The sequence below is a fragment of the Mobula birostris genome, chromosome 13, assembly GCF_030028105.1.
Source record: "Mobula birostris isolate sMobBir1 chromosome 13, sMobBir1.hap1, whole genome shotgun sequence".
NCBI lineage: Eukaryota > Metazoa > Chordata > Chondrichthyes > Myliobatiformes > Myliobatidae > Mobula > Mobula birostris.
In genome coordinates, this window is record NC_092382.1 from 35,590,403 (window position 1) to 35,662,491 (window position 72,089).

A 72,089-nucleotide genomic window follows, 5' to 3' on the forward strand; every position below is an offset into this window, starting at 1 on the left:
CAGGGGTGCACTTTTTGAATTCTTCAATTAAAACCAACTCTTCCAAGCTGTTACAATCATCATTTACATTTTTAGATGTGCACCAGTGGTCAAAACACACAAACTTCTCAAAAGCAACTTCCATATATGTCTGGTTCACATTTTACCTCAAATTTCTAAACTTTTGCCTGTATGCTTCTGGGACCAACTTGTAAGCTTTGAGCACAGCCTGTTTCACTATGTCATAATCAGCTGCTTCATTAACTGAAAAAGCAGAATAGGCTTGCTGAGCCTTCCCCTTAATTACACTTTGTAAGAGAATAGGCCAACCCTCTTTTAGCCACTTTAAACTCTGAACAACCTTCTCAAAATGCTGAAAGTATTTATCAACCTCTGCCTCATTAAATGGAGGTACTAATTTAACTTCCCGACTGGCCTCAAACTTATCACCAGAGTCTGATGCTAGACCACTTTGCCGCAATCTCTCTATCTTTTCCAGCTCGAACAGCCTCTGTCTTTCTGCTTTCTCCCTCTGTTTTTCTGCCTCTCTAGCTTCAAACTGCCTCTGCCTTTCCGCAGCCTCCATATTTAATTTTTCTAACTTGTTCTGGAGCTCAAACTCACTAGGTTTTCTTTCAGGAAACTCCAACTCCTCCACTTTAAACACATCCTCAGATACATAATGCTCAGCTATTGTCCTCTGCATCTATGCCCTCTTCATTGTCGATTTCACCTTAGCAAGTTCTAACCTTTTAGCAATACTCAACAACTCAATCCTTCTAGCGTCCTCTCGTGCCTCAGAGGCTGGCGCTTCGAGAAATCTATCAACATCCACTGCTGCTGATTTTCCACACACAAATAAATCAAAAGGGATTTCCCAAATGAAATCGATAATAAATCAATACACCCCGAAATCTGTTTATATCCCGGACTCAGGCCCCAATCTTGTGAAGAACCAGCAGCAATAGACTACACCTGGAGTCTGATTTTGATGGTAAAACCACTATCTAATTATAATATAGTAACTTAAGCAGGATAAACAAAAGTTAACAGTATTACACGTATATATGGGTTTAAATATAACTCCCAAACTATTGAGTTCCGGGTAAATTATGAAGTTCAGTTCAACCAGAATAGGTGAAGAGAGGTATTTGTAATCCAGGGTAAATGTCGAGAGAAGGCAATTTTGTCGAATTCCACAGGTTCCACGGTGATAAAACGAGAGGACAGTCGCTGTAGATTTTATCCATTGTTGTTCCAAATCCACATACAAATTATAACCGAAAGTGACTTGTCGCAAGGGGTATCGTCTTCAAGTGAATAACCACACCCACACCCAGGCAAGGGTTAACACATAAGTGGGCTTCACAGGATACCCCAAATCAGATCCACTCCTATGGATCAAACGAGGTGACCACCACATATTCGATGTTCGCTGAATCGATAATTAACCCACCCTTGTGGGCATTAGGAAAGTTCTAAACAGTAACCCTTGGCCACCAGTTCCCTGGTTTCGATCCTTCCAGTTTTCATCCTTCGTCTCTGTCTGACTCTGAGTGTCCGTGTCCTCAGTTAAATCTAAACAAGCTGCAAGCGATGTAAACAAGCTGCAAGTCAGACTGATTCACCTTCTCAATCTCTCTCTCTCTCTCTCTCCCCTAAAATGACAGTCCACAGCAAACAAAACCTCGGGATTCATAACAACGGCTTCTCCCCTGTGTGAACTGACTGGTGTGCCAGTAGTTGGGATGACTGAGTGAATCCTTTCCCACATTCTGAGCAGGTGAATGGCTTCTCCCCAGTGTGAACTCGCTGGTGACTAAGTAGGGTGGATGAATCAGTGAATCTCTTCCCACAGTCTGAGCAGGTGAACGGCTTCTCCCCGTTGTGAACTCGCTGGTGAGCCATGAGGTCAGATGACCGAGTGAATCCCTCCCCACATATTCAGCAGATGACCAGCCTCTGCCCAATGTGAACTGACCAGTGTGTCCACAGGTGGGATGACTGACTGAATCCCTTCTCACACACAGAACAGGTGAATGGCCTTGTCCAGTGTGAACATGATGTACATTCAATTGGGATAACTGAGTGAATCCATTCCCACAGTCTGAGCAAGTGAATGGTCTTTCCCCTGTGTAAAATGACAGCCGTGCCAGTCGGTCAAATGACCAAGTGAATCCCTCCCCACAGTCTGAGCAGGTAGGATGGTGCATTGAATTCCTTGCTCTATTTCTTAAATATCTAGACAGAGACAGCAAAACTGGCATACTGTGTTTGAGATTCCAGGAGAGAAATTCCTTCTCCTTTTTAACCTGTAGAAAGATTTACAAAATCCATCAATGGATGTAGGACAACATTTCAGATGAGATTACTTCAGTTGCCAAGGTTTGATCTGGTATCACACTGTTACACTGAGGTTCAACCCAAGTTGGAGAGAGAAATCATCTTCTATCTGGGCACAGTGATGGTATCTGGAATGCCCATCAAACTCTCTGATGCTCTTCCTGTCTCTATAAGAATGGGGCATTTCTGCCATCTCCAATCTGTGACCTGGCTCAGTTTGGCTCTCTCCATTGGTATTATTCCCTGCTCCTGCTGAGCAGCCATGGGTGCCTGGCCCCACAGTAACTGAAACAGTATCACGCAAACTGTCTTTCTTGACATACATCAGGGATTTTCTTTTATGTATTACTAACTTAAAGTGCCACGGTTTTAAGGCCACATAAAACATTCCTGCCGAGATGAATGGTTGGTCCGCACAGCCGTTAAGAAGACTTAAGAGTGAATATTTGTATTATTTCAGGTTCTTGTAGAAAAGTACAACACAGAAACAGGCCCTTTGGGCCATCTGGTTTGTGCTGAACTATTTAAACTGCGCACCCCCAGACCCCTACCATCCAGGTACCTATGCAAACCTCTGAAATGTTGAAATCGTGCTCGCATGCACCACTTGTGCTGGCTGCTCATTCCACACCCGATGACAGTCTGTGTGAAGAAGTTTCCCCTCATGTTCCCATTGACGATTCACCTTTCACCCTTAACCCATGGCCTCTGGTTGCATTCCCACACCATCTCAGTGGTAAAAGCTAGCTTGCATTTACCCATTGTCTTGTACAATGTCAGCATAACCTCCATCTCCTGTACTCAGTACTTTGGTTTATGAAGGCCAATGTGTCAAAATCTTTCTTTCCGTCCCTACCTAACTGTGACACCACTTTCAGTGAATTATATTCCCAGATCCCTTTCTTCTGCCGCACTCCTCAGTGCCCTACCATTCACTGTGTAAGACCCGGGTCCTACCAAAACGCACCTTACACTTGTCACCATTAAATTCCACTTTCCATTTCTCAACTCACTTTTCCAGCGGGTCCAGGTCGCACTGCAAGCCATGATAGTCTTCCTCGCTGTTCACTGCACCCCAATCTTGGTGTCATCCACAAATTTGCCGATCCAGTTAACCATGTTAACATCAGATTACTGATATAGATGACAAACAACAAGAGATCCAGCACTGATCCCTGTGGCACACCACTAGTCTCAGGCCTCCAGTCAGAGAGGCAACCATCTGCTACCACAGTCTGGCTTCTCCCAAAGACAGTGTCTCATTCAATTTACTATCTCATCTTGAATGCTGAGTGACTGAACCTTCTAGACCAACCCCTCATATCTGACTTAGTCAAATGCCTTGCCAAAGTCCATGTAGACAACATTCACTGCCTTGCCTTCATCCACTTTCCTGATAGCTTCCTCGAGAGGCACTATAAAATTGGTTAGACATGACTACCATGCACAAAGCCAGGCTGCCTATCCTTAATCAGAACACACCAATCCAAATTCTTGTATATCGAGCTCCTGCACACACATTCCAATAACTTTCCCACTACTGATTCAGGCTCACCAACGTATAATTTCCTAGTTTATTTCTAGAGCCTTTTTTAAACTGTGAAGCAGCATTGGCTGTCCTCCAATCCATCACCTGTCACTAAGGGTGATTTAAGTATCTGTGCTTGGGCCCCAACAATTCTGCACTTGTCTTTGGCAAGGTCCCAGGGAACAACTTGTCAGCCCCTGGGGGTTCATCCACGCTAATTTGCTTTAAGACAGCAAACACCTCCATCTCTGTAATCTGTACAGGGTCCATGAAGTTGATGCTGCTTTGCCTCACTTCTATAGACTCTGTGTCCATCTCCTGTGTACATACAGAAAAACTCTCCCCCATCTATTTTGTCACCTCATATGGATTACCATTCTGATCTTCCACAGGATTAATTTTTTTCCCTTGCAATCTTTTTGTTCTTAACGTATCTGCAGAATCACTGAGGATTCTCCTTCACCTTGTCTGCTGGACAACCTCATGCCTTCTTTTATTTCTTTCATAAGTGTTCACCTGAATTTCCTGTATTTCTATTTGTTCCTATCTGCATGTACCTGGTATGCACCTCCTTTTTATTGATCTGGGAAATGAAAGCCAAAGGGGTGATAGAGCTGTGTGGTGGAAGGTGGGGGCAAGGGGGTGACACTAAAGTTGCAGGGGGAATTGGAGCCTGAGTAACAGAACAGATAGTGGAGGGGTTGTGGAGACAAATGTTGTTCAGTCCTCAGACAAAGTCAGGAATGAAAAAGTTGCCATGGTGCAGTGAACATTTCAATACATGAAATATATACAGTGTATATTTCAATACAGGGAGCAGCGTAGGAAAGGCGGATGTGTTCACGGCATGGAACAACACTGGAATTATGACACTAGGATCTGGCAACTGTGGACTGGGACAGGTTGCTTTATGGCAAAGGTGTGCTTGGTAAATGCCAGGCCTTCAAAGCAAAATTTTGGTAGTACAAAGCAGGTACGTGCTTGTCAGAATAAAAGGTAAAGTTAGAAACTGTATCTCTTGGTTTTCAAGAGATATTGAGACCCTGGTAAAGCACAAAATGGAGTTGCAGAACAGGGATAGGCAGGTAGGTTCTTATGGAGTATAAGAAATGCAAGGGAACAGATAGGAAATAAATCAGGATGGCTAAAAGAAGGCATGAGGTTGCTGGCACAGAAAAGATGAAGGATAATCCTCAGGGATTCTAGAGATAGATTAAGAGCAAAAGGGTTGTAAGGTACAAATTTGGTCCGCTGGAAGACCGAAATGGCAATCCACGTGTGGAACCAAAGCAGATGGGGGGAGATCTTAAATATTTTTTCACCTTTATTTACTCAGGAGATGGACAAAGCGTGTGTGGGAGTGTGGAAAAGCGGCATTAAAATGGTGGACCCTGTAGAGATTAAAGAAAAGAAGTTATTTCGCTGTTCAACATAGAACATAGAAATCTACAGCATATTCCAGGCCATTCAGCCCACAATGTTGCGCCTACCATGTAACTTACTCTTGAAGCTGCCTAGAATTTCCCTAGCGCATAGCCCTCTATTTTTCTTAGCTCCATGTACTTATCTAAGAGGCTGTTAAAAGAGCCTATTGGCTATCCAAATACTCAATGCCCGTCATCATTTTATACACCTAAAAAAGGCACTAGATATAAACAAAGAAATTATACACTGCTTTGAGGATTTGTCAGAAATATACAAAATTATGAGGGTATAGATAGGATAAATGCAAGCAGTTTTTTCCATTGAGGTTGGGTGGGATGACAACCAGAGGTCATGGGTAAGAGGGGAAGGTGAAAATTTAATGGGAACATGTGCAAAAGCTCTTTACAGAAATGGTTGTGAGAGTGTTGAATGAGATGTCAGCACAAGTGGTGAATATGAGCTCGGTTTCACCATTAAGAGAAGTTTGATAGGTACCTGGATGGTAGGGGTAGGGAGGGCGATGGTCCCAGTGCAGGTAGTTGCATTAGACAGCTTAAATGTTTTTTGGCATTGACTAGATAGGCCAGATAGCCCACTTCTGTACTGAACTATTCCATGTTTTTATGACAGAGAAGCTGGCCAAACTTGTTTGGAAGGGATACGGTAGGAGTGACAATGGAGCAGCAATGGCTGGAGTTTCTGGGAGCAATTCAGAAGTTGAGTGATCAATACATCCTAAAGAAGTAGAAGCATTGGGAAGGCAGGAGGACACAACCGTGGCTGAAATGAGAAGCTAAAGCGAACATAAAAGCCAAAGAGAGGGCAAACAAAAGAGCAAAATCTATTGGGAACCTTTTGGAAACCAACAGAAGACAACTACAAAAAAAGTCTGATGAGCTCAGTGCATAAAATCATGATTTTGTAGTCATTAATGGGCTTTGATTGCACCCAATAGTCTTAAGTATTTAGAGGAACAAAATATCTGGGGCCTCAATATCTCTTGAAAACCAAGGTTCCCTGCACCAGTTACCTTTCAACTTTCATTTTGGCAGGCACATACAAACTCTGCATCCTCAAAATTTCACTTCTGTAGGCCTCCCACTTACAAGGACTTCTTTGCCAGAAAACGGCCTGTCCCAAACCACACTTGTCAGATGCTTTCTGATACCATCAAAATTGACCTTTCTCTAATTTAAAATCTTAACCCGTGGTCCAGACCTCTCTTTTTCCATATTTACTTTGAAACTCATGGCATTATGATCACTTATTTCTGTCACCAGCCCTGGATCATTTCCTAACAGCTTATTGCACACTTCTATGTACTGATTAAGGGCACATTTGACAAACTCCGCCCCATCTAGTGTTTTTACAGTATGTGAGTCCCAGTCAATATACAGAAAGTTAAAATCACTTACAGGAACAATCTTTGTTTCCAGGCATGGTCTGTGATCTGTCTACAAGTTTGTTCCTCTAAATCACTCAGACTGTTGGGTGCAACCAAGTCCCAATAATGGCTACAATATCATAATTCCCTGCCCTGAGCTCATCTGGCTTTCCTATGATGCTTCTTGCATTGTGATATACACAGCTCAGCACATTCATCGCACCATGCACAACCATTTGATTGCTGACTCTATCTCACGTCTGAACAACATCTGACTGGTGTCAAGAAAACAAACTCTCCCTCATTGTCACAAAAACAAAGGAGCTGATTGTGGACGACGGGAGGACTGGAGACAGGGTAATCCCTATGGGCATCAATGGATCTGGGGTTGAGAGGGTGAACAGCTTTAAGTTCCTCGGCATAAACATCACTAAGGATCTCACATGGTCTGTACGTACCAGCTGTGTTGTGAAAAGAGCACAACAGCACCTCTTTCACATCAGATGGTTGAAGAAGTTTGGTCTGGGGCCCCAAGTCCGAAGAACTTTCTACAGGGACACAATTGAGAGCATCCTGACTGGCTGCATCACTGCCTGGTATGGGAACTGTACTTCCCTTAATCACAGGAACCTGCAGAGAGTGGTGCGGACAGCCCAGAACATCTGTAGATGTGAACTTCCCACTATTCAGGACATTTACAGAGACAGGTGTGTAAAAAGGGCTCAAAGGATATTGGGACCCAATTCACCAAAACCACAAACTGCTCCTGCTGCTACCATCCAGGAAACAGTACCACAGCAAAAGGACCAACAAGCTCCGGGACATCATCTTCTACCAGGCCATCAGACTGATTAATTGATTTCTATGTCTAGGGTTCTCAGTAATACTAGATGGACTGTTAACTGTTAGTTGCTTATTACCAAAATGGCTTCTCGGAAGTGTGATACTAAAATGGCTTCTCGCACTATTAACTGCTGAGCAAGGGGTTCTCCGTAACCGCATGTTTGGGTTATACTCAGTGATAATGGAAATTGTATTCATTTGCTTACCAATGGAAGTCATGTCCTGTTATCTTGTATGTGTGTGCTGAGTTGAGGAGGGCGGGTTTTTTTCGGGAGGCGAGCAGACAGGACAGACGGGCGGGGAACGGACAGCAGTTCCAGGGCGGTAGATACCGGGCCTCGGGGGTTCAGAGGGTGGCCAGAGACTCGGAAGGACTCTGTGGATGGAATCGGAGGCGTGAGCTCCAACATATGAAAATATTATGTGCACAAGACTGATAAGTTACTGATGTGGCACCTTTTCTCCAGCAATTTTTGCATCTGCACAATGCACACAGGGGACACCAGTTTCTGTATTGGACATAAATATTTCCCCCGAACCCTCCTGAGGAATTGAGGATATATAAAAACATCATTTTGAACCGATGTGACCACGGGCTAAAAGAATAATTGGGACTGAATAGGAACGTTTGAACTGAAGTAAACTCTGTCTTCAGCAGTTAGCTAAGACAGGCTCATTACCAGTTCTCTGCGGCTTGCAGAGAGACAGACTGAGAGCTGATAACATTGTACATTGTACCCTCGTTTGAGTAAAGGGAGGAGGACTCGCCGATAAGGACAGGAATGAACATCTGTCTGTAATTAAATCAGGGCCTTGCAAAGAGAATAACTGATAAGGACTGGACAGCACATACATCTGTAAATAAAACCCTGATTTAGCGAACTCCCTTATCTAAGTAATTAAGATTGGCACCAACAGACTTGGTGGGTGTACCAGTTCAAATAACATCTTGCAATATTAATGCATGGGGCTCACTATGTATAAATATACGGCTGTAACCCAACTAAGTCAGTCCAATTGTCAGATGGTGGCACTTCTTACCTGCCTTCCCTTTGACAACTGGGTCTCAAACTCCTGCAGGAGAATGCACAATAAACTGTGGTGACGATAAGAAGCTGGTCTTCTGAGTTTTACTCAGATTCAAGTTTAACACTTGGCGTCACGAACAGGATTCCAATATAGGGAGTGCCAAGCAGACGGACTGAGTAAGCAGCTGGACCACTCTGGGGACTCCGTAGGCCAACTGGGCGCCCCTTAGTCGCTCTCCATTAGTTCCTTTGGAGGTACGGTCCCTCGCCCAAGGCTGATCGCATACCTTGACGGGATTGGGACAGAATCTGTCGGGAGACAGAATTATGATGTTGTAGCAATTAGTGAAACTTGGCTACAGGAGGGGCAGGACTGGCAGCTTAATATTCCAGGGTTCCGATGTTTCAGATGTGATCGAGGCAGCGGAATGAAAGGTGGGGAAATAGCATTGCCTGTTAGGGAAAATATTTAAGTGTGCACTTAAATCTTGTACTGTGCATTTTTATACCCAGTGACAACATGTGTACAGTGAATTTTATATAGAGACACTGACGAAGGGTCTCGGCCCGAAACATCGACTGTACCTCTTCCTAGAGATGCTGCCTGGCCTGCTGTGTTCACCAGCAACTTTGATGTGTGTTGGGTAAATTTATCTGATTGTTAATTGAGCAGGAGGCTTTGTGCTGGGTAAATTACTAAGAGAACATGGGTCAATTGCAGTCGATTGACACGAGTGGGCCAGGAGCAGCCCGACACAATATGTGTGAGAGTTTTCCAGACAAGGAAAAGGATTTGTGAATGCTGAGTGCAGAGCTGAATAAGAAATTGGGGACAAAATGTGGCCACTGGGGGGTGGGGGGAACCTGGGATATTATCTCATGAGAACAAGCAGTAAATTCGATATGGAAAAAGAACTGTGGAAAGAAGTGGAAATTGTTAAAAAGGGAATGGAAGGAAAAGGCAGATGTAAAGTAGAGCAGTATATTATTAGCAAGCTGGAGGAAAACTGCATGTGACAAAGGGATCGAGGTATGTACTGCAGAAGGAACGCCAAAGGTTGGGAGACACTAAAAAGCGGAGTGTAAATGGGTGGATGGGCACCGGAAACGAGAGCAGGAAAAACAATGTAAGCAAACCAAGGCTGGCCATGATAGGAGAGAAGGGCAGGAACGTCAGTCTAAAGTTCGAACTGATAGGGAAACAAGGGATCCCGAGCCCATGTCTGGCATACTGACCCTGTTTGAGGGCAGTCACTGTGATGAGGAGTGGGCACCCATCATACACCCCCACCTTACCAGGGGCCAAGTGCACCCAGTGCCCGTGAACCCCAATCCTCGGGGTACTCAGATACGGTGGCGGCTCGGGTAGACAGCGGTGACAGGGGAGGGGAGGCTCTTGATACCCTGAGATCCAGAAAGGGAATACCGAGGATTATTCCGAGACAGGGAGGGAAGAATCCAATAAAACCCCAGAGTTAATGGCTCCACAAAGACTATTGCCCACCCGAATGCTGCCCAATCCACGAGCAGGAGGAGGGACAGCCCTCAGTGATTCCTGCGTATGCACCCTGGAAGCCTCAGGAAATGATAATGATCATGAATCAGGCCCCAGATAGAAAAGAAAAACCAGCACAGTTTGCTCAGTATGTCCGCAGTACTACACAAATGTATAATGCGACCTGGGAAGATTTATTCTGTCTCTGCTGCATGATTCTCTCAGCTGATGAGGGGCTGAAATGGAAGGCAGAATTGAGATACCAAACCTATCAGGACTTACAGGTGGGAAACCATAATGGGAATAAACAGACAGACCGGATTATTCAAGCCTTGGAAACAGCTCTACACCAACCTGTAAACATCACTAAAGTACTTGAATGCAAAGCTAAGCCTGGGGAATCGGGACCAGACTATTGGGAGCGATTTGTGGCCTGCTATGGCACTTTCGCAGGAGACCAAGCCTTTAATGATGGGAATCCGTCCCCCAGTTTAATACCTTACTGTTCCAATGCTTACCAACCAAGTTAGCCAACATGATTAAAACAAGTAATATGGATTGGCCTGACAGTGAACAAAATCGAATGCGACGAGCTTTGACATACTATTGCGAGCCGACTTTCGAATCCTGATCAGCCCCGAAGGGCACTAATATTAAAGGTGAATATGTTCAGTGGGAAGGACACGAGCGGACTATATCTGGGGATCAGAAATGGGAACAAAAACCTACCAAGGGACAGGTGGGGACAACAACCCATATAGAAATTGACAAGCAAGGATGTTTCCTACCATGAGTACCACCCCTCGGGAAAAGCCCAATGTAATATTGCAAGTTGCTGGAATTCCAATTCCATTTATGATTGATATGGGGGCAACCACAACCACTCTCCATCAGGAAATAGTAGCTGGAATCGCTTTTCAGACATCAGACGATACAATCACTCTGTCTGGGTTCGAAGGCACAGAACATACGTATCCACGTACCCAGCCACTGCAGGTGGAATTCCTGGGGAACCAGTGTGGTTTCATTTACGGTCACCACCAGTCAGGGGTGTAATCTAGCAGGAAGAGACATGCTCTGTCAGTTGGAAGCCAATATTCCATGCACGGACAAGGGTATCACCCTGGGAATAGCAAACAACCGACAGCGTCCCCAGTTACCGACCCCCCCAGTGGTGGGCACTTAATCTGGACTCCACTGCGTTTGAACCCCTTCTGCCAGTGGTTGACCCCCATGTGATTCTGTGCTATGACCCTACGGGGTGCTCAACTGAGGAAAGCCAATATTATGCATCCCTCGAGGGACAGAAGTTCCCAGTCACAGTGATTGGAGAAGTTAAAGGAAGAGAGGGCAGAGCATTACTGGCTGAAGTTCCAGATTTCCTTTGGCGACAGACAGGACCGGTGGTTCCCTATATCACCGTTAGGGTTTGCCCTGGGTTCAAGCCAAAGAGCTGAGGTTCCTTGCCTACACCCTGACGAAACAAGCCCCCAGTACCGAGGGAGACTGGCAAGACTTGGTTGTGGGCCAACTCCGATACTGGAAGGAGTCGGAGGTGAAGACGTGACATCTGGTAAGACACTCTTTTAATATTGACTGAATCCAAGACGTTGTACCCCATCTCTGGGAAATTTCAGGCCATGAAGTCGGCAGCATCAACTGCCTCCCTGTCCAGATCACCGTGAAAGAAGAACAGACTCTCCCATCCATTCTGCAATACCCCCTCAAGCCCGAGGCAACGTTTTATGAGGATGAAAACTCTTTTGTGGATCCAGCAGGAAAACGATATTCTGGCTATGTGATAGTGACGGACAGTGAAGTAGTTGAGCAAGCCTCTTTTGAAGCAGCTGTCTCCGCCCAGAAGGCTGAGCTGTTTGCTCTGACTCGTGCCTGTATCCTAGCAACAGACAGAAGTGTGAACGTTTACACAGAGTTCCGTTATGCATTTGGAGTTGAACATAAATAATCTTCCAGAAGTAGTAAGGGACAGAGAGTCCAGTGAGATGGAGGAACTGAGGGAAATACATGTTAGTAGAGAAGTGGTGTTAGGTAAATTGAAGGGATTAAAGGCAGATAAATCCCCAGGGCCAGATGGTCTGCATCCCAGAGTGCTTAAGGAAGTAGCCCAAGAAATAGTGGATGCATTAGTGATAATTTTTCAAAACTCTTTAGATTCTGAACTAGTTCCTGAGGATTGGAGAGTGGCTAATGTAATCCCGCTTTTTAAAAAAGGAGGGAGAGAGAAACCGGGGAATTATAGACCGGTTAGCCTAACATCGGTGGTGGGGAAAATGCTGGAGTCAGTTATCAAAGATGTGATAACAGCACATTTGGGAAGCGGTGAAATCATCGGACAAAGTCAGCATGGATTTGTAAAAGGAAAATCACGTCTGACGAATCTCATGGAATTTTTTGAGGATGTAACTGGTAGAGTGGATAGGGGAGAACCAGTGGATGTGGTATATTTGGATTTTCAAAAGGCTTTTGACAAGGTCCCACACAGGAGATTAGTGCGCAAACTTAAAGCACACGGTATTGGGGGTAGGATATTGATGTGGATACAGAATTGGTTGGCAGACAGGAAGCAAAGAGTGGGAATAAACAGGACCTTTTCAGAACGGCAGGCAGTGACTGGTGAGGTACCGCAAGGCTCAGTGCTGGGACCCCAGTTGTTTACAATATATATTAATGACTTGGATGAGGGAATTAAATGCAGCATCTCCAAGTTTGTGGATGACACAAAGCTGGGCGGCAGTGTTAGCAGTGAGGAGGATGCTAAGAGGATGCTGGTTGACTTGGATAGGTTAGGTGAGTGGGCAAAGTCATGGCAGGTGCAATTTAATGTGGATAAATGTGAGGTTATCTACTTTGGTGGCAAAAATAGGAAAACAGATTATTATCTGAATCGTGGCCGATTAGGAAAAGGGGAGGTGCAACGAGACCTGGGTGTCATTATACACCAGTCATTGAAAGTGGGCATGCAGGTACAGCAGGCGGTGAAAAAGGCGAATGGTATGCTGGCATTTATAGCGAGAGGATTCGAGTACAGGAGCAGGGAGGTACTACTGGAGTTGTACGAGGCCTTGGTGAGACCGCACCTGGAGTATTGTGTGCAGTTTTGGTCCCCTAATCTGAGGAAAGACATTCTTGCCATAGAGGGAGTACAAAGAAGGTTCACCAGATTGACTCCTGGGATGGCAGGACTTTCATATGAAGAAAGACTGGATGAACTAGGCTTATACTCGTTGGAATTTAGAAGATTGAGGGGGGATCTTATTGAAACGTATAAAATCCTAAAAGGATTGGATAGTCTAGATGCAGGAAGATTGTTCCCGATGTTGGGGAAGTCCAGAACGAGGGGTCACAGTTTGAGGATAAAGGAAAAGACTTTTAGGACCGAGATGAGGAAAAACTTCTTCACACAGAGAGTGGTGAATCTGTGGAATTCTCTGCCACAGAAAACAGTTGAGGCCAGTTCATTGGCTATATTTAAGAGGGAGTTAGATATGGCCCTTGTGGCTAAAGGGATCAGGGGGTATGGAGGGAAGGCTGGTACAGGGTTCTGAGTTGGATAATCAGCCATGATCATACTGAATGGCGGTGCAGGCTTGAAGGGCCGAATGGCCTACTCCTGCACCTATTTTCTATGTTTCTATGACTACGGGGTCCTCTGGGAAGATGGGGATTCCTGACTGCCTCTGACCACCCCATTAGTAATGCCACCTTTGTAAACAACTTCCTCACCGCTCTACAGCTATCTCGAGTCTTGTCTATTATTAAATGTGCGGCCCACACCCGCATGTCCGACCGGGTCACTACAGGCAATGTTTTAGCGGATAAGACAGCCAAAAGTGCGGTCGAACCCTTGGTAGTTGTAGTTCCCTCGGGTTTCCTTCAAGCAACCTTCTGTGACTTAAGCAGAATGGATTTGCTAGACATGCGGGAGGTACATACTTTTCAGGGGGATGCCTCTGAGGAGGAACGCAAACTGTGTCCCAGATAGGGTGCCAGAAAGACCCCGATATAGGTTTTTGGATCACCCCAGTGGGACAGGTTTGTGTTCCTGCACAGTTTTTACCAATATTGTACACATCCCGAAAAGGAGGGAATGGTTGGTAACCTGTACCCTGTACACCGGGTACGTCTCCCTTGACAGGCGAACCTTTTTCACGTCTACAAGTTGATTTTATTGAATTGTCTAGAGTGCATTGCTATAGATACTGCATAGTTATTATAGACTTGTTTAATAGATGGATTGAAGCTGTTCCAACTACCAATAATACTGCTATGACTGTTGTGAAGGTATATTACAGGAAATGATTCCCAAGTACGGCCTGCCAGAGATGCTGAGCTCTGACAATGGCCCACACTTAGTGGCGAAAGTAAACAAAGGGGTTTGTAACAAACTAGCTATCAAGCAACAATTCCACTGTGTACACCACCCACAGGCCGCTGGCATAGTGGAAAGAGCCAATGGCACTCTGAAGAGTAAATTGGCCAAACTAACAGCGGAGACTGGACTCACTTGGTTGAAGCTGGCCCTAATCCACATGAGGGTTACCCCACAGGGGAAAACAGGGTTGTCACCAGCTGAAATCATTTATGGACGGCCCATGAGGACACCCTGGGGACCAAGACCTTGTGTATCATTGCTCCCAGAAAGTCTACCAGCAAAATTGGATATGCATACCCTAGGGGAAGAGATGGGGAAATACATATGCCAACGAACCAAAATTCTCCAAGCATTACATTCACAGGTATGACATGTTTACAAGGAAGAGAACTACCCCGCAGAGAGGAGTGACTATCCCACCATAGAACCTGGGAATTTTGTCCTGATCAAGAACTGGGATCGAGGGAAACTCAGACCTCGGTGGAGAGGACCATATCAGGAGTTACTGACCACTCCCACGGCTGTGAAACTGAAGGGGCAATCTCGGTGGATACATCGAACAGACAACAAACGTGTTACTGAAGGAACTGAGTAGAAGGACTCTCTCGACTAAAGGAAAATGTATTGGTTGACAGTGGTGTTCGTGTTCATGTCTTTGAGAGGGCTCACCCCAGCATCCGGGGGCCCCCATGTTAACACCTTTCTGTCACACCTATGCCAAACAGGTGGAACTAGGGGCCTGCTGGGTTTGTGGTGAAATTCCCCAGCATGGTAAAACTATGGTTCCAATGTCAGTAATGTTACATGCTTAAGGAGATCTGTGTTTTTTGTGAGAATGCGGTAATGGTCTTTTGGAGGTCACCTGATGTGATTTTCCCGCCGATGTGAGGTCAGGTGATGACATGTGCCCCGTGACGAAATAAGGGTTGACTCAGGTGACGCAGTGGGTTTTTGAGTTTGTGGATTTCCAGGTAGAACGTGTTGTGCCTCTGTTTCTGTTACGTGTTTGTTTTTGTGACGCAGTTTCATTTTTAAAATAGAAGGTGTGTTCTCTTACAAGATATTGTATTTGAGCTGGGAATTTGAGGCTGGAAGTGCCAATTTACTCAATTCCGACAGTTTTGAAGGGAGAGTGAAGAATTCATCTAAGTGAAGGATCGAGAGAAGTCGGCATTGGTTGGCAGTTTAATAAAGAATCGACCTTATTGAGTCTTCGTTGGAGAGAACCTGCATTGAGATAACTCTTGCAATAGCGCAATGAGTTCATGCACAAACGCTCTCTCTCTCTAAAAGGAATTTGAGGTCAGTTGACTTAAACTGTTTATTTTTGGCATTGGGAATCCTGTGGACAGAACCGGCAGTAAAGGTGCGTCTGTGAAGAAATCGTTCTCCAGAGAAGTCTCTCCCAATTGAATGTGTAAAACTGTTGGACTTTCGAAGTTATCGTTTTAAGAACTGTACCTGACTGTATCGCTTTAAGAACTGTTTTCAGCATTTAACACTTTAAGAACCAGAGTCGGGTGGCGAGCTGGTGAACAACTGCGTACCTGTTAACCTCCAGTTAAAGTTTTCCTTTGTCTTTACCTCCTTATCGTTTATACGTGTTTAATAAATGTTTGGTTGTTTTTATAAAACCTGTCTCGGTAAATATTCATTGTTGCCGGTTACGCAACAGTAATCCCACTGAACCAGAGTGAGGAACTCTCAGCCTGAGCTTTCTCAAATAACACCCAGGGAAGTGAGGTGAGGAACTGTGGTCCAGTCAGAGATAACTGTGGCTGTCAGTGTTCTGAGGGATGGTATCTCTCAAACAGAACTTCCTATACTGGGAAACATGCATCCTGGCCATACTTGCAGGTGCCCAGCAGCGGAGAAGCTGAGACTGAGCGATTTTGGATGATCGCTTTTCTCTCCTATGGAGTAGCCAGGAATTCACGAGAGATAATCAATTTGGCTACAGCACTTGAGGAGCTGGCCACAATACTGCAGGGGCTCTGACAGAATCACAGGCCCAAGTAACAGAAATATCCACCGAAATGATTGCAATCCGGCAAACAATCCCACAGAATCGTATGGCTTCAGATGTTATCCTGGCTGAGAAAGGGGGAACCTGTGCTATTATTGACACAGAATGCTGCACCTATATCCCTGATGACTCTACTAACATTACATCCCTCTCCAAGCACACTGCCAAGGAGATTGACAGCATCAAGAAAGTAGGGCAGGATTTACATGGGTTCACCAAAGGGTCGAAATGGTGGTCTTCGAAGGCCTGTTCAGTAATATGTGGGGCATTATATTGCATTATGGCCGAATAGTTGTACATATGATTGTTATCATTACCGTTGTTGCTTTCTCTGTAAAAAATTACTGCTTTGTAGATCAAGTAATAATCAAAAGGAGGGAATGATAAAGTATGTAAAAGGGTTAACACTTCGTTAAACAATAGCAGCCTGCTTTTCTGAAAGAAACTGCTGATGATCAACAGATGTGCTAAGCCATGCTGAGCCATATTTCTTCTTGAGGGTAGCTAGCTAGGGTTTCAGGATGCTTATCTCCCTGTGCACTCATGCATAGAGATAGGACAGCTTCAGTTTGTTCCGTGTGTGTAAGCCATTATGACTATTTTGTAATTTGTCTTTAGGGGCTGTCATGTAGTAAATAACTTTGGCTCCAGCCTGTCTTGTGTGGGGGGTATCTGGACAGATATATCTGTGGTGTAAGGGGAATTGTTAGTCAGTTAGTGGATTGGGCGGGAACAGTCATAGACTGAGTAAGCCCCGGGTGCTTGGAATAAAGAGTTTGTACTTAAACGGTCTCTGAGTGACTTTATCTGGATTCGACTTCCACAGAATAGGAGTGGTTTTAAAGGGCTGGGCTGCTGGAAGCACATTACCAGACCTGGAGTGATTGCAGCTGGGTCTGACAGAGGCATAACTGGCTCTTCTGGGCACATTCAGTCTCACCCCAACTGCTTCCTACCTTCTCTTGTACAGATATGTAATGTCTAAAGGACTAGTGTTTGAGTAAATAAGACTCACCAAACTTTCTCCTGACTGAATCACTGGAATCTCCGAGTCAGATGAGTTCTCTCCAGTTGATGCTCTCAATCCTCGGGCTGGTTCACTTGTTGCTGTTCCCTTGTCTTCAGTCGTGGTTTGCTTCCATTTGGGGTTTTTCTTCCAATAAATCTCTCACCGCAGGTCTAACTTTAACATGTAATGAAGCCCATTAACAATAAAAAGGAGAACCAAACATATCTGCTTCATGTTTCTAAGAACAAAACTCACTGAAATTTAAACGTTGAAGGCAAATATAATCATCTCAGTGAACAATCTTTTATTGTCCCTCACACGTCACAAAACGATATGGGATAAGAAGGAGCCATCAGTCAGTCATGGTAAGACATAAGACACAGGAACAGAATTAGGTGATTTGATCCATCTGGTCTGCCCCATCACTCAACCATAGCTGAGTTTTATTCCAACACCATATTCCTGCCTTCCTCCTGTCACCCTGAAGCTACTTAGCAATCATGAACATATTAATTTCTGTCATAAATATACCCAAATGGCAGCTTCAACCAATCTCTGCGGCAACAAGTTCCACAGATCAGACATATTTTCCCCAAATTTTTTTTCTCATCTGAGTTTTTAAGGGAAGCATCTTTATTCTGAGACTCTACTGTGAGATTACAGACTCTCTATCTAATGGAAACATCCTCTCCATGTCCACTGTATCCAGGCTTTTCAGCATTCGGTGAGTTTACTTAACCATACATCTCCCCCTCCACCACCCCCAATATCCCTCTGAACTCCATTGAGCACAGGTCCAGAACCATCAAATGCTCCTCATGCATAAAGCTGATCATTGCTGAAATGCCGAGGGGTGATTGGTAAGTTCGTGGCCTGAGGTGGAAGGCGCCAATTTTAGAAAACCTAGCATTTTTCAATTATCTGAAACAGAAATACCACAAAAGTTATTAACTCCAAACGTTCTGCCTAATCACTCAAAGAGTTGAACTACACGTGCATGTAACGAGAGCTGTATAACTTTAGGCCTTCTAACTTAGGCCACGAACTTATCAATTGCCCCTCTTACAGCTCCGACACCTAAAAAAATTGCCTGCACCCCTGCTCCGGCCGTCCGGCAGAATAGTGCTCCTTTCTCAATGCCCTAACCCAGATTTACACAACCATGAGGAAATCTTACTCACCGCCGCCCGAACGGCACACACCAGCAATAGCTGCTGTCGGCATTGCGCATGCCTTTAGCAGGAGGTTCTCCGCAGCACCTCCGCTGGCCGGAGGTCTGCTCATCCCACCAGTGGCCGGAGGTCCATGCAGCGCCACCAGCGGTTGGAGGTCCATGCCGCGCCACCGGTTGCCGGAGGTCCATGTAGCGCCACCGGTGGCCGGAGGTCCATGCAGCGCCACCGGTTGCCGGAGATCATTCAGACAGACCTCCTCCGGCAGGCACTGCACAAGGAGGGCATTAAAGTGGGGGGAAGCGTTTCCCTAGCCAAAGTTGGGATCCCCGGCATACGTGGCGTAAATGGAAGCAAACCTGTCAAAAAACTCGGGACTGTCCTCGTCTTTCCGAGGTTTACAATTCAATACTCTGATGAGATCCATTGGTTGGGACAAGGCCCTTCTCAGGGTGTCTCCAATGCGTTGGATCTGGTCCGGGCCCTGGGGGAAAGCGGCACTAAAAGCCGCCCAATCTGCATGGCCCCCTTGGGCCTAACGCTATTTCTCCTGTTCCACAGGATTAAGGGCCATGTAACAGAGGCAATAAAGGTCCTGCGAAGTAGCCTGATAGATTCGGATTACGCGTAGTAGGTGATCTATGAACCCTTCGGGATTGGTCTTTTTGTCGGGGTCCCCTTGCATTATCATGGCCATTTCCCGAGGCTTCCAAGGAGTGTATACCTCAATAGTTGGTCCCTGATTATGCTGGCCTGCCTGGGGATTAGGCACAGTCCTAAATGGGAACTGTCGGGTCACGGAGGCCAGTCATTCTCGGACTCATGATCAAAATTAGAGTTGGGGTCTGGATCATCAGGGTCCTGGGGATCTCGGGTGGGACCGTGGCCCAACAGTCCGTCAGTTGGGCGAGCCACCGCGTTGCGCTTCGGCCGGGGCTTTGGGACTGGAAGCTGTGTGGTCCGCCAGTGAGTTCGGGTAGCAATATGGTCCGAAAATTGTGGGGTACCTGATCTGCCATCAGTAATAGTCCCGGGAAGTATGGAGGATGCCGGGACGGGGGCCGTCACAGGGCTGATGTGGGGGTAGGAGAATACGGGGTGGTTTCGAGACCTGACCTGAAGGATTTGGTAAACCGGGTGGGGGAGGGAGTGGGATTCCTGCAGGGGCTGAAGGAACTGTTACATCCTCATTGTCGGTTTCTTCGACGGTGTCAAATGAAATCTGCAGTCCTGACATATCCAAAGGTGCATCTTTCCCGGTTGATTTAATTTGTTGTTTATCAAATAATTCACATAAGGCCTTTAAAACCACATATGGTCGGACCTGGCCCTGATCATCGGTAATAGGGATGTTTCGTTTTTTGGCATTTTCTTCCCAGGATGTCTGTCTGGAACGCTCATTTAATCTGTCCGCTACTTTTACCCACATCGTAATCAAATCTTTCCATTATTGAGAGCAATTTTGCTTCCAGACTTCAGTCTCTGTTTTTTTGCATTTGTCCAGGTCCCAAGTTCCCCCCAACGGCCAATTTCCACCCCCACCACCAATCTTTTATTTAAGCCCGCACTAAGACGTCTTAGGTTCTTTTCTAGCTCCGGATTTTCCTTACACATCTTTCCGAGTGGCGTGGTAATGTCCCCCTTATCCAAAGTCTGACCCATGTTTATCACTTTACTCCCGAATCCACTTCAAGGTCCTGACCTTCGCGTGGGAGATTTCCCCTCTTGACAACCGGTCTAAGGCTGGATGCAGTTTTAGTGAAATATCACCCGTCCCTCCCCGAATCTTTTACTGCAGTACTCGTGTGCGAGGCGACCCCAACTCAGTCAGTCGTAGAAAAGCGAGATTTCCACTAGTTCACAAGTGTACCTAAAACGTTGCTACAGCATCCGGATGGACTGCAGGGGAGAGCCACTTCCCCTGTGTTTGGCCAAACGTCTGCTCTGCCCTGTGCTGATCAATTTAATCTACACAACCCATCCCCTCCTACGCTAATTAGAATGGTTACCAGCTTCAAAATGTAATAGGATATTGCCACTAACCCGCTGACCAATTTGCTGTAACACAGTCAAAGAAAAATGTAATAGGTCACTACCAATGATCCGCTGCCCAATTTATTAGCACCGGCAGGCTTTAATACTCATAATACTTCATCGGGGATGGTAACCCCTCATTGAGGTCCTGGACCTCCAAAACAAATCGTGCGCGTCGGCCCCTGGCCCCGGAGTCACCGACTCCCTGTTTCTCAGACACTATTTCACTGCGTGTCGGCCCCTGGCCCTGGAGTCCCCGACTCCCTGTTTCTCAGACACTATTTCACTGCGTGTCGGCCCCTGGTCTCGGAGTCCCGACTCCCGGTTTCTCAGACACTATTTCACTGCGTGTCGGCCCCTGATCTCGGAGTCCCGGACTCCCTGTTTCTCAGACACTATTTCACTACGTGTCGGCCCCTGGTCTCGGAGTCCGGAACTCCCTGTTTCTCAGACACTGTTTCACTGCGTGTCGGCCCCTGGTCCCGGAGTCCCGGACTCCCTGTTTCTCAGACACTATTTCACTGCGTGTCGGCCCCTGGTCTCAGAGTCCCGACTCCCCGTTTCTCAGACACTATTTCACTGCGTGTCGGCCCCTGGTCTCGGAGTCCCGGACTCCCCGTTTCTCAGACACTATTTCACTGCGTGTCGGCCCCTGGTCTCAGAGTCCCGACTCCCCGTTTCTCAGACACTATTTCACTGCGTGTCGGCCCCTGGTCTCGGAGTCCCGGACTCCCCGTTTCTCAGACACTATTTCACTGCGTGTCGGCCCCTGGTCTCGGAGTCCCCGACTCCCCGTTTCTCAGACACTATTTCACTGCGTGTCGGCCCCTGGTCTCGGAGTCCCCGACTCCCCGTTTCTCAGACACTATTTCACTGCGTGTCGGCCCCTGGTCTCGGAGTCCCGGACTCCCTGTTTCTCAGACACTATTTCACTGCGTGTCGGCCCCTGGTCTCGGAGTCCCGGACTCCCTGTTTCTCAGACACTATTTCACTGCGTGTCGGCCCCTGGTCTCGGAGTCCCCGACTCCCCGTTTCTCAGACACTATTTCACTGCGTGTCGGCCCCTGGCCCGGAGTTCCCGACTCCCTGTTTCTCAGACACTGTTTCACTGCGTGTCGGCCCCTGGTCTCGGAATCCCGGACTCCCTGTTTCTCAGACACTATTTCACTGCGTGTCGGCCCCTGGTCTCGGAGTCCCGGACTCCCTGTTTCTCAGACACTATTTCACTGCGTGTCGGCCCCTGGTCTCGGAGTCCCGAACTCCCTGTTTCTCAGACACTATTTCACTGCGTGTCGGCCCCTGGTCTCGGAGTCCCGGACTCCCTGTTTCTCAGACACTATTTCTCATACAGAAATCCGTCAACGTTAAAACCACTTCCCCTCGTGGCCTCTACCGACTGTGGTCCGTGGAGTCCGCTGAGCAGCTCAGCAGGAACCCTGAGGGGAACAAGCAACCAAAGGAGACCGTGAGAGGACCGGGGGAAAGTCACCCCGTGGGCCCGTCCGTCTCAGCGGCGTCCAGTGGATCGCTAGTTCACTAACACCAGGGCCGCTGGAGGCTCCCGTTGGGACTCCTGGCTGGCTCGCCAAGTTGTCCTTATCAATTCACCATTCACTCAGAGACCACGATCAATTCTTTATTCAACCTGATCCGAGCAGAGGTAACCACCATACGCTTCTACAGCGTCTGGCAGTCAGCTCTGCCCAGCACGAGTACAAGGTTACATTTATATCCAAAAGAAAGGTTTCAGTTAGCAGCTGTTTCCCCTGTCCACGCTTATGACGGTTTAGTGGTCAGCAATTTCATCAGGGTCACAACAGCTTCAGGTGCAGAGGTACAGGTCAGTCAGCGCTTCTGTTCTGAGAGATGAGCATGCAGTTGCAACACCCTAACCGTGCCCGGTTCTGTTGTCTAGTTCCCGCCGCTGCTATATTTTCCAGGTCACATACACCATTTAACCCTTCCTATCCCATACTCCAACCCCCTTTTCACTTACACAAAGAAGGTTGAAAAGTTTGTCTGGACCGAGCCTTGTCAGGATGCATTTGATCGATTGAAAGTTATTATTTGAGATTAGGCCAATCAATGTAGGGTCGTCAGTGAATTTAATTAGCAGATTGGCACTGTGGGTTGCGACACAAGTCATGGGTGCACAGTGAGTAAAGGAGGGGGCCAAGGAGACAGCCCTGTGGGGTATGTGTGCTGAGGGTCAGAGAGACAGAGGTGAGGGAGCCCACTCTTACCACCTACCGGCGATCTGACAGGAAGTCCAGGATCCAGCTACACAAGGCAGGGTGAAGGCCGAGGTCTCTGAGCTTCTTGTCGATACTTCACGCCTTCGTATGGCTACTGCTCTGCCCATGACTGCAAGGAACCGCAGAGAACTTTGGAGAGCAGAGAACATCAGATAAACAAGCCTCCCCTCCATGGACTCTTCCTACACTTCCCCTGCGTCGGAAAAGCAGGCCGGGTACTCAAAGATCCTCACAACCCGGACATTCTTGCTGCAAACCCGCTCCCCCATCGGGGAAGAGATACAAAAGCCTTAAAGCGCGTATCACCAGGCTCAAGGACGGCTTCCTGTCTGCAGTTATAAGCCAAATGAATGATAAAATGGGCTCGACCTCACAATGTAACTCGATGTGACCCTGCACCATATGTCTATCTGCACTGCACTTTCTCTGTAGCCATAATGCTTTGTTACAGTTATTGTTTTGTCGTATATCAGCTCAATGTACTGTAGTAATGTAGTGATCTGTGTGGATGGTACGTCAGGCAAGAATTTCACTGTAGCTCAGTACGTGATGATAATAAACAAATTCCCATTTTAATTGTGTGGAAATATTAGACAGACTGAGCTCCTGCTCTGGAACCACAGAAGGAAACTTAACTGTTGTAATTTCTGAGGAATGCAGATAAATAGATAAGGCTTCAATCTCGCTTTACGATCTGCGGTGACTGGGATCAGGTGACCGGTGTGGGTCTCCCATACCAATATCAGAATCAGGTTTAATAGCACCGGCATATATCATGAAATTCATTGTCTCTGCAGCAGCAGTAGAACCTAATTCATAACAATAGATTTTAACAATTGTGATTTAAAATAAGAACATACATATTAAACAGTTAAATTATGTAAGTAGTACAACATAAAAATAAACTATTTTAATTGTGTGGAACTATTTGACTGACTGGGTTGTTGCATTGCAAATTCTGGAGTGAAGCTTAACTAAACTACACATTTATGAGAAGCTCAGATAAATAGAAAAGGCTAAATTCTCACATAAATGGGCCATAGATCCAGAAACATTGGCTGCACTTCAGCAGGTAAAAACAGTGGAATGAAACATGCTGAAAATATTGCAGATAAAAACATATTGTCCACCCACGACGAGAGGACGTGACAGATCCGGATCTCATTGCCTTGTCTGAATGGGCAGAAGATGAAGCTACACGGACACGTAGAGCAGTGAGCGGCAGATGCTGCAGATCTGCGGGGAAATGTGAACAGGAAACGGGATCAGGTGACGGGTGGAGGGTCTCCCACCTGAACCGGTGACTCTGCTCCTCACTCCTTACCCGCTGCCCGACCCATCCGCCGCATTTCCCACATTATTGCATAGTTACATATCCCTCCATATCTTCCCTGTCCCTTTCCCTCCACCTCCAGGTCACAGAGTTATGGGGTCGATTCCCATCCCGATCAAACACACTTTTCAGACACAAACTGGAAATGTGCAGGTTTCATTTAAATCAGTCTGTGTTTATAAACACTAATTCCTATTCACATTCCTCCGGCCTCACTGGACAGGAACACTGAAACACCAAGTGAGAAACAGCAGGAGGTGGCCATTCAGCCCCTCTAACCATCAACAAGATGGCGGCTGCTCTCCCATCTCAGCCACATGTTTCTGCCTGATCCTCATTTCCTCGATCCCTTCAGTCTCCACACATCTGCCGGCCTCTGTTTTATGTGAGGACGATCACCGAATATTCACCGCCCTCTGTGGTGGGGATTTACAGACATTCACCACCCTCGGAGTGGAGACATTTCCCCTCATCTCAGTCCCGGACAGTCCACCCCCTTTTTCAGAGACTGGGATCCCTGGTTCAACCGGTAATGATGTTGTGCATTTCAATGTGTTCACCCCTCGGTCCTCAATTCTCCAAATGAAAGGGTTATCACATTTGATCTTTCTTCATATGATGACCCACCACTCCAGGGATCAGTCTGGTGAATCTTCATTGCACTCTCTATAACAAATACTCTCTAACCTCTTTGTTAATCCTCTATGGAATTAATTTCCATCTTCTGCAGCCCCGTGTTGCCCCAACCACTCACCTCCCACCCCTGTCACTATTTCCACCTTCCCACCTCCCCCTCACCTGGATCCACCTCTCACTCCCCAGCTCTTGCCCCATCCCCACCCCTCACCTCTTTTCTCGGACTATTTCCCGTCCACTCTCAGTCCAGAGGGAGGGTCTCGGCCCGAAATGTTGACGGTCCATTTCCCTCCACAGATGCTGCCTGACCCACTGAGTTCCTCCGGCAGTTTGTTCTTTGGTCTGTGTGACCCGTGTTAGTGTGGGGAGCGGGATTTTACACCATATTCCCGGTACAATCTCAACAAAACACAAATAATTGTCACTTTGCCCGGACCATCGGCCCCGCTCGCAGGGCAACAGTCTGCCGGTGTTTGCCCCCCAATGTGGTGAATCGCCACCACCGTGGGCTCAGACATTTCCACAGATGAGCCCCTCCTGTCCCCACCGGGACAAACATCCTGTCCGCCCCCTCTCTCACCGTCTTCATCCTCTCCCTCCCCGGGGAACCGGCATCAAACCGACGGGCCGAGCGGTCTCCTCCTACCTCTCAGCGATACATCAGACTCCGGCCGCAGGAGACGCTTCACAAACGCCCCAACTTCCCTCGGAGGGAAATGGAAATAAATCAGAAAGCGGACATTTACTTTGGGATTTGCTCCGCTCGGATGAGGAGTTTGACACTTGTGCGACCCACGGTGTGAGTGGGGGTAACGCCCTCTCGGCCGGTCCACCTCCGCGACTGGTTGTAACCAATGATTGACATCCGTTCGCACCAATGGGAATAGCGCAGCTCCTGAATCCTCTGTTGACAGCGGTGGGAGGGAAGAGGCTGGTCACGTGATTAGTAGCCCAGCCGTTAAACCGATAAAGCTCGAGCTCTCCAGCGCGTGGGTGACGTAAGACACCGCGCACGTGAGGGCAGATGCCAGTGTGGGGAGCCCATGTGTGACGTCAGGCACGTAGGTGCGCCTGTGTGACGTCACTTGTGGGGGATCGCTCTTATTCAAAAGCACCTTAATGGACATTTCTTATGATTTCAGTGGGACTACAACATTAATCACGGGTTTCATCACTGAATCCAGTGTTGTGAGATGTAAAGTCCCTGTTATGTGTCCGGCTGTGCCGTGTTGTTGGTGGAGTGGGCAGCGTGGTGTTTGTCTCGATTCGGGTCACAACACCAGAATTGCCAGCGGGGTCCACACACAGTGTATTAGTGACCAGAAAACCTCCCGTCCCTGCAGTCTCTGTCTCCTGGTAAACTCAACACCCTGACAATGTGGACCATAGACACCCCTTCCTCTCAGAGTCAGGGGATCATTCAGACAGCTGATCAAAGAGAGGAATTATATTTAGCTCCTCCGCAGTTGTGCGGGGTAGAGTTTTTTTTATTTGGGGAGGGGTGTCGATGTTATTGTTGCGTTTTGTGCGGAGAGACGGGTATTTTTTAAGGTGGACCATCGGGATGCCGTTCTTGTTTTTATGCTGGGGGAGCTTGATGTTTCTCTCTGAACGGGGTTCATGTTCTTCCTTTGTTTCGTGGCCTCAGGAGAAGAACAAAAACTCAGAGTTGTATATGGATACCTGCTTTGATAATAAATTAACCTTTGAACTATCCGCTCCGAGCGGGATTTCCCGGTGTATAAACATTTTCACTCCGATTCCCATTCCGGTTGCGACGTGTCAACCCATCGCCTCCTCTTGTGCCAAGATGTGGCCACCCTCAGGGTCCAGGATCAGCACCTTAAATTCCGTCTGGGTACCCTCCAAACTGATGGCATGAATATTGATTTCTCCTTCCGATGAACAAATCTCCCCCTCACCCCTCCCTCCCACTCCCTCTCTTCCTCTCTGACTTTTCACGTCCTCTCACCTGCTGAACACTTCTCTCTGGATCCACTGCTCCATCCCTTTCTCCTATTCTCCACTCTCCTCTCCTATTAGATTCTATTTTCTTCTGCTCTTGAGCTTTCCCACCTACCTGGCTTCACCTATCACCCTCCAGCTCGGCATTTCCTCGCCCGCCCCGATTTTATTCAGATATTTCCCTCATTCCATCTCAGTCCTGAAGGAGGGTTCAACTGGAAACGTCCAATGTTCATTGATGCTGCCCGGCCTGCTGAGATCCGCCAGCATTTTGTTTGTGTTGCTCCGGATTTCCAGCATCTGCAGTTTGTCGTGTTTGTGATCTACCTCTCCGCTGTCACTCCCGCCTCCGGCCGCCGGCGGCGCTGCATGGACCTCCGGCCACCGGCGGCGCTGCATGAACCTCCGGCTACTGGTGGCGCTTCATGAACCTCCGGCCACCGGCGGCGCTGCACGGACCTCCGGCCACCGGCGGCGATGTGCAGACCTCCGGCCACTGGTGGCGCTGCATTGACCTCCGGCCACGGGTGGTGCTGCGGCGAATAGCCTGCTGACCGTCGGCCCGGTGCCCATCACAGTTGTCGCCGGCAGTTCTGCTATCGGGGAGGTGAGTAATGGAGTTTGTGTAAATCGGGGGTTTGCTGCAGTTGGAAAGGGCCGGGACCGAGTTCTGCCGGACGGCTGCAGGCTCCGGGCTGTCCGGTCCCGCAGCCCCGGTTTTAGCTTTGCGCCCGAGCCCGGGCTGTGGGATCAGTCAGTTGTGGTTCCCAGGCTGGGAGGGGGTTTGGGGTGAAGGGGATCTGTCTGTGTGTGGGTAGAGGTTACGGGTGGACTGTGGGTGTGGGGTGAGTGGTCGGAAAGATGTGGGACCCTGGGCCTGAAAGGGGGCGGTTGTTAGAAAGTGGGATGTCCTTTCAGCAGGGGTGCAGTGCTAATTGTTTCAGGTGCCGGAGCTGACAAAATACTTGCCATTTCCTATATCCCCTCTCTCACCCAGTTTGTGTACCTGCTGATTTCATGTACTGGGCAACCTCCTTGCCCCATTCGAGTAATGAACAGGTAAACAAATTGAGTGTGGTATATATATACATATAGGGCTTCTTATAATGTCAGAATCAGGTTTATTATCACAGTCAATTGACGTGAAATTTGTTGACTTAGCAACAGGAGTTCAATGCGATACATATTCTGGCATAGATAAGAAATAAATTAAAACATAATAAATAAAAAAGTAAATCATTATGCATAATGAATAGATTGTTAAAAATGTGTAAAAACAGAAATGATGTATATTAAAAAGTGAGGTAGTGTCCAAAGCTTTCAAAGTCCATTCAGGAATCGGATGGCTGAGGGGAAGAAACTGTTCCTGAATCGCTGAGTGTGTGCCTTCAGGCTTCTGAACCTCCTACCTGATGGTAACAGTCAGAAAAGGGCAGGCCCTGGGTGCTGGAGGTCCTTTGTAATGGATGGTGTCTTTATGAGACACCGTTTCCTAAAGATGTCCGGATACTTTGTAGGCTAGTACCCAAAATGGAGCTGACTGGAATACAATTACAGAGGCCCAGGTTCTGCAACTTCTCAATTAGGATAGTGGGAATGATGGTATTAAATGCGGAGCTGTAGTCGATGAACAGCAGCCTGACATAGCTGCTTGTGTTGTTCAGGTGGTCTAAAACCGTGTGAAGAGCCATGGAGATTGCATCTGCCGTTGACCTATTGTGACGACAGGCAAATTGCAGTGGGTTCAGGTCCTTGCTGAGGCGGGAGTTCATTTCAGTCATAACCAACCTCCCAAAGCATTTCATGACTGTCGATGTAGTGCTGCTGGGCAATAGTCCTTAAGGCAGCCCACATTCTTCTTCTTTGGCGCTGGTATAATGGTAAACCAAGATGAAAGAAATATATCAATTCCAGAGCTCCACAGAAATATACTGATAGTTAAAACATTAACAATAGTATAGCCTATCAGTACATTTCAGTGTATAACTGGTACAATAAAACATATAATACTTAATAATATGACAAAGTATTACTCAGTTGCACTCACTAATTATCATAAAATATAATTATCAAGCGAGTAAAGAAAAAGAAACCAATCATGTGTTTTACCAATTTAAAAGTAATTACCTACTTACCAAATGCCGCCAATGAGAAGTTTCAAAATAATTTCCTCAAAGGGTCAGGCGTAATATGTATTCGGGGGTCTGAAGCAACTCTTGTCCTGGTATCATCTGCTGATCTGTGGTACTGCAGCCATGTTGTGACATACGGCTCAGGATTCCACTGAACTAGAGGAGGTCTGTGTAGTTTAACAAACATAAGTGCTGATACATGATCTATGAGAGTCCTTGAGTGTGTTGTTATTATCAAGTTGATGTGACTGAATCCTCTCTCACACTCAGCAGTACTAATAGGAATAACTTGTGAACAGCTCAGTAATGGGCGTAAATCTTGGGGGATGCGGTGTCCACGATTCTCCACATAATCCCTGAAGGCATTTATTACAGAGGAAGAAGAAAGCTTAAGCCTCTTACAGAGAGATGATATTGCAGCTTCTCCATAATTCTCCATCAGGCAGAAGGTACCGAAGCATCCGGGCTCACACGACAAGACTGCGTAACAGCTTCTTCCCCCAAGCCATCAGACTCCTCAATACCCAGAGTCTAGACTGACATTCACATCATTTATTATTATATTGTTATTTGTCCGCTACTGTGCCTATTGTCTTGTTTATAAATTATTGTACTGCACTGTTTTTGCACACTTTATGTTGTCCTGTGCAGGTCTGTAGTCTAGTGCAGTTTTTTAATGTTGTTTTTATGTAGTCTGGGGTAGCCTTGTGCAGTCTCACATAGTCTAGTGTAGTTTTGTGTTGTTTTATGTAGCACCAGGGTCCTGGAGAAACATTGTCTCGTTTTTACTGTGTACTGTACCAGCAGTTTATGGTCGAAATGACAATAAAATACAACTTAGCTTGAAAAAAAAATTAAGCGGTATTTCAGCTGGCCAGTTATCTTTATCAAGGACACACATTTCATTTGGCAGGGAATTAATACATACTTTGAGCTTTAGAAGTTTGAGAACCTTTCAAGGATGTTGCCGTGAACATAAGATGCTGCAAGTCGTTTATAAGACGAGCAAGAAATTGTCGATAATTAATGGAGACAATTTTGTTGTTGCTTGTTAAGGTAATTTCTCCAAACTTCCCCTTTTCAACTGCCTCTTGAGCTTCTAGAGTTTTTGTACCAGGTTGGTCTTTCAGTCCATGCAGTGATCTTCTGATCCATTGGGTCAGTTTGTCTGCATAAACAGTCATAGTAGTGTGTTTCTGTAAACACTCTGACAGTAAACCAAGTTCATGCAACGTGTCATACGTTAGAGCGAAGTCCAATAGAAACTGTCCTGAAGAATCTTTTCAACAGACCTTCATAGGTTTTTCTGTCACTCCCAGATCCTGCTTCATTCTTCATTGCTTTTTCAAAGTGAAAACACAGTGCTTCATAATTTTCCCGCACTGCTGAAACTGTTCGAAACAAGCTAGCCACGCACCTGGTGCCCAGAACACAGCCTGTTTTGCAAATTTGTTGTTCTGGTTGAGAGGCACATTCAGACAGTTCCTTTTGATTTGGAGGTGATCTACTGTAAACAGAGTAGAATTTGTCCATAAATGATTGAAAATGATTTATTCATTGAACTTCTCTCACTGAATCACCTACTGCAAGTTCTAATCTGTGATTAAGACCGTGCCAATTTGTCACATCAGGATAACGTTCCTTGAGAATTGTCGCAACACCAGATTTGACACCAGGCATTATGTTCGCCCGACCACTAGCAAATGCTACAAGGTTCTGTTTCAAGTAAGAGTCATCAAACCCATGGTTCATGAGACAATTCAAAAGATGCTTAACAATAGTTGCAGCTTTCTGATCAGGCAGTTCAATTAGATCTAAAAACATAAAATGGGGATCACCTTCCTTATCACGTTTCAAGTAAACTATTTGGGCGGTCTTAATGCTCAGGCTTGTTGATTGATCAATGAGAACAGAAAATTTGCCATTTTTTCTGTTTGATATGCTAGCAAATTTTCTTTTTCATATTCATGGCTACTGTTGAAGTCAGAAGTTTACATACACCACAGCCAAATACTCAGTTATACACAATTCCTGACATTTAATTGAAGAAAACATTCTCTGTCTTATGTCAGTTAGGATCAGTACTTTATTTTAAGAATGTGAAATGTCAGAATAATAGTAGAGAGTGTAAAAGAGGTTTACCAGGATATTATCTAGATTAGAGGGCATGAGCTATAGCGAGAGGTTGGACAAACTTGTGTTGTTTTCTCCAGGGCGGCGCAGGCTGGGGTGAGACTAGATGGACGTTTATAAGATTACGAGTGGAGTAGACAGAGTAGACAGATGGTATGTTTTTCCCGGTGGTTGAAATGTCTAACACATTTAAGGTGAGAAGAGATGTGAGCGGCAAGTTTGTTTCTTTCCACATGAATAGTGGGTAGCTGGAGTGCTCTGCCTGGGGTGATGGGAGACCCCACCAGTCACGTGATCCCATTTGCCCCTGGCATTTAACTGCAGATATAACAAGCTCTTCGCGCATGCTCACAGTCTCCGGCTGGGTGGTGCTGAAGTGGATCTGATGTTGGCCGTGAACCCTGAACTGAGGGCCAATTACTCACTTAGTACCAGTTATCTGGGCTTGTCAAAAATGTGTAGACTTCACTTAGTCTTCATTGAACAATCCAAGCCAGGAGCCCAGGCTGTCTATTTCCACAGAATTGAAATGGGAGTCCTGCCAACAGGTCACGTGAGGCTGATTCCCGCAGATCTGCCCTGCCCTCTGCTTTGTGACGCAAAATCATGTGGTGTGTGCTCAAAGTCCCCGGATTGGTGGTAATGCTTCCTCCATGTTGTGTTGGGGAAATCTGATGTTGGCCACTGAGTCCCATTAACTTCCCCCAACTTGCCTCGCTTTCTGAGGCTTCTCGCATTTGTCCTGAAGCTTTATGGCTGTCGTGTCTTCTCCCCGACTGGGGTGGGTGAGAAAGGTGAACATCCCAGGCTGTGGGGATCTTTGATTTCACTGCCTGCTTTACCGAGGGACTGGGAAGACTAGTGGGGAGAATGATTTCTGTGATGTGCTGACCTGTATCCAAAGTTCTCTGCTGTTCCTCGCAGTCACGGAAAGGGTAGTTGCCATACAAAAGCATGAAGTGTCTGGATGGAAACTTTCTATGGTGTGTTGATAAAAATTTGGTGAGGGTCAAGGGGCATATGCCAGAATTCTTATTGTTTGTTCTAACTTTGTCATTTTAGGATCTTTTATACAGTAGTATGTGCGATTAATTCAATATCTGTGTATTGCTGGAGGATCATCAGTGATTGTCCTTGATCCCTTCTCCCACCTGGTTCTATCTGCTCATCCCTGCCCATCTTGTTCAACCTCTGTCCAGTCTCCGAACCCCCTCCCCCCCGCTTCAGTGATATGCATCAACCATCTGGGTCAGCCTCGGTCCACCCTGTATCCCACCTCCTCAATGTTATATATCAGCAATCTTTCTTCAAACCTTTGTCTTCATTGTGAAGTGTTCTTTTACACCTTTGGCATTGCTGAGTTATTTCCAGTTCAGCTTTTGTTAGCTGGAATGCCAGAGGGTCATCAGGTACCGGTTCTGTTGTGTATTGGTGTGGAGGTGCTAGTTTCTGAACTGTGACTGGCTGACAGACTGCAGCATTTTACTGGCAGCTAAGAGTACTGTGAGAGTTGGTGCTTGGGCAGTAATCCTGTGATCTACGTTCCAGGCATATGGAACTGTTGGTGTTTTGGCTTTGACTTTGGTTAGTGCTTCTACAGGTGGGGCTGGATGGTCATCCTCCTGCAATAAAGCAGAAATTTCGAGCAGCTGGACATCAGTTGTGGGGAAATCCTGGATTGCACTACCAAGTGTGAGATGTGGGGACCAATGTGTGAGTCTCTCAGGGTCGGTGAGTGGCAGATTCAGCTGTGTGACTCTGTGAGGTTGGGGCCTGGGATATCACAGATTTTGACTCAGGTAAATTGGACCCGGGGATCGAGCTGCTTGAGTTTATGAGGTGTTGAGCAACTATTTCTGGTCGGGGATCAGATGTTTGTTTCTGGAGTTCCTTTGGAAGCAATGACTGCTAAACTGAGTAAAGGATGAGTAACTTCAGGGTTACAGGAGGAAGGCAGGAATATGGTGTTGGAATAAAAATCAGCCGTGGTTGAGTGGTGAGGCAGACCAGATGGATTGAATCACCTAATTCTGTTCCTGTGTCTTATGTCTTACCATGACTGAATGATGGCTCCTTCTTATCCCATATCGTTTTGTGACGCATGAGAGAAAGTAAAAGATTGTTCACTGAGATCATTATATTTATTTTCAATGTTTAAATTTCTGTGTGTTTTGTTCTTAGAAACATGAAGCAGAAATGTTTGGTTCTCCATTTTATTGTTAATGTGCTTCATTATCTTTCATGTTAAAGTTAGATCTGCAGTGATAGATTCATTGGAAGAAAAACCCCAACTGGAAGCAAACCACGACTGAAGACGAGGGAACAGCAACAAGTGAACCAGCCCGAGGACTGAGAGCATCAACTGGAGAGAACCCATCTGACTCGGAGAATCCAGTGATTCATCAGGAGAAAGTTTGGTGAGTCTCATTTACTCAAACACTGGTCCTTTAGACATTACATAACTGTACAAAGGATGGTAGGAAATAGTTGGAGTGAGACTGAATGTGCCCAGAAGAAGTTATGCCTCTGTCAGACCCAGTTGCAATCACTCCAGGTCTGGTAATGTGCTTCCAGCTGCCCAGCCCTTTAAAACCACTCCCATTCTGTGGAAGTGGAATCCAGATAAAGTCACTCAGAGACCATATCAGTACAAACTCTTTATTCCAAGCACCCGGGGCTTACTCAGTTAGTCGCTCAAACAGGAACAGTCTATGACTGTTCCCACCCAATCCACGAACTGACTAACAATCCCCCTTACACCACAGGTATATCCATCCAGATACCCTCCACACAAGACAGGCTGGAGCCAAAGTTATTAACTACATGACAGCCCCTAAAGACAAATTACAAAATACTCATAATAGCTTTCACACACAAAACAGACTGAAGTTGTCCTATCTCTACGCATGATTGCCCAAGGAGTTAAGCATCCTGAAACTCTAGCCAGCGACCCGCAAGAAGAAATATGGCTCAGCATGTCTCAGCACATCTAGAAACATAGAAAATAGGTGCAGGAGTAGGCCATTCGGCCCTTCGAGCCTGCACCGCCATTCAGTACGATCATGGCTGCTCATCCAACTCAGAACCCTGTACCTGCCTTCCCTCCATAACCCCTGATCCCTCTAGCCACAAGGGCCATATCTAACTCCCTCTTAAGTATAGCCAATGAACTGGCCTCAACTGTTTCCTGTGGCAGAGAATTCCACAGATTCACCACTCTCTGCGTGAAGAAGTTTTTCCTCATCTCGGTCTTAAAAGGCTTCCCCTTTATCCTTAAACTGTGACCCCTCATTCTGGACTTCCCCAACCTTGGGAACAATCTTCCTGCATCTCGCCTGTCCAATCCCTTTATAATTTTATACGTTTCAATAAGGTCCCCCTCAATCTTCTAAATTCCAACGAGTATAAGCCTAGTCAATCCAGTCTTTCATCATATGAAAGTCCTGCTATGCCAGGAATCAATCTGGTGAACCTTCTTTGTACTCCCTCTATGGCAAGCATGTCTTTCCTCAGATTAGGGGACCAAAACTGCACACAATACTCCAGGTGTGGTCTCACCAAAGCCTTGTACAACTGCAGTAGTACCTCCCTGCTCCTGTACTCGAATCCTCTTGCTATAAATGCCAGCATACCATTCGCCTTTTTCACTGCCTGCTGTACCTGCATGCCCACTTTCAATGGCTGGTGTATAATGACACCCAGGTCTCGTTGCACCTCCCCTTTTCCTAATCAGCCACCATTCAGACAATAATCTGTTTTCCTGTTCTTGCCACCAAACTGGATATCCTCACATTTATCCATATTAAATTGCATCTGCCATGAATTTGCCCACTCACCTAACCTATCCAAGTCACCCTGCATCCTCTTAGCATCTTCCTCACATCTAACACTGCCGCCCAGCTTCGTGTCATCCGCAAACTTGGAGATGCTTCATTTAATTCCCTCGTCCAAGTCATTAATATATATTGTAAACAACTGGGGTCCCAGTACTGAGCCTTGCGGTACCCCACTAGTCACTGTCTGCCATTCTGAAAAGGTCCCGTTTATTCCCACTCTCTGCTTCCTGTCTGCCAACCAATTCTCTATTCACATCAAAACCATACCCCCAATACCGTGTGCTTTAAGTTTGCACACTAATCTCCTGTGTGGGACCTTGTCAAAAGCCTTTTGAAAATCCAAATATACCACATCCACTGGTTCCCCCCATCCACTCTACTAGTTACATCCTCAAAAGATTCTATGAGATTCGTCAGGCATGATTTTCCTTTCACAAATCCATGCTGACTTTGTCCGATCATTTCACCGCTTTCCAAATGTGCTGTTATCACATCCTTGATAACAGACTCCAGCAGTTTCCCCACCACCGACGTTAGGCTAACCAGTCTATAATTCCCCGGTTTCTCTCTCCCTCCTTTTTTAAAAGCAGGGTTACATTAGACACCCTCCAATCCTCAGGAACTAGTCCAGAAACTAAAGAGTTTTGAAAAATTATCACTAATGCATCCACTATTTCTTGGGCTACTTCCTTAAGCACTCTGAGATGCAGAACATCTGGCCCTGGGGATTTATCTGTCTTTAATCCCTTCAATTTACCAAACACCACTTCCCTACTAACATGTATTTCCCTCAGATCCTCCATCTCACTGGACCCTCTGTCCCCTGCTATTTCCGGAAGATTATTTATGTCCTCCTCAGTGAAGACAGAACCAAAGTAGTTATTGAGTTGGTCTGTCGTGTTCATCATCTGTTCACCACCAGCAGTTTCTTTCATGAAGACCGGCTGCTATTGTTAACCCTTTACATACTTTATCATTCCCTCCTTTTCATCATTACATCATCAACAAAGCAACCGAGTTTTACAGAGAAAGTAACCGAGTACAGCATTGACTCATCAGTGGGTAAAGACAGCAGAATCAGTAATTATAACAATGATATGTACAACTATTAGGCCATAATGCAATATCTCACCCCACGTATTACCGAACAGGCTTTCGAAGACCACCATTTCGACCCTTCGGTGAACCCGTGTAAATCCTGCCCTACTTTCTTGATGCTGTCAGTCTCCTTGGCAGTGTGCTCGGAGAGGGATGTAATGTTAGTAGAGTCATCAGGGATATAGGTGCAGCATTCTGTGTCAATAATAGCACAGGTTCCCCCTTTTCTCAGCTGGGATAAAACCTAAAGCCTTACGATTCTGTGGGACTGTTTGCCAGATTGCAATCATTTCAGTGAATATTTCTGTTACTTGGGCCTGTGTTTCTGTCGGGGCCCCTGCAGTATTGTGGCCAGCTTCTCAAGTGTTGTAGCCAAATTGATTATCTCTCATGAATTCCTGGCTACTCCATAGGAGAGAAAAGTGATCATCCAAAATCACTCAGTCTCAGTTATTCTTCTCTGCTGCTGGGCACCTGCAAGTATGGCCAGGATGCATGTTTCCCAGTACAGGAAGTTCTGTTTGGTGGGGGCCTGAGATACCATCCCTCAAAACACTGACAGCCACAGTCATCTCTGACTGAACCACAGTTCCTCACCTCACTTCCCCATGTGTTATTTGAGAAAGCCCAGGCTGAGAGTTCCTCACTCTGGTTGAGCGGGATTACTGACATTGGAATCATAGTTTTACCATGCTGGGGAATTTCGGTACAAACCCAGCAGGCCCCCAGTTTAGTCCCTTACTCACTCTTCCTTCAGTTAGTCCTGACGAAGGGTCTCGGCCTGAAACGTCGACTGCACCTCTTCCTAGAGATGCTGCCTGGCCTGCTGCGTTCACCAGCAACTTTGATGTGTGTTGCTTGAATTTCCAGCATCTGCAGAATTCCTGTTGTAGGCTCCCAGTTCTACCTGTTTGGCACAGGTGTGACAGAGAGACAGAAAGGTGTTAACATGGGATCCCCCGGATGCTGGGGTGAGCCCTCTCAAAGTCATAAACACGAACACCACTATCAACCAATACATTTTCCTTTAGTCGAGAGAGTCCTTCTACTCAGTTCCTTCAGTAACACGTTTGTTGTCTGTTCGATGTATCCACCGAGATTGCCCCTTCCGTTTCACAGCCGTGGGAGTGGTCAGTAACTCCAGATATGGTCCTCTCCACCGAGGTCCGAGTTTCCCTCGATCCCAGTTCTTGATCAGGACAAAATCCCCAGGTTCTATGGTGGGATAGTCACTCCTCTCTGCGGGGTAGTTCTCTTCCTTGTAAGCCTGTTGTACCTGTGAATGTGATGCTTGGAGAATTTTGGTTAGTTGGCATATATATTTCCCCATCTCTTCTCCTGGGGTATGCATATCCAACTTTGCTGGTAGACTTTCTGGGAGCAATGGTACACAAGGTCTTGGTCCCCAGGGTGTCCTCATAGGCCATCAAAAAATGATTTCAGCTGGTGACAACCCTGTTTCCCCTGTGGGGTAACCCTCATGTGAAATAGGGGTGACGGTGGGACCTTCAACCAAGTGAGTCCAGTCTCCGCCGTTAGTTCGGCCAATTTCCTTGCCTTTGGCTCTCTCCACTATGCCAGCAGCCTGTGGGTGGTGTACACACTGGAACTGGTGCTTGATAACTAGTTTGTTACATACCTCTTTGTTTACTTTCTCCACAAAGTGTGGGCCATTGTCAGAGCTCAGCATCTCTGGCAGGCCGTACCTGGGAATTATTTCCTGTAATAATACCTTCACAACAGTCATAGCAGCATTACTGGTAGTTGGAATAGCTTCAATCCATCTACTAAACACCTCTATAATAACTAAGCAGTATCTATAGCAATGTACTCTGGGCAAATCAATAAAATCAACTTGTAGACATGAAAAATGTTCACCTGGCAAGGGAGTAGTACCCAGTGTCCAGGGTGAAGTCCTGGCCACTGGGAGATCCTGCTTTCTCTGGCGGACAGAGTGTAGGTGTTCAGCAAAACGATCACACATTCAGCCACACATTTTAATTCCACATCCCATTCCCATTCTGATATGTCTATCCACGGCCTCCTCTACTGTAAAGATGAAGCCACACTCAGATGAGAGGAACAACACCTTATATTCCGTCTGGGTAGCCTCCAACCTGATGGCATGAACATTGACTTCTCAAACTTCCGCTAATGCCCCACCTCCGCCTCGTACCCCATCCGTTATTTATTTATATACACACATTCTTTCTTTCTCTCTCCTTTTTCTCCCTCTGTCCCTCTGACTATACACCTTGCCCATCCTCTGGGTTCCCCCCCCCCACCTTGTCTTTCTTCCCGGACCTCCTGTCCCATGATTCTCTCATATCCCTTTTGCCAATCACCTGTCCAGCTCTTGGCTCCATCCCTCCCCCTCCTGTCTTCTCCTACCATTTTGGATCTCCCCCTCCCCCTCCCACTTTCAAATCTCTTACTAGCTCTTCCTTTTTTTTTTCCAAAAATACTTTATTCAAAAATATTACAAAATAAAAATAATTACATACAGAAAAAGAAAACCATTCGTTGACTGTGAGTCCTTATTCAATACAGTTATTGACAATAAAATTTTGTGTTGACTCTGTTCATTTACAAATGAAAGATGTTTACAGTAAATCATGCGTTTACTCTCAACTCTTGGTCAAGTGTTAAGACTTATTAACAATCAAAATTTTCAACAATAAAGGCAGGCAATGGCTCTAATACTTTCCCAAATTAACAATTCCACCCACTCCTTGGGCACCATGTTGATTATCCTTCAGTTAGTCCTGACGAAGGGTCTTGGCCTGAAACGTCGACTGTACCTCTTCCTAGAGATGCTGCCTGGCCTGCTGCATTCACCAGCAACTTTGATGTGTGTTGCTTGAATTCCTCGTGTTTACAATATATAATGTTATCATCTAACAAGGGTCCAATGAAAAATGCTTTCAGCTCTCAGTGTGTCTGTCTACAAGCCGCAGAGAAATGCTAATGAGCCTGCCTTAGCTAACTGCTGAAGACAGAGATTACTTCAGTTCAAAAAATCCTATCCAGTCCCAATTATTCGTTTAGCCAGTGGTTACATAGGTTCAAAATGAATTTTTTATATATCCTCAATTCCTCTGGAGGATTCAGGGGAAATATTTATGTACAATACAGAAACTGGTGTTATCTGTGTGTATTGTGGCAATGCAAAAGTTGCTGGAGAATTCACAAGTGGGAAGAAGTGGAGTGATATTTGGAAATCTGACTTTTTAAAGCATAATTTAGCAAGCAAACCACATATGGACGATGTGTAAAAGCTCTGGAGAGAAAATCCTTCACTACCTGTTACAGGCCTGCTACATAGGTTGTGTGAGAGAGCAGGTGAACTTGATCGATCCCAGAGAAGATCAAAGTTCTTATCGACAGCTGTTAAAATTAATACCTCTCTATATAAAATTCACTGTGCACATGTTATCGCTGGGTATAAAAATGCACAGTACAAGATTTAGGTGCACACTGGTCATTACAAATTAGAGAGGTCAATGGTGGGAAGGTGGGGAGACCTCCAGTGCCCCTGATGCCCTCACAAGCAGGATATGCATCCAGCTGCAGCTTGTAACCCTGCACATTAAGGTGTTGCAACATGAAATGTATGAATTCCGGATCATCCAGGAGTTGGAGGAGGTGAGAGATATGACATGAAGAGAGGTGAGTTACACCCAAGGTGCAGGTCACTGGAAACTGGGTGAGAGTCAGGAAGGGGAAAGAGTTTAAATAGCCATCACAGAGCACTCTTGTTGCTATCCCGCACAACAGCAGGTGGACCAATTAGGAAACTGTTGGGGGGATTACCTGGCAGAGGAAAGTCAAAGGGATGAGAGGGGATTTGTTCGTTAGGGGAACAGAACAAAAGGGGAATAATATCCTAGTGGTAAGGATTGCCAGTGCTAGTGTGGGGGGAAGGGTGATGTGGTTAAAATAAGTTGAAGTGGGAATGGCAGAACAGATAGTGGAGAGGGTGAATTGAATTGACTTTATTACATACATCCTTCACATGCACAAGGAGTAGAAATCTTTATGTTACGTCTCCGTCTAAATGTGCATTATGTAATTTATATTACAAACCCCATTTCCAGAAAAGTTTGAATATTTTCCAAAATACAATAGAATCAAAAATCTGTGATATGTTAATTCATGTGAGCCTTTATTTAACTGACAAAAGTATAAAGAAAAGATTTTCAATAGTTTTACTGACCAACTTAATTGTATTTTGTAAACATACACAAATTTAGAATTTGATGGCTGCAACACACTCAACAAAAGTTGGGACAGAGGCATGTTTACCATTGTGTTACATCACTTTTCCTTTTAATAACACTTTTTAATTGTTTTGGAACTGAGGATAATAATTGTAGTAGATTTGCAATTGGAAATTTTGTCCATTCTTGCTTGATATAAGACTTCAGCTGCTCAATAGTCCATGGTCTCCGTTGTCTGATTATCCTCTTCATGATGTGCCATACATTTTCAATAGGAGATAGATCTGGACTGGCAGCAGGCCAGTCAAGCACACGCACTCTGTGTCTACAAAGCCACGCTGTTGTAGCCCGTGCAGAATGTGGTCTGGCATTGTCCTGCTGAAATAAGCATGGACGTCCCGGGAAGAGACGTCGCCTTGATGGCAACATATGTCTCTCTAAAAGCCTAATATACGCCTTAGAGTCAATGGTACCTTCACATACATGTAACTCACCCATGCCGTGGGCACTGATGCACCCCCATACCATCACAGATGCTGGCTTTTGCACCTTTTGTTGATAACAATCCCAATGGTCATTTTCACCTTTGGCACGGAGAACTCGAAGCCCGTTTTTTCTGAAAACTAGCTGAAATGTGGACTCATCTGACCACAGCAGACTGTTCCACAGTCTTTCATTCCATCTGAGATGAGCTTGGGCCCAGAGAACTCGCCGGCGTTTCTGCATAGAGTTGATGTATGGCTTCCTCCTTGCGTAATACTGTTTCAAGTTGCATTTCTGGATGCAGCGACGGACTGTGTTGAGTGACAATGGTTTTCCGAAGTACTCCCGAGCCCAGGTGGCTATAATTGTCACAGTAGCATGACTTTTCTGTGCACTTTTCAATCTTATTTTAACTCTGTCCCAACTTTTGTTGAGTGTGTTGCAGCCATCAAATTCTAAATTTGTGTATATTTACAAAATACAATTAAGTTGATCAGTAAAACTATTGAAAATCTTTTCTTTGTACTTTTGTCAGTTAGATAAAGGTTCACATGAATTAACATATCACAGATTTTTGTTTTTATTGCATTTTGGAAAATATCCCAACTTTTCTGGAAATGGGGTTTGTAATTTATAATAAATTGTTTGTATATAGGACAGTCAATATAACATAGAAATGCAATTGTATCAGCATGGATTAATCAGTCTGATGGCCTGGTAGAAGATGATGTCCCAGAGCCTGTTGGTCTTTTTGCTGTGGTACCGTTTCCTGGATGGTAGCAGCAGGAACAGTTCGTGGTTGTGGTGAATTGGGTCCTCAATAACCTTCGGGCCCTTTTAACACACCTGTCTCTAAAAATGCCCTGAATAGTGGGAAGTTCAAATCTACAAATGCGCTGGGCTGTCTGCACCACTCTCTGCCAGGTCCTGCGATTAAGAGAAGTACAGTTCCCATAAAAGGCAGTGATGCAGCCAGTCAGGATGCTCTCAATTGTGTTCCTGTAGAAGGTCCTTAGGATTTGGGGCACCATCCCAAACTTCAACTGTCTGAGGTGAAAGAGGTGCTGTTGTGTTTCTTTCACAACTCAGCTGGTATGTACAGACCATGTGATATCCTTGTTGATGTTTATGCCGAGGAACTTAAAGCTGTTCATACTCTCAACCCCAGATCCAGTGATGTCAATAGGGGTTAGCCTGTCTCCATTCCTCCGTCCACAATCAGCTCCTTTGTTTTTGTGACAATGAGGGAGACGTTGTTTTCTTGACACCAGTCAGATGTTGTTCAGACCTCAGATAGAGTCAGCAATCAAATGGTTGAGCATGGTGCGATGAATGTGCTGAGCTGTGTATATCACAATGCAGGAAACATCATAGGAAAGCTAGATGAGCTCAGGACAGGGAATTATGATATTGTAGCCATTATTGGAACTTGATTGCACCCAACAATCTGAGGGATGTAGAGGAACAAATTTGTAGAGAGATCACAGACCATGCCAAGAAACAAAGATTAATTCAGAAAGTGATTTTAACTTTCCATATATTGACTGAGACTCCCATTCTGTAAAAGGACTAGATGGGGTAGAGTTTGTCAAGTGTGCCCTTAATCAATACGTAGAATTCCTGATGTAGAAGTGTGCAATAAGCTATTAGGGAATGATCCAGGGCTGGTGACAGAAATTAGCGATAACAATGTCATGAAATTCAAAGTAAATAAGGAAAAAGAGAAGTCTGGTCCATGGGGTGAGATTCTAAATCGGAGAAAAGTCAATTTTGATGGTATCAGATTGTTTTGGACAGGCTGTTTTCTGCAAAGAAGCACTTGGTAAGTGGGAGGCCTTCACCAGGGAAATTTTGAGGGTGTAGAGTTTGTATGTGCCTGCCAAAATAAAAGTTGAAAGGTGACTGGTACAGGGGACCTTGGTTTTCAAGAGATAATGAGGCCTGGGACATTTCTTTCCCAATGCCTCACACTTTTGGGTACCCAGACTCATTAATGACTACAATATCATAATTCCACGCCCTGAGCTCATATGACTTTTTTTTAGTCATCTTCTGTTAGCTTCTAAAAAATTCCCAATAGTTTTTGCTCTTTTGTTTCCCTTCTCTTTGGCTTTTATGTTGATGTTGGCTTCTCATTTCAGCCACGGTTGTGTCCTCCTGCCTTTCCAATGCTTCCACTTCTTTGGGATGTATCTATCACTCAGCTCCAGAATTGCTCCCAGAAACTCCAGCCACTGCTGCTCCTTTGTTACTCCGACCGTATCCCTTCCAAACAAGTTTGACCAGCTTCTCTATCATAGAAACATGGAGTAGTTCAGTACGGAAACAGCCTATTTGGCCCATCTAGTCAATGCCGAAAGACATTTAAGCTGTCTAATGCAACCACCTGCACCTGGACCATTGCCCTCCATTCACCTACCATCCAGGATCCCATCCAAACTTCTGTTAAATGGTGAAACCGAGCTCATATTCAACTCTTGTGCTGTCATCTCATTCCACACTCTGACGACAATTTCAGTAAAGAGCTTTGCCAAATGTTCCCGTTAAATTTTCCCCTTCCCCACTTACGCATGACTTCTGGTTGTCATCCCACCCAAACTCAGTGGAAAAAGCTGCTTGCATTTACCCTATCTATACCCTCATAATTTTGTAGACTTGTAACAAATCCTCAAAATAATGTGTAATTTCCTTTTTTAGGTGTATAAGATGATGAGGGGCATTGATGGTGTGGATAGCAAGAGGTTTTTTTCCCAGGGCTGAAATGGCTAACACGAGGGGGCATAGTTTTAAGGTGTTTGGAAATAGATACCGAGGGGATGTCAGGGGTAAGTTTTTTACCCAGAGAGTGGTGGGTACATGCAATACACTGCCGGCTATTTGTGTGTGTGTGTTTCAGTTACTGTGGGGCCAGGCACCCATACAGCTCAGTGGGAACAGGGAATAATACCAATGGAGAGAGTCAAACTGAGCCAGGTCACAGATTGGAGATGGCAGAAATGCCCCATTCCTAATGAGACAGGGAGACTATCAGAGAATTTGATGGTCATTCCAGATACCAGCACTGTGCCCAGTTAGAAGATGATTTCTCTCTCCAACTTGGGTTGAACTTCACTGTAACAGTGTGATGTCAGTTCACGCCTCAGCAACTGAAGTGATCTCATCTGAAATGTCCTTCACCCATTGATGGATTTTGTAAATCTTTTTATAGGTTAAAAATGGCAAGGAATTTGTCTACGAGAATCTTGAGAATAACACGCCAGTTTTGCTGTCTCAGCCCAGATATTTAAGAAGTGGAGCAAGGGATTCACTCAATCATCCTTCCTGCTCAGACTGTGGGGAGGGATTCACTCGATCATCTGACCGACTGGCACGCCCGTCATTTTACACATGGGGAGAGGCCGTTCATCTACTCAGACAGTGGGAATGGATTCACTCAGTCATCTCAACTGAAGGTACATCAGCAAGTTCACACTGGATAAGGCCATTCACCTGTTCTGTGTGTGAGAAGGGATTCAGTTGGTCATCCCGCCCATGGACACACCAGTCAGTTCACACTGGACAAAGGCTGGTCATCTGCTGAATTTGTGGGGAAGGATTCACTCGGTCACCTGACCTAATGGCTCACCAGCGAGTTCACACCGGGGAGCGGCCTTTCACCTGTTCAGACTGTGGTAAAGGATTCACTCGATCATCCACCCTAATGGCACACCAGCGAGTTCACACCGGGGAGCGGCCGTTCATCTGTTCAGACTGTGGGAAAGGATTCACTCGGTCATCTGACCTAATGGCACACCAGCGAGTTCACACTGGAGAGCGGCCATTCACCTGCTCAGACTGTGGGAAGGGATTCACTCAGTCATCTACACTGAAGGAACATCAGCGAGTTCACACTGGAGAGAGGCCGTTCACTTGTTCAGACTGTGGGAAGGGATTCACTAGGTCATCTAAACTGAAGGTACATCAGAGACTTCACACTGGAGAGAGGCCATTCACCTGCTCAGACTGCGGGAAGGGATTCACTCAGTCATCTGACGTACTGGTACACCAGTCAGTTCACACTGAGGAGAGGCCGTTCACCTGCTCAGACTGCGGGAAGGGATTCACTCGGTCATCCGAACTACTGGTACACCAGTCAGTTCACACTGGGGAGAAGCCGTTCAACTGCTCAGTCTGTGGGAAGAGATTCAGTCGGTCATCCACTCTTCAGAGACACCAGCGAGCTCACACTGGGAGAAGCCATTCAACTGCTCAGCCTGTGGGAAGAGATTCACTCAGTCATCCCATCTACTGAGTCATCAGCGAGTTCACACTGGGGAGAAACCGTTCACCTGCTCAGAATGTGGGAAGGGGTTCACTCGGTCATCCCAACTACTGGCACACCAGTCAGTTCATACGGGAGCAGCCGTTCACCTGCTGTGAATGTGGGAAAGGAATCATGTGATCATCTCATCTGCAGAGACACCAGTGAGTTCACACCAGGTAGAGGCCATTCACCTGCTCAGACACTGGGAAGAGTTTCTCTCAGCCTTCTCAATCAAATGTGCATCATTGAGTTCACACTGGGAGAGACGGTTCACCTGCTGTGAATGTGGGAGGGGCTTCCCTCAGTAATCTAACCTTGTGACACACTACCGAGTTCACACTGGGGAGAAAGTTTCAATAAGCTGCATGCTGGATATTTGTCCATCACCGTTGCTGAATGCAATTTCGAGAGTGTCGGTGCTGAACTCTGCAATTATTGCTGCTGCTCGCCACACCCAGTTCTGCACCCTGGTCACTGGGCATGGGAGGAGTTTCTTCTGCTACATATTCACCTTTAATGGGACTGGAGTTTAATATTCTGGATCTGAGACAAATAAATCAGTTCTATTTTGAACTCTGTCTCCGGTACTTAGTGAATTTATAACACACCTAGTGTACAGTAGACAGTCAACTCAGGCTGGCTGGACTCTGCCAGTGATTCTGTTCCATGACAGTCCTTTTGAATCCTCCCCTGTTGTTCACCTCTCGCTCTCCCTGTGGTGATGGGTTCCAAATAGTCTCCACTCTGTGGGTGAAGAGGTTTCCCTTGAATTCTCTGCAGACTGAAGAAGTCAAGTTGACTGCAATTCTGTCTGACATGCTCTTCTCCCCTCAAATCTCTGGGCTGAAGAAGAATGACATTGGTAGTTAACCTCCTCATTCATGGCTGATTTCCACATTATGGGTCATGTTCCCTGCTTCTGAAGAGTTAACATAGAAGCATAGAAAACCTACAGCAGAATAGAGTCCCTTCAGCCCACAAACTTGTGCTGAACATGTCCCTACTCAGAAATTACTCGGGTTATCCATAGCCCTCTATTTTTTCTGAGCTCCATAGTACCAATCCAAAAGTCTCTTAAATTATCCTCCCCCACTGTTGACGGCAGCCAATTCCACCCACTCACCACTCTCTGCGGAAAACACTTACCCCTGACATCTCTGCTGCACCTTCTCCCCAGCACCTTAAACCTGTGCCCTGTTGTGGCAGCCATTTCAGCCCTAGGAAAAAGCCTCTGACTATCTGCATGATCAATGCCTCTCATCATCTTATACACCTCTATCAGGTCACCTCTCATCCTCCGTCTCTCCAAGGAGAAAAGGCCAAGTTCACTCAACCTGTTTTCATAGGCATGCTCCCCAATCCAGGCAACATCCTTGTAAATCTCCTCTGCACTCTTTCTATGGTTTCCACACCCTTCCTGTAGTGAGACAACCAGAACTGAGCACAGTACTCCAAGTGGGTTCTGAATAGGGTCCTATATATCTGCAACATTCCCTCCCGGCTCCTAACTTCAATTCCACAATTGATGATGGTCAATACACCATACACCTTCTTAACCACAGAGTCAACCTGCGCAGCTGCTTTGAGTGTTCTATGGACTCAGACCCCAAGATCCCTCTGATCCTCCACACTGCCAGGAGTCTTACATTAATACTACATTCTGCCATCATATTTGACCTACCAAAAGGAACCACTTCACATTTATCTGGGTTGAACTCCATCTGCCACTTCTCAGCCCAGTTTTGCATCCTATCAATGTTCTGCTGTAACCTCTGACAGCCGTCCACACTATCCACAACACCCCCAACCTTTGTGTCATCAGCAAACTTACTAACCCATCCCTGTACTTCCTAATCTAGGAAATTTATAAAAAAGAATCACTAAGAGTAAGGGTCCCAGAACAGATCCCTGTGGCCCACCACTGGTCACCAACCTCCTGGTTGTGCCTAGCTGGGAAGCAGCTATCCTGGATTTGGTGTTGTGCAATGAACCGATTTAGAGCACTTAAGGTAAAACAATTCTGAGGGGCAAGCGATCTTAATGTAATTGAATTCACCCTGAAATTTGAGATGGAGAAGCTAAAGTGAGACGTATCAGTATAACCATGGAATAAGGACAGCTGCAGAGGCATGAGAAAGGAACTGGCCAAATTTGATAGGGGAAAAAAAAACACTGGCAGGGATGATGGCTAAGCATCAGTGGCTGTAATTACGGGAAGCAATTCGGAAGACACGGGATATATACATTCCGAAAAGGAAGAACTATTCTAAAGACAACATCACACAACCTCAGCGAATGAGAAGGCAAAGCCAACATAAAAGCCAAAGAGAGGGTAGATCACAGAGCAAAAATTGGTGGGAAGTTAGATCATTGGGAAACTTTTCTGAACAAACAAGAGGCAATTAAAAAAGTAATTAAGAAAGAAAAGATGGAATATGAAGCTAGCTAATTACATTAAAGATGATACCAAATGTTTCTTCGGATAAATAAAGTGGAAAAGAGAGGCAAGAGTGATATTGGACCAGAGGGAAACGATGCCTGGTGAGAGTGGGGTGGGTAGTAATGGCGAACAAGGAGATGGCAGGTGAACTGATTTAGTATTTTGTTTCAGTCTTCATTATGGAAGCAACCAACGGGAAGGTGGAAGTCCAGATGTCAGTGTCAGAAGTGTGTGAAGTTGCTGATACTCAAGAGAAATTTCCTGTGAAACAGAAAGGTCTGAAGGTAAGTAGATACCTGGACCAGATGGTGTACATCCCAGAGTTCTGGAAGAGGTGGCCGAAGAGCTGGTGGAGGTATTAGTAATGATGTTTCAAGAATCAATAAAGTCTGATATGGTTGCAGAAGACTCCAAATTTGGAAATATCACTCTGCTATTCAAGAAGGGAGAGAGATAGAAGAACGGAAGTTTTAGGACAGTTAGTCTGACCTCATTGGTTGGGTAGGTATTAGTGTCGGTTGTTCGGGATGTGTTCTCAGGGCACTTTGAGGCACATAATAAAATCGGCCTTCAGCATGTTTGCCTCAAGGGAAAATCTTGCCTGAACAGTGTGTTGAAATTCTTTGAATTTATTGAAGTGGTAATAGCAAGATAGACAAAGGAGAATCGGTTGATGATGTCCACCTGCACTTTCAGAGGGTGTTTGACAAGGTGCCACACATGAGGCTGGTTAACAAGTTATGAGCCCATGATATTACAGGGGTTGCATACCTCATGGGTATCTTGTGACTGTCTTATGACCATGATGTAATTAATAATGTTATGAGCATGATGTAATCGTCTTGTGGAGGTCACATGATGTAATTTTCCCACCGATGTGAGGTCACGTGATGACATGTTCTCACCAGGTATATAAAGGGAGACCTCTGGTGTGATGTAATTAGTTTTTCCAGTTGAGTTTTAAGTTTAGTTTGTTATTTAATTCATCAGATACTCCGTTATGCTGCATATTCGTTTAGTTTCCCTCTAAAGTGGAGGTCTATTTTCTATTGTGAGTAGTATTGGAGAGTGAAGACCTTACTAAAGTACAGGAACTCACAGAGTCAAGTAAAGCTGATGTCGTTCGGCTATCTTGGAGAGGATCGACCTTTATTGAATCTTTGTTCAAGAAACAGTGACCTGCATCTGACATATCCTCTGCTAAAGCAGGAAGGATTGTGGAGTATCTATTTTCCAGAGGAAAATGTCAGTTCCTTTAAACCGTTTTATTTCCGTCATCGTGAATCCTGCGGACAAGGCAGGTTCCGGCTGGGATCAGCAGTAATCTCACATCCTGGAGGAATTCTTTACTTTAGGAAAGTCTCTCCTAACTGACTGTATACATCTCTCAGACTTTCGAATTTACTGTTCTAAGAACTGGGTTTGAATTTACCACTTTAAGAACAGTTTTCGCATTTACCCTTTTTAGAACTGTTTCAGAGTTGCCGTATAGCAGTTAATTTCTGGTTAAGTTAGTCGTTTAAATACATTTCGCTGTTTTTGAGCAGAGTTTAATAAATGTTTGCTTGTTTTTTATAAAACCTGACTCAATTCTATATTCATTGTTACCGGTCACGCGACATGGGAAAGATTATTGCATGGATGAAAAATTGGCTGAATGGCAAGACGCAAAGGATAGTAATAACGGGGATGTTTTCTGGTTGGCTGCCGGTGACTGGTGATGTTCCACAGGACTTGGATGACAGAATTAATAGCTTTATTGTAAAGTTTGCCTATCATATCAACAGAGCTGGAGGGCCAGGTAGTTTTGAGGAAGCAGAGAGGCTATAAAAGGACTTTGGCGATTAGCGGAATGGGCATAAATGAAGCAGATGGAATACCGTGTCGGGAAGTGTATAGCCATGCACATTGGGAAAAGAATTACCGGGGTACACTATTTTCCAAATAGTCTAAACTTGGCGGCACTTGTGCAGGATTCCTTAAAGGATAATTGTGGGTTGAGTCAGCAGTAAGGAAGTCACCGAGTCCTAGCCCAGACCCTGAGTGCCAGCCTAGTCCAGGGCCTGAGTCCTTGTCCATTACGCTTATTCCCGCTTCCGCTTTGCTCTCCTTATAATGAGTAATAAACTGAATTTAGTTAACCCTACAAAACGTGTTTGTGCCCTGCATTTGGGTCCGCCCCAGCGCCCCCATTATAACAGAAGGCAGGTATGTCTCCTGGACAGATGGTGTACACCCAACGGGTTTAGAAACAGTTAGCTGAAGAGTTTGTGCAGACATTCGGGTCATAGAGCAGTACAGCACAGAGTAAAGCCATACGGCCAATCTAGTCTGTGCCCACCCATCAGTCTGCCGAATTCCAGCAACTTCCACCGTGACCATATCCCCCATACCCTTCTCATCCATGAACCCATCCAAACTTCTCTTAAATGTTGAAATCCAACCGGTCACTTGCTCTGGCAGCCCATTCCACAATATCATCGCCTCTGAGTGAAGAAGCTCCCCCTCATTTTTCTCTTAAAGAATGAGCCATGATCTTTTAAGAATGACTAGATTTGGGAATGGTTATGGCGGACTAGAAAGTTGCAAATGCCACTCCATTCTTTAAGAGGGGAGGGAGGCATAAGAAAGGAAATTACAGGACAGTTAGTCTGACCTCAGTAGTTGGGAAGATGTTGGAGTCCATTAACGATGAGGTTTCAGGGTACTTGGAGCGGATGATAAAGTACGGCCAAAGTCGGCATGGTTTTCCTCAGGAGAAATATTCCCAGATCAGTCTGTTGGAATTCTGTGGTGAGATAAGAACAGCGGTGAATGTTGTTTGTTTGGATTTTCAGACAAGGTGCTGCACCTGAGGCTGATTAACAAGGCCACAGCTCATGGTATTTGGTGTTTTTGTGCCTGTTCCCGCTGGAGTTCAGAACGGGGAGTTCCCGAATACTGAAACGCCGAGATAGGGAGGATGTGGACAGGATGTTTCCATAAGGCAGAGCCCAGGACCGGAGGCAAACCCTCAGACAACAGGGAAATCAATTCAGAAGGGAGACGAGGAGGAAGTCTTGTGATAATATGTTTATTAAACACGGCCGTGTGTGATCTATGCTTCCGTGCCCATCCCCCTCTATCTCCACCTCGAATGTACCCAGCCACCCGCCTTCACGACCTCGGGGCAACAAATCTTAAGAAAAACGTACACTCAACTCAGCTAGATAGATAGATAGATAGACACTTCACTGATCCTAAAATAATTTACAAGGAAGATTTAGAATTCCAGAAATTTCCATACGTCTCAATTTAAAACGAACGGCCCTTTCGATCCCTCTTCGTTTCTCTCCCACTGATCAACAGAGATATCTAATAGCCCGTCTCTTTACCTCGCTTATCTCCACCGTCTCAATCCGTGGTTTCCATCCCAGTTTAACTCCCCATCTCTCTTCCCTCCCATATTCCCTCCGATCTCTCTCCTCCGTCATTCCTTCCAACGGCACTCTCTGCCCCCTCACTTGCTCCCGATTTATTTCTCACCCACGTCCATCTCACTTCCCGCCATTCTCTCCGCTCACTGGTTGTTTCCGCCATCTCTCTCCCCTCTGTTTCTCGCCTCGGACACTTCCCTCCCAACTCTCCTCAGTCTGTCCCGTTCACTCTCCCTCCACCAGTCTCCCTCTTCCCTCCTTGGTTCTCTCTCCCTCCGTGTCTGCTTCATCCGACTCCGAATGTCAGTGAGTTCCGATGTCCAGACAGAACACCAAGGCTGGTTGCCTTGTCGACAATTGTGTCTCTGTCACCATCGCACATTGTGACGTAGGACGGGGTGCTATCCTGGTGTGAACACGGGCCGAGATTCAGTGTCAGTCTGTCATGGTTGGGGGGCGGGGGGCAGCGGGTGATGATGGTGGTGCTTTGGAGACAGAAAGGGGAGAAGAGAAGTGAGAGTGAGCGAAAGTTGAGGTGAGCGGAGTAAGAGAGGGAGGTGAGGGAGACGGAATGGGTGTAAAAGTGTGAGCGGAGAGGAGGAGAGCGGGAAGGGGCGAGTAAGAGAAGACGGAGGAGAGAAACAGGATGGTGTGCTGAGGAGTGAGAGGAGGGTGAAGGGTAGGGAGGAAAGGAGTGACAGATAAAGTGAGCGCACTATGGAGAGAGGAGGTAGCAAGATGTTGAGGGAGCTGCGCACACTCAGACACAGCGTTGGGGGAGTTCCACTCCCTCTGTCCCACTCACAGTCAATCATCTGAGGATATATTTCCATCAACGAAAGCAGGATCCAACATGGTGCGAGCATGTGCTATTCTGAACTGAAATGAAAGATTAAACCAGAAATATGAGGAAATTATCACAATAAAACAGTGATTACCTCTGGGGCCGGTGACGTGTCCGAAGATGCCTTTAGGAGAAAATGAAGATCACCAGGCGGGGGGCGGGCGTTCAGGATTATTGGTGGAGCGGTAGGTGCCCCCACCTCCCAACTTGAGACATCAGACCTGACCGACCTTTAGTAGAGCAGGCACTTCCAAAAAAGGATGTGGCGCTGGGACACAGGAAGAAGCAAAGCACTGCAGGCCTTGAGCAATCATCGTCACCCTCGGCAATCTCGACCGACCTTACCAACCTCACAGACGTTGTTGGGGATGCCTAGATTAGCAAGGAGGACGCTCGACAGTTCGCCTTGACTCGCGGCACTAGGGGTAAAATAGGTTGGGAAACACTGCTACAGAAGGAAGAGTTAGACAATAGATGAGCAGAATCGTCCGTGGATGAGATCCCCACGACGAAATATACAACATATTACAGAGCCTTCAGGCCACAAAGTTGTGCTGACCATGTAACCTACTCCAGAAACTGCCTAGGACTTCCCTAACACATAGCCCTCTATTTTTGTAATCTCCATGTACCTATCTGAGAGTCTCTTAAAAGACCCTATTGTATCCTCCTCTACCACCATCGCTGGCAGTGCATTCCACTTACCCACCACTCTCTGTGTGAAAAACTTACCCCTGACATCCCCTTAGTACACATTTTCAAGCACCTTAAAACTATATCCCCTCGCGTTAGCCATTTCAGTCCTGGGAAAAAGCCGCTGGCCATCCGCATGATCAATGCCCCTCATCATCTTATACATGTAAAAAATACGCTAAGCATAAACGAGGAAATTATACACTGCTTTGTGGATTTGTTTGAAGTATACACAATTATGAGGGTAAATGCAAGCAGGCTTTTTCCACTGAGGTTGGGTGGGACTATAACCAGATGTCATCGATAAATGGTGAAGGTGAAAATTTAAGGGGAACATGTGGAAAAACTCTTCACTGAAATGGTTGTGACAGTGTGGAATGAGATGCCAGCACAAGTGGTTAATGCCAGATCAATTTCACCATTAAAGAGAAGCTTCGATAGGTACCTTGATGGTAGGGGTATGCAGGGCAGTGGTCCCAGTGTAGGACGTTGCATTAGTCAGCTTAAATGTATTTTCAGCATTGGCTAACTGGGCCAAATGGGATGTTTTTGTACTGAACTTCTCCCTGTTTCTATTATAGAAAAGCTGGCCAAACTTGATTGGAAGGGAAAACTGATAAGAATGACAACGAAGCAGCAATGGCTGGAGATTCTCGGATCAACTCGGGAGGTGCATGGTAGATACATCCCAAAGAAGTGGAAGCATTGGAGAGGCAGGAGGACACAACCATGGCTGAAATGAGAAGCCAAAGCCAACATAAAAGCCAAAGAGAGGACAAATAATACAACAAAAAGTATTGGTAAGTTTTTAAAACCAACAAAAGATAACTTAAAAAAAAAGTACCCTGCACCAGCTACCTTTCAATTTTTAATTTGGCAGGCTCATACAAACTCTGCACACTCAAAATTCCACTTCTGAAAGCCTCCCACTGACTAAGTACTCCTTTGCCAGGAAACAGCCGTCACAAACCACACTTGTCAGACCCTTTCTGATACCATCAAAATTGACCTTTCCCCAATTTAGACTCTCTCTTATGTACCTCTCATTTTCCATATTGACTTGGAATCTCATGGTATTATGATCACTAGATACAAAGTGTTCCCGTACACTAATTTCTGTCACTAGTCCTGGATCATTTCCTAATAGCTTTTTGCACACTTCTACATTGGGAATTCTACATGTTGATTAAGGACACATTTGACAAACTCTACCCCAGATAGTCCTTTTCCAGTATGGGAGACCCGCTCAATATTTGGAAAGTTAAAATCACTTACTGAATCAACTTTTGTTTCTTGGCATGGTCTGCGATCTCTCTACAAATTTGTTCCTCTAAATCCCTCAGACTGTTGGGTGCAACCAAGTCCCAGTAATGGCTACAATATCATAATTCCCTGTCCTGAGTTCATATGGCTTTCCTACGATGCTTTTTGCATTGTGATATACACAGCTCAGCACATTCACCATGCTCAACCTTTTGATTGCTGACTTTGTCTGAACAACATCTGTCTGGGTGTAAAGAAAGCAACCTCTCCCTCAATGTCACAAAAACAGGGGAACTGGTTGTGGACTACAGGAGGAATGGAAACAGGCTAATCCCTATTGACAGCAATGGATCTGGGGTTGAGAGAGTGAACAGCTTTAAGTTCTTCAGCATGAACAACACCGAGGATCTCACGTGGTCTGTACATACTGGCTGTGTGGTATGTGGCTGTGTGCCTCTTTCACCTCAGATGATTGAAGAAGTTTGGTATGGGTCCCAAATCCTAAGAACTTTCTACAGAGACACAATTGAGAGTATCCTGTCTGGCTGCATCACTGCCTGGTATGGGAACTGTACTTCCCTCAATCGCAGGAACCTGCAGAGAGTGGTGCGGACAGCCCAGCGCATCTGTAGATGTGAACTTCCCACTATTTAGGACACTTACAGAGAAAGGTGTGTAAAAAGTCCTGAAGTATCATTGGGGACCCGAGTCACCCCAACCACAAACAGTTCCAGCTGCTGCCATCCGGAAAACAGTACCACAGCATAAAACCCAGGACCAACAGGCTCCGGGACAGCTCCTTCCACCAGGCCATCAGAGTGATTAATTCATACTGATGCAATTGTATTTCTGAGTTATAATGACTGTCCCATGTACAAACAATGTATTATAAATTACACATTGCACATTTAGATGGAGAAGTAATGTAAAGATTTCTACTCCTCATGTATATTAAGGATACAATTTATTTCAATTCACCCTCTCCACCATCTGTTCTGGCATTCTGACTCCAATCTCTCCTGCAAATTTAGTTTAACCACCATACCACCATCACACACTAGCACCAGCAAGCCTTACCACTAGGATATTTGATCTCTGCTAGTTTTAATTCCCAAAATAGCAAATCCCCTATCACCCCTTTGACTTTCCTCTGCTCAGTAATACCCCGAACAGTTTCTAAAGTGGTCCACCTGTTCTTGTGGGGGATGGCAACAAGAGTACTCTACAATGGCTATTTAACCTCATTCCCCTTCCTGACTCTCACCGAGTATCCTGTGTCCTGCACCTTAGGTGCAACTCACCTCTCTTAATGTCATATTTGTAACCTCTCCGACTTCCTAACGATCCAGAATTCATCCATTTCCAGCTTCAGCTCCTTGAAGTGCAGGGTTACAAGCTGCAGCTGGATGCACATCTTGTAGGTGAGGGTGTCAAGGACACTGGAGGTCTCCCCGCCTTCCCACCAATGTCCTCTCTAATTTGTCATGACTGGTGTGCCAAAAAATCTTGGCGCTGTGCGATATTTACCCACTGATAACAACATGTGCACACTGAATTTTAAATAGAGAGGTATTTCTTTTAACAGCTGGCAAATCACTGTCAATAAGAGCTTTGATCTCCTCTGGGTTTGATGGAGTTCATCTGCACTCGCACTCAACCTATGTAGCAGGCCTGTAACGGGTAATGAAGGATTTTCTCACCAGAGCTTTGCACACCGAGCATCTGTGGTTTACTTGCTAAATAATGCTTTAGAAAGTCAGATATCCAAATATCACCCCACTTCTTCCCACTTCCAAATTCTCCAGCAAATTTTTGCATCGCCACAACACACACAGGTGACACCAGTTTCTGTATCGTACATAAATATACAATATACAAACGTACAATATTGCTGATGTCACAACAATTGTAGGCCGTATCCCGGGTAATGATGAGTTTGAGTACAGAGAGGAAATTAAGAACCTGGTGGCATGGTGCGAAGACAATAACCTATCCCTCAATGTCAGCAAGACGAATGAATTGGTTGTTGACTTCAGAAGGAGAAGCGGACAGCACGACCCCATTTACATCAGTGGTGAGCAAGTGGAACAGGTCAAAAGCTTTAAGTTCCTTGGGGTCAATATCACAAATGACCTTGACTTGGTCCAACCAAGCAGAGTCCACTGCCAAGAAGGCCCACCAGCGCCTTTATTTCCTGAGAAAGCTAAAGAAATTTGGTCTGTCCCCTAAAACCCTCACTATTTTTTATAGATGCACTGCAGAAAGCATCCTTCTAGGGTGCATCACAACCTGGTATGGAAGTTGTCCTGTCCAAGACTGAAAGAAGCTGCAGAAGATCGTGAACACGGCCCAGCACATCACACAAACCAATCTCCCGTACGTGGACTAACTTTACACCGCACGCTGTCGGAGCAGTGCTGCCAGGATAATCAAGGACACGACCCACCCAGCCAACACATTATTCGTCCCTCTTCCCTCAGGGAGAAGGCTCAGGAGCTTGAAGACTTGTACAGCCATATTTGAGAGCAGTTTCTTTCCAACTGTAATAAGACTGCTGAACGGATCCTGACCCGGATCTGGGCCGTACCCTCCAAATATCCGGATCTGCATCTCCATTTTTTTTTTGCACTACCTTACTTTCCCTTCTCTATTTTCTATTTATGATTTATAATTTGAATTTTTACTATTTACTATCGATTTGTACTCCAGGGAGCGCGAAGCGCAGAATCAAATATATCTGTGACGATTGTACGCTCTAGTATCAATTCCTTAGCAACAATAAAGTGAAGTAAAGTAAAGTGAAGTATATATTTTCATACAAAATAAACAGGATTCACCACACTATGCAGGTAGGTGCAATTCTGATAAGAAATACAGACCAGAAAACTTAAATGAGAGGCCAACTCAGAAACATTATTCATCACTATGGAAAAATAACGAGTGGAATGAGGATGACCCTCCATGGGAGACATCCCAATGATCTGAGCAGACAAGATGGTGACAGGGAAGCATCAAGCACCTGACTGAGAGTTGGAGACCTCTTCTCAGAAACAGGGGTTACTTTCGGAAATACAGGACAAGGTGACTAACATTTAAAATATCAAAAGTACATAAAAGACAAAGAAACCAGGTAACAAGTGCAGAAAATGCCAAGAGAAACCAGACACAATCCAACACATTCTGGGATCCTGCAGCAGTTTAACTCAATCTGATTAATTACGCTGGTACCATCAAGTTGCAAGTGTCATTCACCAACATCTTGCTTTCAAATACAAACTCATGAATGCCCTCCAGCATTTCATAAAGGCACCATAAATTCAAGCCAGATCCAGTTTTAGAGTCAAAATCTTACAAATTATATGATAATCAATACATAATTTCAGATAGGACAATCCATAATAACCATTCAGATATAATATTACAGGATAAACACGCAGGAACAACTCCCTCAATAGATAAAACCATTCCCAACACACACATGTTCCTAGACCAGAGGAGCACCTCACAACAGGCATTGTTTGTGTCATCAGTCAGACAACCGAAAGATTTTCTCTGTCAATCAGCTTCCAAATGTTGTTACTCTGTCATTCGTTGCCACACCCCACTGCTGATTCCCTTCTCCTCATCATACGTTCTTACCCTGAACATCGTCTAGAACCCCAAACTCTGCCCTGTGCAAACCCGCCTCTGGTTTCTGACCCTGCTCTGTTGAACATTCAACTGATGGTTTCCCATTCTGTTTTCAGTCTTTAGAGAACAGTGGTGTTTTCAACAAAACTTTAGAAGCAGGGAAAATGACCTATAACGTGGAAATGAGTAGTGACTAAGGAAGTTAACTCCCAATGTCATTCTTCCTCAGCCCAGAGGTTAGAGGTGCGAAGAACATCTCAGACAGAACTGCAGTCAGCTCGACTTCTTCAGTCTGCAGGAAATTCAAGGGAAACCTCTTCACCCACAGAGTGGTGACTGTTTGGAACCGATTACCACAGAGAGAGACTGGGGTCCTGGGCCTTGAGCTTGGCTGCAGGCTGGGGTCCTGGGCCTTGAGCTTGGCTGCAGGCTGGGGTCCTGGGCCCTGAGCTTGGCTGCAGACTGGGGTTCTTATCCCTGAGCTTGGATGCAGGCTGGGGTTCTTATCCCTGAGCTTGGATGCAGGCTGGGGTCCTGGGCCTTGAGCTTGGCTGCAGGCTGGGGTCCTGGGCCTTGAGCTTGGCTGCAGGCTGGGGTCCTGGGCCCTGAGCTTGGCTGCAGGCTGGGGTTCTTATCCCTGAGCTTGGCTGCAGGCTGGGGTTCTTATCCCTGAGCTTGGATGCAGGCTGGGGCCCTGGGCCTTGAGCTTGGCTGCAGGCTGGGGTCCTGGGTCCTGAGCTTTGCTGCAGGCTGGGGTCCTGAGCTTGGCTGCAGGCTGGGGTCCTGGGCCTTGAGCTTGGCTGTAGGCTGGGGTCCTGGGCCTTGAGCTTGGCTGCAGGCTGGGGTCCTGGGCCTTGAGCTTGGCTGCAGGCTGGGGTCCTGGGCCTTGAGCTTGGCTGCAGGCTGGGGTCCTGGGCCTTGAGCTTGGCTGTAAGCTGGGGTCCTGGGCCTTGAGCTTGGCTGCAGGCTGGGGGTCCTGGGTCCTGAGCTTGGCTGCAGGCTGGGGTCCTGGGCCTTGAGCTTGGCTGCAGGCTGGGGTCCTGGATCCTGAGCTTGGCTGCAGGCTGGGGTCCTGGGCCCTGAGCTTTGCTGCAGGCTGGGGTCCTGGGCCTTGAGCTTGGCTGTAGGCTGGGGTCCTGGGTCCAGAGCTTGGCTGCAGGCTGGGGTCCTTGGCCTTGAGCTTGGCTGCAGGCTGGGGTCCTGGGTCTTGAGCTTGGCTGTAGGCTGGGGTCCTGGGCCTTGAGCTTGGCTGCAGGCTGGGGTCCTGGGTCCTGAGCTTGGCTGCAGGCTGGGGTCCTGGGTCTTGAGCTTGGCTGCAGGCTGGGGTCCTGGGCCTTGAGCTTGGCTGCAGGCTGGGGTCCTGGGTCTTGAGCTTGGCTGCAGGCTGTGGTCCTTATCCCTGAGCTTGGCTGCAGGCTGGGGTCCTGGGCCCTGAGCTTCGCTGCAGGCTGGGGTCCTGGGCCCTGAGCTTGGCTGCAGGCTGGGGTCCTGGGCCCTGAGCTTGGCTGCAGGCTGGGGTCCTGGGCCCTGAGCTTGGCTGCAGGCTGGGGTCCTGTGCCCTGAGCTTCGCTGCAGGCTGGGGTCCTGGGCCCTGAGCTTGGCTGCAGGCTGGGGTTCTGGGTCTTGAGCTTGGCTGCAGGCTGGGGTCCTGTGCCCTGAGCTTGGCTGCAAGCTGGGGTCCTGGGCCCTGAGCTTGGCTGCAGGCTGGGGTTCTGGGTCTTGAGCTTGGCTGCAGGCTGGGGTCCTGGGTCTTGAGCTTGGGTGCAGGCTGGGGTCCTGGGTCCTGAGCTTGGCTGCAGACTGGGGTCCTGGGCCTTGAGCTTTGCCGCTGGCTGGGGTCCTGGGCCTTGAGCTTTGCTGCAGGGTGGGGCCCTGGGTCTTGAGCATGGCTGCAGGCTGAGGTCTTAGGTCTTCGAGGCTTGTGCTCTTGGAACTTGGCTTGGGATCTTCAAGGCTTGGGTTCTTGGACCTTTTCCTGGGCAGGACATGGGACCCCTGTGAAGGACACAGAACTTCACCCGACGGAGACAAGGTACAGGGAGGGACCGACCCAACCACAGGGTAACGGCAATTACAGCCTGGCTTACCCAACAGAGGCAAGGACAGGAAAGCAGCTCAACCTGGGGTGGCTCTGAGTCTCGTGGCAGTCAGCAACCTTGGCTGGCTACAGAAACGGCCAATCCATACCACGATGACTGCTCTGACGAGTGGCAACAAGGCTCAATGAAGCGTTGGTCCTCCAACCAGGCCGAGAGATCACGGATGGTTTCACTAGCCTTCCATCAGCAGGTTGCTCCAAAGGGGACTAACGAGACAAACCAGCAGACCACACTCAACCCCAAGGCTACTTATATTCCAAGCTAAAGATGGGAATCAAGTGCCTAAGATTAACTCAACCAAACGAGGGCCAGCTGGAAGACCCGGAGTCCTGAGTCCGCGGACCTGACCGTGAACCGGAATGCGGACTTCACGGACCGGACCATGACAACACAAGGACTCAGGCACTGGACTAGGCTGGGACTCAGGGTCTGGGCTAGGACTCGGTGTCTTCCTCACCGCCGACTCAACCTACAAATTATCCTTTAAGGAATCCTGCACAAGTGCTGCCAAGCTTAGACTATTTGGAAAATAGTGTATTCGGTATTTCTTTCCCCAATGTGCATGGCTATACACTTCCCGACACGGTATTTCATCTGCTTCATTTACGCCCTTTCCTCTAAACGCCAAAGTCCTTTTATAGCCTTTCTGCTTCCTCAAAACTACCCGGCCCTTCATCTCTCTTGATATGATCGGCAAACTTTGCAATACAGCTATTAATTCTGTCATCCAAGTCCTGTGGAACATTGCCAGTCACCGGCAGCCAACCAGAAAACGTCCCCTTATTACTATCCTTTGCATCTGCCAATCAGCCACTGTTTTATCCATGCAATAATCTTTCCCATGTCAAGTGACCAGTAACAATGAATATAGAATTGAGTCAGGTTTTATAAAAACAAACAAACATTTATTAAACTCTGCTCAAAAGTAGCGAAATGTATTTAAACGACTAACTTAATCAGAAGTTAACTGATCTACGGCAACTCTGAAACAGTTCTTAAAAGGGTAAATGCGAAAACAGTTCTTAAGGTGGTAAATTCGAACCCAGTTCTTAGAATGGTAAATTCGAAAGTCCGAGAGATTTGTACATTCAGTTAGGAGAGACTTTCCTAAAGTAAAGAATTCCTCGAGGACGTGACATTACTGCTGACCCCAGCCGGAACCTGCCTTGTCCGCAGGATTCACGGCGACGGAAATAAAATGGTTTAAAGGAACTGACCTTTTCCTCTGGAGAATAGTTACTGCACAATTCTTCCTGCTTTAGCAGATGATATGTCAGATGCAGGTCACTATTTCTTGAACAAAGATTCAATAAAGGTCGATCCTCTCCAAGAGAGCCGAACGACATCAGCTTTACCTGACTCTGTGAGTTCCTGTACTTTAGTAAGGTCTTCACTCTCCAATACTACTCACAATAGAAAGTAGACCTTCACTTTAGAGGGAAACTAAACGAATATGCAGCATAACAGAGTATCTGACGAATTAAATAACAAACTAAACTTAAAACTCAACTGGAAAAACTAACTACATCGCACCAGAGGTCTCCCTTTATATACCTGGTGAGAACATGTCATCACGTGACCTCACATCGGTGGGAAAATTACATCATGTGATCTCCACAAGACGATTACATCATGCTCATCTCATACTTAATTACATCATAGAAACTACAGCACAGAAACAGGCCTTTTGGCCCTTCTTGGCTGTGCCGAACCATTTTCTGCCTAGTCCCACTGACCTGCACACGGACCATATCCCTCCATACACCTCCCATCCATGTATCTGTCCAATTTATTCTTAAATGTTAAAAAAGAACCCGCATTTACCAGCTCGTCTGGCAGCTCATTCCATACTCCCACCACTCTCTGTGTGAAGAAGCCCCCCCTAATGTTCCCTTTAAACTTTCCCCCCCTCACCCTTAACCCATGTCCTCTGTTTTTTTTTCTCCCCTTGCCTCAGTGGAAAAAGCCTGCTTGCATTCACTCTATCTATACCCATCATAATTTTATATACCTTTATCAAATCTCCCCTCATTCTTCTACGCTCCAGGGAATAAAGTCCTAACCTATTCAACCTTTCTCTGTAACTGAGTTTCTCAAGTCCTGACAACATGCTTGTAGACCTTCTTTGCACTCTTTCAACCTTATTTATATCCTTCCTGTAATTTGGTGACCAAAACTGAACACAATACTTCAGATTCGGCATCACCAATGCCTTATACAACCTCATCATAACATTCCAGCTCTTATACTCAATACTTTGATTAATAAAGGCCAATGTACCAAAAGCTCTCTTTACGACCCTATCTACTTGTGACACCACTTTTAGGGAATTTTGTATCTGTATTCCCAGATCCCTCTGTTCTACTGCACTCCTCAGTGCCTTACCATTAACCCTGTATGTTCTACCTTGGTTTGTCCTTCCAACATGCAATACCTCACACTTGTCTGTATTAAACTCCATCTGCCATTTTTCAGCCCATTTTTCCATCTGGTCCAAGTCCCTCTGCAGGCTCTGAAAACCTTCCTCACTGTCTACTACACCTCCAATCTTTGTATCATTGTATCATCATGGTCATAAGACAGTCACAAGATACCCATGAGGTATGCAACACCTGTAATATCATGGGCTCATAACTTGTTAACCAGCCTCATGTGTGGCACCTTGTGAAACACCCTGTGAAACTGCAGGTTCACATCATCAACCGATTCTCCTTTGTCTATCTTGCTATTACCACTTCAATAAATTCAAAGAATTTCAACACACTGTTCAGGCAAGATTTTCCCTTGAGGCAAACATGCTGAAGGCCGATTTTATTATGTGCCTCAAAGTGCCCTGAGAACACATCCCGAACAACCGACACTAATACCTACCCAACCAATGAGGTCAGACTAACTGTCCTAAAACTTCCGTTCTTCTATTTCTCTCCCTTCTTGAATAGCAGAGTGATATTTCCAAATTTGGAGTCTTCCGCAACCATATCAGACTTCATTGATTCTTGAAACATCATTACTAATAGCTCCACAATCTCTTCGGCCGCCTCTTGCAAAAATCTGGGATGTACACCATCTGGTCCAGGTATCTATTTACCTTCAGACCTTTTCTGTTTCCCAGGAACCTTCTCTCGAGTAATGGCAACTTCACACACTTCTGACCATAGACATCTGGACTTCCACCTTTCCGTTGGTTGCTTCCACAATGAAGACTGATATGAAATACTTATTCAGTGCACCAGCCATCTCCTTGTCCCCTATTACTACTCACCCCACCCTCCCCAGGCATCGGTTCCCCTGGTTCGATATCCACTCTTGCCTCTCTTTTACACTTTATGTATCTGAAGAAACATTTGGTATCATCTTTGATGTAATTAGCTAGCTTCATATTCCATCCTTCATTTCTTAATTACTTTTTTAGTTGTCTCTTGTTGGTATAGAAAAGTTTCCCAATCATCTAACTTCCCACCAGTTTTTGCTCTGTTATCTGCCCTCCCTTTAGCTTTTACGTTGGCTTTGCCTTCTCATCAGCCGTGGTTGTGTGATGATGTCTTTAGAATAGTTCTTCCTTTTTGGAACGTATATATCCTGTGTCTTCAGAATTGCTTCCCGTAATTACAGCCATTGATGCTTTGTCGTCATCCCTGCCAGTGTTTTTCTCCCTATCAAATTTGGCCAGTTCCTCTCTCATGCCTCTGTAATTGTCCTTATTCCACAGTTGTACTGATTCATCTCACTTTAGCTTCTCCCTCTCAAATTTCAGGATGAATTCAATTATATTATGATCGCTTTCCCCTCAGGGTTCTTTTACCTTAGGTGATCTCATTCCGTTCATTGCACAACACCAAATCCAGAAATGCTGATTCCCAGCTGGGCACAACCAGGAGGTCGTTGCCCAGCTGTGTGCCTCAGTTATCTGTTCGGACCCTTACTCTTCGTGATTTTTAGAAGTAACCTGGATGAGGAATTGAAGGGATGGGTTAGTAAGTTTGCTGATGACACAGAGGTTGGGGGTGTTGTGGAGAGTGTGGAGGCCTGTCAGAGGTTACAGTGGGACATTTATAGGATGCAAAACTGGGCTGAGAAGTGGCAGATGGAGTTCAACACAGACAAGTGTGAAATGGTTCATTTTGGTAGGTCAAATATGATGACAGAATGTAGCATCAATGGTAAGACTCTTGGCATAGTGGAGGATCAGAGGGATCTTGGGGTCCAAGTCAATAGGACGCTCAAAGCAGCTGCACAGGTGGACTCTGTGGTTAAGAAGGCATACGGTGTATTGGCATTCATCAATCCTGGAATTGAATTTCAGAGCCGAGAGGTAATGTTGCAGCTATATTGGACCTTGGTCAAAACCCACTTGGAGTACTGTGCTCAGTTCTGGTCACCTCACTACAGGAAGGATGTGGAAACAAAAGAAAGGGTGTTGAGGAGATTTACAGGGATGTCGCCTGGATTGGGGAGCATGCCTTATGAAAACAGGTTGACTGAACTCAGCCTTTTCTCCTCAGAGCGAAGGAAGATGAGAGGTGACCTGATAGAGGTGTAAAAGATGATGAGAGCCATTGATTGTGTGGATAGTCATGGGCTTTTCCCCAGGCCTGAAATGGCTGCCACAAGAGGGCACAGGGAGTAGGTACAAAGCTTGGGAGTCGGTACAGAGGAGACGTTGGGGGTAAGATTTGTACTCAGAGAGTGGTGAGTGCATGAAATGGGCTGCCGGCAACAGTGGGGGAGGCTGACACTATAGGGTATTTTAAGAGACTTTTGGATTGGTACATGGAGCTTAGAAACAGTTATGGGTAACCCTAGTAATTTCTAAGGTAGGGGCATGTTTGGCACAACTTTGTAGGCTGAAGGGCCTGTATTGTGCTGTACGTTATTCTATGTAAACACTTCAGAAGCAGGGAAAATGACCCATAATGTGGAAATGAGCCATGAATAAGGAGGTTAACTACCAATGTCATTCTTCCTCAGTCCAGAGATTTGAGGAATGAAGAACAGGTCAGATAGAACTGCCTCAACTTGACTTCTTCAGTCTGCAGAAAATTCAAGGGGAACCTCTTCACCCACAGAGTGGAGACTTTTGGAACCCATGACCACAGGGAGAGCGAGAGGGGAACAACAGGGGAGGATTGAAAAGGACTGTCATGGAACAGAATCACTGGCAGGGTCCAGCTGGCCTGAGTTGACTCTTTACTGTACACAGGGTGTGTTATAAATTCACTAAGTACCAGAGACAGAGTTTACAATAGAACTGATTTATTTGTTTCAGATCCAGAATATTAAACTCCAGTCCCATTAAAGGTGAATGTGTAGCAGAAGAAACTCCTCCCATGCCCAGTGACCAGGGTTTCAGGTTTCAGGTTTATTATCACCGGCATTTTAAGTGAAATTTGTTGATTTAGCAGCAGCAGTTCAATGCAATACATATTTTGGCATAGATAATAATAATAATACATAAATTAAAACATAGTAAATAAACAAGTAAATCAATTATGTATAATGAATACATTATTAAAATGTGTAAAAACACAAATGCTGCATATTAAAAAAGTGTCCAAAGCTTTCAAAGTCCATTCAGGAATCGGATGGCAGAAGGGAAGAAGCTGTTCCTGAATCGCTGAGTGTGTGCCTTCAGGCTTCTGTATCTCCCACCTGATGGCAACAGTGAGAAAAGGGCATGTCCTGGGTGCTGATGGTGCAGAACTGGGTGTGGTGACCAGCAGCAATAATTGCAGAGTTCAGCACCAACAGTCACTCTCGAAATTGCATTCAGCAACAGTGATGGACAAATATACGGTATGCAGCTTATTGAAACTTCCTCCCCAGTGTGAACCCTGTAGTGTGTCACAAGTTTAGTTTACTGAGCAAATCCCTTCCAACATTCACAGCAGTGTATGGCCTTTCCCCAGTGAGAACTCAATGATGCACATTTGGTGGAGATGGCTGAGAGAATCTCTTCCCAATATCTGAGCAGGTGAACGTCCTCGACCCGGTGTGAACTCGCTGGTGTCTCTGTAGGCTGGATGACCGAGAGAATCTCTTCCCACAGACTGAGCAGGTGAACGGCTTCTCCCCAGTGTGAACTGACTGGTGTCTCTGTAGGTGGGATGACCGAGAGAATCTCTTCCCACAGACTGAGCAGGTGAATGGCCTCTCTCCAGTGTGAATTCGCTGGTGTCTCAGTAGCTGAGATGACAAAGTGAATCCCTTCCCACAGTCTGAGCAAGTGAATGGCCTCTCCTCAGTGTGAACTGACTGGTGTCTCTGTAGGCTGGTTGGCTCAGTGAATCCCTTCCCACAGTCTGAGCAGGTGAACGGCCTCTCCCAAGTGTGAACTCGCTGATGACTCTGTACGTGGGATGACCGAGTAAATCCCTTCCCACAGTCTGAGCAGGTGAATGGCCTCTCTCCAGTGTGAACTCTCTGATGCACCTTCAGTTCATATGACCGAGTGAATCCCTTCCCACAGTCCGAGCAGGTGAACGGCCTCTCTCCAGTGTGAACTGACTGGTGTCTCTGTAGGCTGGATGACTGAGTGAATCCCTTCCCACATTCTGAGCAAGTGAACGGCTTCTCCCCAGTGTGAACTCGCTGGTGTCTCTGTAGGTGGGATGACTGAGTGAATCCCTCCCCACAGTCTGAGCATGTGAACGGCCTCTCCCCAGTGTGAACTCGCTGATGTACCTTCAGTTGAGATGACTGAGTGAATCCCTTCCCACAGTGTGAGCAGGTGAACAGCCTCTCTCCGGTGTGAACTCTCTGATGTACCTTCAGTTCATATGAGCAAGTGAATCCCTTCCCACAGTCTGAGCAGGTGAACGGCTTCTCCCCAGTGTGAACTCGCTGATGACTCTGTAGCTGGGATGATCGAGTGAATCCCTTCCCACAGTTTGAGCAGGTGAACGGGCTCTCTCCAGTGTGAACTCGCTGATGTACCTTCAGATTAGATGAGCAAAAGAATCCCTTCCCACATTCTAAGCAGGTGAACGGCCACTCCCCTGTGTGAACTGACTTGTGTACCAGTAGTTTGGATGACCGAGTGAATCCCTTCCCACAGTCTGAGCAGGTGAACGGCCTCTCTCCGGTGTGAACTCTCTGATGTCCCTTCAGTTTAGATGAGTACCTGAATCCCTTCCCGCAGTCTGGGCAGGTGAACGGCCGCTCCTCGGTGTGAACTGACTGGTGAGCCATCAGGTCAGATGACCGAGTGAATCCTTCCCCACAAATTCAGCAGATGACCAGCCTCTGCCCAGTGTGAACTGACTGGTGTGTCCACAGGTGGGAAGACCGACTGAATCCCTTCTCACACACAGAACAGGTGAATGGCCTTGTCCCAGTGTGAACTTGCTGATATTCCGTCAGTTGAGATGAGGGACTGAATCCATTCCCAGTGTCTGAGCAGATGAATGGGATCTCTCCTGTGTGAAGTGACGGGCGTGCCAGTCGGTCAGATGAGCGAGTGAATCCCTCCCCACAGTCTGAGTAGGAAGGATGATCGAGTGAATCTCTTACTCCAGTTCTTAAATATCTGGACAGAGACAGAAAAAACTGGCGTGTTGTGTTCGAGATTCCTGTAGATAGATTCCTTGTCGTTTTTAACCTGTAAAAACATTTACAAAATCCATCAGTGGGTGAAGGACAACATTTCACACCAGATCACTTTAGTCACCAAGGTGTGATCTGACATCACACTGTCACAGTGAGGGTCAACGCAAGTTGGAGAAATCATCTTCTAACTTCTGTCCCTATCTAACTGTGATACTACGTTCAGTAAAATATAGACCTGTATTCCCAGATCCCCTTTCTTCTGCAACACTCCTCAGTGCCCTACCAGTCACTGAGTACAGCCTATGTCCTATCAAAAAGCAACACCCCACACTTGCCTGCATTAAATTCCATTTTTTGGTTTCACAACCCATTTTTGCAGCAGGTCTAGATTGCACTACAAGCCATGATAGTCTTCCTCGCTGTCCACTACACCACCAATCTTGGTGCCATCCACAAATTTGCTGATCCAGTGAACCACACTGTCATCCAGATTACTGATATAGATGACAAACAACAACAGACCCAACACTGATCCCTGTGGCACACCACTAGTCACAGGCTTCCAGTCAGAGAGGCAACCATCTGCTACCACAGTCTGGCTTCTCCCAAAGACAGTGTCTCATCCAATTTACTATCTCATCTTGAATGCTGAGTGACTGAACCTTCTTGACCAACCTTCCATATGAGACTCTGTCAAGTGCCTTGCTAAAGTCCATGTAGACAACATCCACTGCCTTGCCTTCATCCACTTTCCTGATAACTTCCTCGTGAGACTCTATAAGATTGGTTAGCCATGACCTACCATGCACAAAGCCATGCTGTCTATCCTTAATCAGTCCACATCTATCCAAATACTTATATATCTGGTTCCTGCACATACATTCCAATAACTTTCCCTCTACTGATGTCAAGCGCACCAACATACAATTTCTTAGTTTACTTTCAGAGCCTGCCTTGAACAGCGGAACAACATTGGCTGTCCTCCAATCCTCCAGTACCTCACCTGTCACTAAGGATGATTTATATATCTGTGCTTGGGCCCCAACAATTTCTTCACTTGTCTTCCACAGGGTCCCAGGGAACAACTTGTCAGGCCCTGGGGATTTATCCATGGTAATTTGCCTTAAGACAGGAAACACCTCCACCTCTGTAATCTGTACAGGGTCCATGAAGTTGATGCTGCTTTGCCTCACTTCTATAGACTGTGTCCATCTCCGGTGTAAATACGGATGCAAAAAAAATCTCCCCCATCTATGTTGTCTCCTCATATGGATTACCATTCTGATCTTCCAGAGGATTATTTTTTTCCCTTGCAACGTTTTTGCTCTTAACATGTCTGCAGAATCCCTGAGGAGTCTCCTTCACCTTGTCTGCTGGGGCAACCTCATGCCATCTTTTATTTCTTTCATAAGTGTTCACTTGAATTTCCTGTACTTCATAGGAAGGAAGGAAGGAACGTCGACTCAGACCATGAGAGGCTTGCATCAGGCATTTTCATGCCTTACAAGGTGCAGGTTGGAAGTCTGTGTGGGGCGCCACTCCTCGCACAGACACTGGAGCAATGTGTGGTTAAGTGCCTTGCTCAAGGACACAAACACGCTGCCACAGCTGAGGCTCAAACTTCATAAGTATCTCATTTGTTCCTATCTTCCTGTACCTGGTATGCACCTCCTTTTTATTGATCGGGGAGATGAAAGCCAAAGGGGTGATAGAGCTGCATGGTGGGAGGTGGGGGAAGGGGGTTAAACTAAAGTTGCAGGGGGAATGGGAGCCTGAATAACAGAACAGATAGTGGAGGGGTTGTGGAGACAGCTGTTGTTCTGTCCTCAGACAAAGTCAGGAATGAAAACGTTGAGCATGGTGCAGTGAATATGCTCAATCCTGTATATTTCAATACAAGGAGCAGCGTAGGAAAGGCGGATGTGTTCAGGGCATGGATCAACACCTGGAGTTATGACACTAGGATCTGGCAACTGTGGTCTGGGACAGGCTGCTTTGTGGCAAAGGTGTGCTTGGTAAGTGAGAAGCCTTCAAAGTGAAATTTTGAAAGTACAAAGGGGGTATGTGCTTGTCAGAATAAAAGGTAAAGATAGAAACTGTAGGGAATCTTGGTTTTCAAGAGATATTAAGGCCCTGGTGAAGCACAAAACGGAGTTGCATAACAGGGATAGGCAGGTAGGTTCTTATGGAGTATAAGAAAAGCAAGAGAACACATAAGAAATAAATCAAAATGTCTAAAAGAAGGCATGAGTTTGCCCTCACAAAAAAGATGTAGGATAATCCTAAGGGGTTCTAGAGATACATTAAGATCAAAAGTATTGCAAGGGACAAAGTTGGTCCTCTGGAAGACCAGAATGGCAATCCGTGTTTGGAACCAAAGTTGATGCGGAAGATCATCTCTATTTACTCAGGAGATGGGCACAGCATGTATCGAAGTGTGGGAAAGCGGCATTAACATCGTGGACCCTGTACAGATTAAAGAAGAGGGGATGTTCGCTATCCTGAGGCAGATTAGGGTGGATAAATCTCCAGGGCATGACAAGGCGCTCCCTTGGACCCTACGGGAGGTAAGTACAGAAATTGTCGGGGCCCCTAGCAGAGATAATTAAATCATCCTTGGTGACAGGGGGAGGAACCAGAGGACTGGAGGACAGCCAATGTTGTTTCGCTGTTTAACGTAGAACATAGAAATCTACAACATATTACAGAGTCTTCAGGCCACAAAGTTGTGCCGACCATGTAACCTACTCTAGAAACTGCCTAGAATTTCCCTAACGCAAAGCCCTCTGTTTTCCTAAGCTCCATGTACCTATCGAAGAGTCTCTTAAAAGACCCTATTGTATCCGTCTCTACCACCATTGCTGGCAGTGCATTCCACTTACCCACTACTCTCTGTGTGAAAAACTTACCTCTGACATCCCCTTGGTACACATTTTCAAGCACCTTAAAACTGTGCCCCCTCGCGTTAGCCATTTCAGCCCTGGGAAAAAAGTCTCTGGCTATCCACATGATCAATGCCCCTCATCATCTTATACACGTAAAAAAGGCTCTGAACATAAACAAGGAAATTATACATTGCTTTGAGTGTTTGTTCAAAGTATACAGAATTACGAGGGTAAATGCAAGCAGGCTTTTTCCACTGAGGTTGGGTGGGACTATAACCAGTGGTCATGGGTAAGTGGTGAAGGTGAAAATTTAAGGGGAATATGTGGGAAAACTCTTCACTGAAATGGTTGTGACAGTGTGGAATGAGATGCCAGCACAAGTGGTTCATGCCAGATCAATTTCATCATTTAAGAAAAGCTGGGATAGGTACCTTGATGGTAGGGGTATGGAGGGTGATGGTCCCGGTGCAGGTGGTTGCATTAGACAACTTAAATGTTTTCATCATTGTCCAGAGGGGACAAACGGCCTGTTTCTGCACAGAATTTCTCCATGTTTCTATGACAGAGAAGCTGGCCAAACTTGACTGGAAGGGGAAACTGGTAGGAATAACGATGGAGCAGCAATGGCTGGAGTTTCTGGGAGCAACTCGGGAGGCGCATGGCAGATACATCCCAAAGAAGTGGAAGCATTGGAAAGGCAGGAGGACACAACCGTGGCTGAAATGAGAAGCCAAAGCCAACGCCAACATAAAAGCCAAAGAGAGGGCAAATAATACAACAAAAACTATTGGAAAGTTTTTAAAACCAACGGAAGACAACTAAAAAAAATAATCAGATATGCTCAGGACATTGATTTATGATTTGCAGTCATTAATGAGTCTTGGTAGCACCCAACAGTCCGAGGCATTTGGAGGAACAAGATCTCCGGGGCCTCAATATCTCTTGAAAACCAAGGATCCCTGCACCAGTTACCTTTCAACTTTTAATTTGGCATGCTCATATAAACTCTACACATTCAATATTCGACTTCTGATGGCCTCCCACTTACCAAGTACACCTTTGACAGAAAACAGCCTGTCCCAAAACACACTTGTCAGATCCTTTCAGATACCATCAAAATTGACCTTTGTGCAATTTAGACCATAAGACAAAGGAGCAGAAGTCGGCCATTCGGCCCATCGAGTCTGCTCCGCCATTTTATCATGAGTTGATCCATTCTCCTATTTAGTCCCACTCCCCTGCCTTCTCACCATAACCTTTGATGCCCTGGCTACTCAGATACCTATCAATCTCTGCCTTAAATACACCCAGTGACTTGGCCTCCCCTGCTGCCCGTGGCAACAAATTCCATAGATTCACCACCCTCTGACTAAAAAAATTTCTTCGCATTTCTGTTCTGAAAGGGCACCCTTCAATCCTTAAGTCATGCCCTCTCATACTAGACTCGCCCATCATGGGAAACAACTTTGCCACGTCCACTCTGTCCATGCCTTTTAACATTCGAAATATTTCTATGAGGCCTCCCCTCATTCTTCTAAACTCCAAGGAATACAGTCCAAGAGCGGACAAACGTTCCTCATATGTTAACCCTCTCATTCCCGGAATCATTCTAGTGAATCTTCTCTGTACCCTCTCCAATGTCAGCACATCCTTTCTTAAATAAGGAGACCAAAACTGCCCACAGTACTCCAAGTGAGGTCTCACCAGCGCCTTATAGAGCCTCAACATCACATCCCTGCTCCTATACTCTATTCCTCTAGAAATGAATGCCAACATTGCATTCACCTTCTTCACTACTGACTCAACCTGCAGGTTAACTTTAAGGGAATCCTGTACGAGGACTCCCAAGAATCTCAACCCATGGTCCAGACCTCTCTTTTTCCATAATGACTTGGAATCTCATGGCATTATGATCACCAGATACAAGTGTTCCCATACACTAATTTTTGTCACTAGCCCTCGATCATTTCCTAATAGCTTTTTGCACACTTCTACATTGGGAACTCTACATGTTGATTAAGGACACATTTGACAAACTCTACCCCAGATAGTCCTTTTCCAGTATGGTCGACCCAGTCAATATTTGGAAAGTTAAAATCACTTACTATATCAACATATGTTTCTTGGCATAGTCTGCAATCTCTCTACAAATTTGTTCCTCTAAATCCCTCAGACTGTTGGATGCAACCAAGTCCCAGTAAGGGCTACAATATTATGATTC

General features: G+C 46.1%; 1 protein-coding gene across 4 annotated transcripts; it reads left to right on the top strand.

Moving 5' to 3' along the window:
• The first annotated feature begins 27,368 nt into the window (after nt 1-27,368).
• Nucleotides 27,369-56,445, top strand: LOC140206725 (uncharacterized). 4 transcript variants are annotated; one of them, XR_011888369.1, is made up of 5 exons: nt 27,372-27,455; nt 33,364-33,530; nt 47,665-47,777; nt 53,028-53,246; nt 55,960-56,445. XR_011888369.1 is itself a non-coding variant. In XM_072274912.1 (3 exons), exon 3 carries the CDS (start codon nt 44,367-44,369, stop codon nt 45,039-45,041), a length of 675 nt encoding a protein of 224 aa, XP_072131013.1. In that variant the 5' UTR covers nt 27,369-27,455; nt 33,368-33,530; nt 43,959-44,366; the 3' UTR covers nt 45,042-46,162. The 4 variants fall into 4 exon arrangements, 2 of the variants coding, with proteins under 2 accessions (XP_072131013.1, XP_072131011.1); XR_011888370.1 differs by lacking the exon at nt 47,665-47,777; XM_072274912.1 differs by lacking the exons at nt 47,665-47,777; nt 53,028-53,246; nt 55,960-56,445 and adding an exon at nt 43,959-46,162 and having other exon boundaries at nt 27,369-27,455; nt 33,368-33,530.
• The last annotated feature ends 15,644 nt before the right edge of the window (nt 56,446-72,089 follow it).

What these genes read in the sequence shown, in the direction of transcription:
- LOC140206725 (XM_072274912.1), top strand. Translation starts at nt 44,367, where the DNA reads ATGGCTCACCAGCGAGTTCACACCGGGGAGCGGCCTTTCACCTGTTCA.